The 72,089-nt window shown below is 44.0% G+C and overlaps 1 protein-coding gene and 1 pseudogene across 1 annotated transcript; both read left to right on the plus strand.

The window, feature by feature from the left end:
• Positions 1 to 33,741: 33,741 nt before the first annotated feature.
• On the plus strand, positions 33,742 to 34,545 carry LOC147976871 (uncharacterized; annotated as a pseudogene).
• Positions 34,546 to 34,877: 332 nt separating this feature from the next.
• Positions 34,878 to 37,859, plus strand: LOC147976872 (uncharacterized). Its single transcript, XM_087521003.1, has 2 exons — positions 34,878 to 35,754; positions 37,675 to 37,859. Exons 1-2 carry the CDS (start codon positions 34,878 to 34,880, stop codon positions 37,857 to 37,859), a joined length of 1,062 nt encoding a protein of 353 aa, XP_087377129.1.
• Positions 37,860 to 72,089: the final 34,230 nt, after the last annotated feature.

A 72,089-nucleotide genomic window follows, 5' to 3' on the forward strand; every position in this document is an offset into this window, starting at 1 on the left:
GCCACCGGTGTTTTCTAGTAGCACCGAGCCAATAGTTGCTGATGATTGGCTGCGCAGGATTGGAAGGAAGTTGACTACCGTAGGTTGCACAGATGCTGAGAAGGTGTGTTTTGTCGCACACCAATTGGATGGACCCGCAGCCGCATGGTGGGATAATTACACAGCCACTTTTCCTATAGGCAATGTCACTTGGGAGCAGTTTCAGCAAGCATTCTGCACAGCCGACGTATGGACTAGAGCTATGAGCATGAAGAAGCGTGAGTTTCGCAACTTATGCCAAGGGAACCGTACTGTAGGCCAGTACGTGGAGGAGTTTAGTAAGTTATCCCTCTATGCTCCAGATGATGTGGCCACAGATGCCGTGAAGCAGGAGAAGTTTATGGAAAGGGCTGAATGATGAGATGAGTATGCAGTTAATGGTGGCCACATTCAACAACTACCAGGAGTTGGTAGATAAAGCTCTCATGATCGAAGGGAAGCAGCAGCATATAGGGATCCGCAAGAGGAAATATGGACAAGGGAAGTACAATTCAGGAGCTCAGCAGAAGCCTCGCTTTACCCTGAAATCGGGAGGGCTTACCCATAACCATGGAGGCCATGCTCACAATGGAGGAAGTTCCCATAATCATAATGGCCCAAAGAATGGGAATGGGAATGGAGCAAGCAGCAATCAGAACCGTTCCAATCTAGCCACACCCGCCAAGAGGGACCTAAGCTACGTTACTTGTTTCAAGTGCGGGAAGACTGGACACTATGCCACTGAGTGCCCTGAAGCGAAGAACGGAAATGGTAATGGGAGCTTTGGGAAGAAGCCCAATCCATTTAACAAAGGACAAGTGAATCACATGAACGTGGACGAGGTTGAAGAGCAAACAGATGTATTATCGGTAAGTTTTTAGTTATGTCGTTTACTGCAATCGTTCTTTTTGATACTGGTGCATCACATTCATACATATCAAGGGGATTTGTGGATAAGTATAAGTTGCCCACTAGAGTTCTTAAGACACCTATGCTAGTAACCTCACCCGGAGCTGAGTATATGGCAAGCAGTGGATGTTTTCACATGCCATTAACCATAGGTAGTCATGTTTTCCCTTTTGACTTGATAATTCTGGAGTCACAAGGATTGGATGTGATACTAGGAATGGATTGGTTGTCGATGTATGGAGGAAACAACGATTGCGCCAGTAAGTCAATTCTGCTCACTACCCCGGAGGGAAAAAGGATCAAGTATGTATCCAGGCATGCGCCAAGGAGAACCCAAGTACATTCCCTGACGGGAGTTGTTTAGGAAGAAGTGCCTGTTGTGAAGGATTACCCAGATGTATTTCCAGAGGAGTTACCAGGCATGCCGCCAGATCGAGACATCGAGTTTTTGATAGAGCTGTTGCCAGGCACCGGGCCTATATCAAAGAGACCATACCGGATGCCCGCGAATGATCTAGAGGAGATCAAGAAACAGATTAAGGAGTTATTGGAGAAAGGTTATATTCGACGGAGTTCATCACCATGGGGAGCCCCAGTGCTATTGGTTGAGAAGAAGGATAAGTCTCTGAGAATGGTTGTTGATTATTGGGCATTGAATGAAGTGACAATCAAGAACAAGTACCCACTGCCGATGATCAATGATCTGTTTGACCAGCTGCAAGGAGCTAAAGTGTTTTCGAAGATCGACCTGCGATCAGGTTACCACCAGCTGAAGATTCGAAAAAGGATATACCAAAGACAGCTTTTACCACAAGGTATGGGCTTTATGAGTATACAATTATGTCATTTGGATTGACTAACGCCCCTGCCTATTTCATGAGTATGATGAATACGGTGTTCATGGAGTTCTTGGATAACTTTGTCGTGGTGTTCATTGATGATATTTTAGTATACTCAAAGGATGAAGAGGAACATGAGGAGCATTTGCGTTTAGTTCTCGAGAAACTCAGGGAACATCAGTTGTATGCCAAATTCAGCAAATGTGAGTTTTGGTTGAAGGAAGTTGGATTTCTTGGACATGTTATATCAGGAGAAGTTATAGCAGTAGACCCCACCAAAGTTCAGTCGATCACTGAGTGGTTGGCACCCACCTCGGTTGGAGAGATCCGCAGTTTTCATGGACTCGCGGGATACTATCGGAGATTCATTGAAAATTTCTCTAAGATTGCGAAGCCTATGACGACGTTGTTGAAGTAGGACACCAGGTTCCATTGGACTGAGGAATGTGAAGCAAGTTTCCAGGAGTTAAAGAAACATTTGACTACAGCCCCAGTGCTAATTCTGCCGGATATACGCTAGGATTTCCAGGTGTATTGTGACGCCTCTCGCTTAGGACTTGGAGGAGTACTTATGCAAGACGGAAGAGTTGTTTCATATGCCTCACGACAACTTTGACCGCATGAGTTGAATTATGCCACACATGACTTGGAGTTGGCAGCCGTAGTGCATGCACTCAAGACCTGGAGACATTTTCTCATTGGGAACCATTGTGATGTGTACACGGATCATAAGAGTTTGAAGTACATTTTCACACAGAAGGAGTTGAACCTCAGGCAAAGGAGATGGTTGGAGCTTATAAAGGATTATGATATGAAGTTGCACTACCATCCGGGAAAGGCCAATGTCGTAGCAGACGCTTTGAGCCGAAAGAGTTATGCCAATACCTTAGTAACAGGAGGTTTTTCAAGGGAGTTAGCAGAAGATTTCAGGGAGCTATGTTTAGAGATTGTTCCTAGAGGTTTTGTTACAACCATGGAAGTTCAGTTGACGTTGTTGGGAAAGATTCGAGAAGCCCAGAAGGATGACAAAGAAATTGCCGAGATAAGGAGAAGATGAGTGAAGGCAAAGCCAAAGGTTTTCGTGAGGATGAGCACGACACCTTATGGTTTGAGGACTGTGTATTTGTGCCCAATAATGCCGAGATCAGGAAGTTGATATTACAGGAAGCTCATGACTCACCATACTCAATACACCCCGGAAACACCAAGATGTATTTGGATTTGAAGGAGCGTTTCTGGTGGATTGGAATGAACAAGGATATTGCCAATTATGTAGCCGTATGTGATGTATGTCAAAGAGTGAAGGCAGAACATCAGAAGCCAGCAGGATTACTGCAGCCTATGCCGATACCCGAATGGAAGTGGGATAAGCTTGGCATGGACGTTATCACCGGATTACCCAGGACCCGACCAGGATATGATTCTATCTGGGTAGTAGTGGACCGCTTGACCAAAGTAGCTCACTTTATCCCAGTGAAAACCACATATACAAGTGTGAAGTTGGCCAAGATATATATGACCAGGATCGTATGTCTGCATGGAGTTCCGAGGACCATCGTATCATACAGAGGAACACAGTTTACTTCAAAGTTTTGGCACCAACTGCACCATACTTTGGGAACCAGGCTGGAGTTCAGTACAGCTTTTCACCCGCAGATGGATGGACAGACTGAGAGAGTCAATCAGATTCTGGAGGACATGTTGAGAGCTTGTGTGCTAGCCTACGGGTCTAGTTGGGATGATAATTTACCCTACGTGGAGTTCTCATACAACAACAGCTACCAGGCCAGTTTGAAGATGGCACCGTTTGAAGCCCTGTACGGAAGAAGATGCCGAACACCGTTGATGTGGGATGAAGTTGGAGACCGCCAGTTGTTTGGACCAGATTTGATTAAGGAGTCCGAGGAGAAGGTTAAGCTAATTCGAGATAGACTGAAGGTAGCTCAGTCCAGACAGAAGAGTTGTGCAGACTCGAAACGCAAGGAGGTAGTCAATGAAAACGCAAGGAGAATATCTGCGAGTGTCACCTCTGCGAGGAGTTAAGCGTTTCGGAGTTAAGGGAAAGTTAGCACCGAGATTTGTAGGACCGTATCGTGTTTTGGAACGCATGGGAGAGGTTGCCTACAAGTTGGAGTTACCTGAAGGATTGTTAGGAGTTCATGATGCATTTCACGTTTCCCAGTAGAAGAAGTGCCATGCTAAGATGGTCGATATTCCTCTAAGAGATACAGTGCCCCTGGAAGTAATACAGTTAGACAGTGATTTGACATATGAGGAGAAACCAGTCAAGATTCTCGAATTTGCCAGTCCAGTTACCCGCAGCAAGGTTATCAAGTTTTGCAAAGTACAGTAGAGCCACCATACCGAGGACGAAGCCACTTCGGAAAGAGAGGATGATCTACGCAAAGACCACCCACACCTATTTTCTAGCCAACCCGAATCTCGAGGACGAGATTCATCTGAAGGGGGGTAGGTTTGTAACATCCCAAATTTTCAATTTGGAATGTTATACATAGGTCATTCATGCATATCATATTTTATTGCATTTCGTTTTGCGATCCTCCAAATCCTAAGCAACTCAAGGACCCTCAGAGAGAGTTGGGGATTTTCTTAGTTCTCATATTTGAACTTTTCTCAAATATTGAAACAAGGATCACTTTGTTTTTAATTATTTTTCTCCCTAAAAATATTTCATATTATAATTATATGAGAGGAGATAATATGACTTCTCCAAAAAAATGAAATGTTGGAGGAAAAATATTAAAATCAATCTGTATTTTTCTTATTTGGGGTTTTATCGCTATTTTATTTGGATTAGGAAAAATATGTGTTTTTCAAAATTGCATTAGAGGCCCAAATAAATGTTCACCTTGTCCGACGTATTTTTAGAGGACGGGGAAAATCTATTTCAGGATTTTTGGAGTCCGTTTAGTATTTCTTTTCTTCGTTTTTCTGCGTGTCGGAATATTTAAAAAAAGGTGCAAACCGACTTACCGGGCCGTGTCCGGCTAGGACACTTAGCCCGGGGCTTTATAAGCCGCGCCCCCGAGGCCCGAGGCCCAAGTCGCCCCAGCCCCCGAAACCCTACCGTCGTGCGCCGCCGCGCGCCTCCCGCCGTGCCGCCGTCGACCCCGCTCGCCGCCGCCGCCTCGCTCGCCACCGCGCCGCCTTGCTTCCCCGCGCCCGATCCACCGGAGCCGCACCGCCGCCTCACCGCCGTCCCGCCGCCTTGCCGCCCCGCGCCCAATCCACCGGAGCCGCGCCGCCGCCGCACCGCCGTCCCACCGCCGCCTCGCCACCCAATCCGCCGGAGGTAGCCGCCGCCGCCGGTTTTCGCGAGAAAACCATTTGGTTTTCTTTCAAAACCCTAGATCTCGTTTTTTTCTATTAGATCGGTTTTTCCGTCGGTTTATTTGTTTTGCGGACGTTCGTCCGTACGTTCGTTTTAACGAACACCGTTCATCCGTTAGTCACAGACAGCGAACATTCGTTCGTTAGCCTGTTCGGCAGTTTTTCTTTTTCCAGGGTTTCCCGCGATTATTTTCGACCGCGATTTCTTCCCTGATCTTAGTTTTAGTTTATCTTTTCTCTCCTTTATCGGAATCAGACGATTCAAGCGCCTAGATCTTCGTCTCGAAGCCCTCTTTTTGTTTAACCAACTTGAACAAGATTTTGGTAATGTAAAATTTTACTTTAGTCCAGATTAGTAATCAGATCTTGTTTCTTTCGCAGTTTGAGCTTCGTTGCTCCGTTTGATTTGATTCTTTTTGCAAACCGGAGTTCTTCAGTTGAACTTTCTGGTTTGATCTTCTTATTTGAGATTTACCCGTGCAACCTTGCTTGATTGCTTATGTATGCTATTGTTTATTTTTGATAGAACAACCGGAGTGCGAAGCGTGCTACTACAAGTCTTTAGGATTTGCAGATCATCAGCAAGGCAAGTAACACTTTGATCCTACCCCTTTATCACCCAGTTTTTATGCATTAGTTTCAACTTTCACACATTGCATGAGTAGGATATCTTAACATGTGGGTCTGGGAAGTAGATGATGAGGTAGAACCTATTACCTGTTTTATTATCAAACCCTTGGGAGTTACTTCTACGTTATGCTTACATTGCCATGCTATGCTCGTAGACGAGGATTGGGTTTGAGTGTATCCATGACAGATGTGAGATGTTAATTAATGGTTCAACTTAAGGTGGCAACTTTAATACACATTTGGGTGGATTGCTTGTGGGCACCTGGAGAATCCAGAGTTGTCCTAGGATATCCCGGAGTACCCGTGTGATCATCCTACGGTCCACCACCCAGGATCAAAGGGATCATAAGACTATACATGCTAGAAACTTCCGTGTGCAGCCACAAGCCATTATGGGCTCTGGCATAGTTGAGTAAGTTGCATGAGCTCTTGAAGAGGTGGACTAGCAGATGTAGGGGATTGTAGGTGTACCGGTCCGCCCGGAGTAGAGAGCAAATGCTTCTGAAAGATTGTGTCTCGGTCATCCATTTCTCAAATACCCTGTAGTGCGAGAAATTCAACGGAGGAGATCGAGTCTTGTGGGGAAAAGTGCGCAAACCTCTGCAGAGTGTATAAACTAATCATGGTTAGCCGTGTCCCCGGTTATGGACATCTTGAGTATCTGGTTCTTGGATTATCATATGGATCTCATCACTCTAAATAAATTTTGTTGGGTTGATAATTAATTTTAATTGGGATTGAGTTCGAGGAACCTTCTCAATATTGTTCAACTACCATGATAGTTAAATAAAATATATTCCTTTGTTGTAGGAAAAAATTGGCTTTTCGTAAAACATATTAACCATACAGCCTCCACCAGCCATATATGCATGTAGTGATAGCATTTATCTGTTCATTACTCTCCTGTGTTACATTGCTAGCATATTCCATGTGCTGACCCGTTTTCGGGCTGCAACGTATCATGTTGCAGACTTTTCAGACGGGGAGTAAGATGCGATAGGTCGTTTGTCATGCACTCAGCTATGCCGTTGGAGTTGATGGACTCACTCTATCTTCCATGCCTTCCGATGTTATCGTATTAGATGGCCTTAAGCAGTATTTATTGTAATAAGTTCTCTATTGAGACATTCGATGTAATAAGTGTGTGATTGCCACTCTATTATAAATCCTTCGAGTATTGTGTGTGTCAGCATTACCGATCTAGGGATGACACTGAAGCATAGAGACTTGACTGTTTGAGGTCGGGTCGCTACACCGGCCTATGAGGAGAAGGAAAGAGGGGAAGCGAAAGGAAAGAGAGGAATAGGATTCCCCCTTCCTTCCCTCTCCCTGTTGGGGAACGTAGCAATAATTCAAAAATTTCCTACGTGTCACCAAGATCAATCTAGGAGATGCTAGCAACGAGAGAGAGGGAGTGCATCTTCATTCCCTTGAAGATCGCTAAGCGGAAGCGTTGCAAGAACTAGGTTGGTTGAGTCGTACATGCAGCGATTCAGATCGCGGTCGATTCCGATCTAAGCGTCAAACAACGGCGCCTCCGCATTTAACACACGTACAGCCCGGGGACGTCTCCTCCTTCTTGATCTAGTAGAGGAGAGGAGAAGTTGAGGGAGAACTCCGGCAGCATGACGGCGTGGTGGTGGAGCTTGTGGTATTCCTGCAGGGCTTTGCCAAGCTCTACGGAGGAGAAGGAAGAGTTGGAGGAGGGAGGGCTATGCCAGGGAAGGGGTGCGGCTGCCCTCTCTCTCCCTCACAATATATAGGGGGAAGGGGGTGGAGGAGGCGCCCTAGGGTTCCCTAGGGGAGGGGCGGCGGCCATAGGGAAAACCCTAGATGGGTTTGGGCGCCCCCACCCCTAGGAAACTTGCCCCCCAAGCGTGGAGGGGTGGCTGCCCTAGGGGAGGCGCCCCCACCTCTCCAAGTTAGGTGAGAAGGGGTGGGAGGGGCGCACAACCCCTTAGTGGGATGGTGTGCCCCTTCCCCTTGGCCCATAAGGCCCCCAACGCTTGTCGGGGCCTCCAAAACCACTTTCGGACACGCTGGTCGTCACCCGGTACCCCCGGAACAATTCCGGACTCCAATACCCTTCGTCCAATATATCGATCTTCACCTCCGGAACATTTCGGAACTCCTCGTCATGTCCGGGATCTCATCTGGGACTCTGAACAACCTTCATTAACCACATACTATTTCCCATAACAACTCTAGCGTCACCGAACCTTAAGTGTGTAGACCCTACGGGTTCGGGAACCATGCAAACATGACCGAGACATCTCTCTGGCCAATAACCAATAGTGGGATATGGATACCCATATTGGCTCCCACATGTTCCACAATGACCTCATCGGATGAACCACGATGTCGGGGATTCAATCAATCCCGTATACAATTCCCTTTGTTAATTGGTATGTTACTTGCCCGAGATTCGATCGTCGGTATCCCAATACCTCGTTCAATCTCGTTACCGGCAAGTCACTTTACTCGTTCTGTAACGCATGATCCCGTGGCTAACTCCTTAGTCACATTGAGCTCATTATGATGATGCATTACCGAGTGGGCCCAGAGATACCTCTCCGTCATACGGAGTGACAAATCCCAGTCTCGATTCGTGCCAACCCAGCAGACACTTTCGGAGATACCTGTAGTGCACCATTATAGCCACCCAGTTATGTTGTGACGTTTGGTACACCCAAAGCATTCCTACGGTATCCGGGAGTTGCACAATCTCATGGTCTAAGGAAATGATACTTGACATTGGAAAAGCTCTTAGCAAACGAACTACACGATCTAGTGCTACGCTTAAGATTGGGTCTTGTCCATCACATCATTCTCCTAATGATGTGATCCCGTTATCAATGACATCCAATGTCCATGGTCAGGAAACCATGACCATTTATTGATCAACGAGCTAGTCAACTAGAGGCTTACTAGGGACATGTTGTGGTCTATGTATTCACACATGTATTATGGTTTCCAGTTAATACAATTATAGTATGAACAATAGACAATTATCATGAACAAGGAAATACAATAATAACCATTTTATTATTGCCTCTAGGGCATATTTCCAACAGTCTCCCACTTGCACTAGAGTTAATAATCTAGTTCACATCACTATGTGATTGTAATGAATCCAACACCCATGGGGTTTGTTCATATCTTGCTTGTGAGAGAGGTTTATTAGTCAATGGGTGTGAAGCTTTCAGATCCATGTGTGCTTTACAAATCTCTATGTCATCTTGTAGATGCAGCTACCACGCGCTACTTGGAGCTATTCCAAATAACTGCTCTATTATACGAATCCGGTTTACTACTTGATATAAGCCTCTCGGAGTTGGAATAAACGCTTTGATAGTGTGATCAAAGCATTTGGTTTTGTACAGACTTTTGGAGAAGCCTGTATTTACAAGAAAGTGAGTGGGAGCTCTATAGCATTTCTGATATTATATGTAGATGACATATTACTAATCGGAAATGATATAGAATTTCTGGATAGCATAAAGGGATACTTGAATAAGAGTTTTTCAATGAAAGACCTCGGTGAAGCTGCTTACATATTGGGCATTAAAGATCTATAGAGATAGATCAATACGCTTAATTGGACTTTCACAAAGCACATACCTTGACAAAATTTTGAAAAAGTTCAAAATGGATCAAGCAAAGAAAGGATTCTTGCCTGTGTTACAAGGTGTGAAATTGAGTAAGACTCAATGCCTGACCATTGCAGAAGATAGAGAGAAAATGAAAGATGTTCCCTATGCTTCAGCCATAGGCTCTATCATGGATGCAATGCTGTGTACCAGACCTGATGTATGTCTTGCTATAAGTCTAGCAAGGAGGTACCAAAGTAATCCAGGAGTGGATCACTGGACAGCGGTCAAGAACATCCTGAAATACCTGAAAAGGACTAAGGATATGTTTCTCGTATATGGAGGTGACAAAGAGCTCGTCGTAAATGGTTACGTTGATGCAAGCTTTGACACTAATCCGGACGATTCTAAATCGCAAACCGGATACGTGTTTACATTAAACGGTGGAGCTGTCAGTTGGTGCAGTTCTAAACAAAGCGTTGTGGCGGGATCTACATGTGAAGCGGAGTACATAGCTGCTTCGGAAGCAGCAAACGAAGGAGTCTGGATGAAGGAGTTCATATCCGATCTAGGTGTCATACCTAGTGCATCGGGTCCAATGAAAATCTTTTGTGACAATACTGGTGCAATTGTCTTGGCAAAGGAATCCAGATTTCACAAGAGAACCAAGCACATCAAGTGACACTTCAATTCCATCCGGGATCTAGTCCAGGTGGGAGACATAGAGATTTGCAAGATACATACGGATCTGAATGTAGCAGACCCGTTGACTAAGCCTCTTCCACGAGCAAAACATGATCAGCACCAAAGCTCCATGGGTGTTAGAATCATTACTGTGTAATCTAGATTATTGACTCTATTGCAAGTGGGAGACTGAAGGAAATATGCCCTAGAGGCAATAATAAAGTTATTATTTATTTCCTTATATCATGATAAATGTTTATTATTCATGCTAGAATTGTATTATCTAGAAATATAATACTTGTGTGAATACATAGACAAACTAAACGTCACTTGTGTGCCTCTACTTGACTAGCTCGTTAATCGAAGATGGTTATGTTTCCTAACCATAGACATGTGTTGTCATTTGATTAACGGGATCACATCATTAGGAGAATGATGTGATTGACATGACCCATTCCATTATCTTAGCACCCGATCGTTTAGTATGTTGCTATTGCTTTCTTCATGACTTATACATGTTCCTATGACTATGAAATTATGCAACTCCCGTTTACTGGAGGAACACTTTGTGTGTGACCAAACGTCACAACGTAACTGGGTGATTATAAAGGAGCTCTACAGGTGTCTCCAAAGGTACATGTTGGGTTGGCATATTTCGAGATTAGGATTTGTCACTCCGATTGTTGGAGAGGTATCTCTGGGCCCTCTCGGTAATGCACATCACATAAGCCTTGCAAGCATTACAACTAATGAGTTAGTTGTGAGATGATGTATTACGAAACGAGTAAAGATACTTGCCGGTAACGATATTGAACTAGGTATTGAGATACCGACGATCGAATCTCGGGCAAGTAACATACCAATGACAAAGGGAACAACGTATGTTGCTATGCGGTCTGACTGATAAAGATCTTCGTTGAATATGTAGGAGCCAATATGAGCATCCAGGTTCCGCTATTGGTTATTGACCGAAGACATGTCTCGGTCATGTCTACATTATTCTCGAACCCGTAGGGTCCGCACGCTTAACATTACGATGACAGTTTCATTATGAGTTTATATATTTTGATGTACCGAAGTTTGTTTGGAGTCCCGGATGTGATCACGGACATAACGAGGAGTCTCGAAATGGTCGAGACATAAAGATTGATATATTGGAAGCCTATGTTTGGACATCGAAAGTGTTCCGGGTGAAATCGGCATTTTACCGGAGTACCGGGAGGTTACCAGAACCCCCCGGTAACCTAATGGGCCTTAATGGGCCTAGTGGAGAAAGAGGAGAGGAGGCCTAGGGGCTGTCGCGCGCCCCTCCCCCCCCCCAGTCCGAATTGGACAAGGAGGGGGGGCGGCGCCCCCCTTTTCCTTTCTTCCCTCTCCTCCTTCCCCCCAAGTCGTAATCCAACTAGGGAAAGGGGGGAGTCCTACTCCTGGTAGGAGTAGGACTCCTCCTGCGCGGCTCCTCCTAGGGCCGGCCGCACCCCCCCCCCTTGCTCCTTTATATACGGGGGCAGGGGGCACCTCTAGACACACAAGTTGATCTTCAAGATCGTTCTATTAGCCGTGTGCGGTGCCCCCCTCCACCATAGTCCTCGATAATATTGTAGTGGTGCTTAGGCGAAGCCCTGCGACAGTAGAACATCAAGATCGTCACCACGCCGTCGTGCTGACGGAACTCTTCCCCGACACTTTGCTCGATCGGAGTCCGGGGATCATCATCGAGCTGAACATGTGCTAGAACTCGGAGGTGTCATAGTTTCGGTGCTTGATCGGTCGAACTGTGAAGACGTACGACTACATCAACCGCGTTGTCATAACGCTTCCGCTTTCGGTCTATGAGGGTACGTAGATAACACTCTCCCCTCTCGTTGCTATGCATCACCATGATCTTGCTTGTGCGTAGGAATTTTTTTAAAATTACTACGTTCCCCAACACTGCCGTGGTCAGGTCTTGAGTCTTACTCAATGCTCACACCTTGTAACACAGCTAAGAACTTTGCTGATCTATTTTGAACTCTTTCAAAATCTTGTCACAGTATGTATTCATTTGAAAGTACTATTAAGCGTTTTTTATCTATCCTTATAGATCTTGATGCTCAATGTTCAAGTAGCTTAATCCAGGTTTTTCATTGAAAAATAGTTTTCAAATAACCCTGTATGCTTTCCATAAATTCTACATCATTTCTGATCAACAATATGTTAACAACATATACTCATCAAAAAATCTATAGTGCTCCCACTCACTTCTTTGGAAATACAAGTTTCTCATAAACTTTGTATAAACCCAAAATCTTTGATCATCTCATCAAAGCGTACATTCCAACTCCGAGATGCTTACTCCACTCCTTAGAAGGATTGCTGGAGCTTTGCATACTTGTCAGCATCTTTCAGGATTGACAAAACCTCCTGGTTGTATCACATACAACCTTTCCTCAAGAAAAACATCGAGAAAACAATGTTTTGACATCCTATCTGCAAGATTTCATAAATAATGCAGTAACTGCTAACATAATTCCAACAGACTCTTAGCATCGCTATGAGTGAGAAAGTCTCATCGTAGTCAACTCCTTGAACTTGTCGGGAAACATTTTAACGACAAGTCGAGCTTTCTTAATGGTGGCACTTACCATCATTGTATGTCTTCCTTTTAAAATCCATCTACACCCAACGGCCTTACGACCATCAAGTAGTTCTTTCAAAGTCTATACTTTGTTTTATACATGGATCCTCTCTCGGATTTTATGGCCTCGAGCCATTCGTCGGAATTCGGACCCACCATCGCTTCTCCATAGCTCGTAGGTTCATTGTTGTCTAGCAACATGACTTCCAAGATAGGATTACGTACCTCTCTGAAGTAGTATGCATCCTTGTCAACCTATGAGGTTTGGTAGTGACTTGATCCGAAGTTTCATGATCACTATCATAAGCTTCCACTTCAATTGGTGTAGGTGCCACATGAACAACTTCATGTGCCCTGCTACAAACTAGTTGAAGTGACGGTTCAATAACCTTATCAAGTCTCCATCATCCTACCACTCAATTCTTTCGAGAGAAACTTTTCCTCCAGAAAGGACCTGTTTCTAGAAACAATCACTTTTGCTTCCGGATCTGAAATAGGAGGAATAGCCAACTGTTTTAGGTATTCTATGAAGATGCATTTATCCGCTTTGGGTTCGAGCTTATCAGCCTGAAACTTTTTCACATAAGCGTCGCAGCCCCAAACTTTTAAGAAACGACAGCTTAGGTTTCTCTAAACCATAGTTCATACAGTGTCTTCTCAACGGAATTGCGTGGTGCCCTATTTAAAGTGAATGCAGTTGTCTCTAATGCCTAACCCATAAACAATAGTGCTAATTCGATAAGAGACATCATGGTATGCACCATATCCAATAGGGTGTAGTTATGATGTTCGGACACACCATCACACTATGGTGTTCCAGGCGGTATTAATTGTGTGCCAAACTCGTAACTCAGATATTCATCTCTATGATCATATCATAGACATTTTATCCTCTTGTCATGAAGATCTTCACTCTGAAATTACTTAAACCTTTCAATAATTCAAACTGTTGTTTCATCAAGTAAATATACTCAGCATCTACTCAAATCATCTGTGAAGTAAGAACATAACAATATCCACTGCGTGCCTCAGCATTCATTGGACTCCACACATCAAAATGTATTACTTCCAACAAGTTGCTTTCTTGTTCCATCTTACTGAAAACGAGGTCTTTCAGTCATCTTGCCCATGTGGTATGATTTGCATGTCTCAAGTGATTCAAAATCAAGTGAGTCCAAACGATCCATCTATATGGAGTTTCTTCATGCATATCTACCAATAGACATGGTTCACATGTCTCAATATTTTCAAAACGAGTGAGTCCAAAGATCCATCAACATGGAGATTCTTCATGCGTTTTATACCAACATGACTCAAATGTCAGTGCCACAAGTATGTGGTACTGTCATTACTATCTTATATCTTTTGGCATGAACATGTGTATCACTATGATCGGGATTCAATAAACCATTCATTTTAGGTGCAAGACCATTGAAGGTATTATTCAAATAAACAGAGTAACCATTATTCTCCTTAAATGAATAACCGTATGGCGATAAACATAATCCAATCATGTCTATGCTCAACGCAAACACCAAATAACAATTATTTCGGTTTAACACCAATCCCGATGGTAGGGGGAGCGTGTGATGTTTGATCACATCAACCTTGGAAACACTTCCAACACACATCGTCATCTCACCTTTAGCTAGTATCCACAGCCTTTTATTTCAAGTTACTAACACTTAGCAACCGAACTGGTATTTATTACCCTGGTGCTACTAGGAGTACTAGTAAAGTACACAATAATATAACGTATATTCAAAATACTTCTATCGACCTTGCCAGCCTTCTCATCTACCAAGTATCTAGGGTAGTTCTGCTTCAGTGACCGTTCCCCTCATTACAGAAGCACTTAGTGTCGGGTTTGGGTTCAACCTTGGGTTTCTTCACTAGAGCAGCAACTGATTTGCCGTTTCATGAAGTATCCCTTCTTTCCCTTTCCCTTCTTGAAACTAGTGGTTTAACCATCAACAATTGATGCTCCTACTTGATTTCTACTTTCACGGTGTCAAACATCATGAGTTGCTCAAGGATCATCATGTCTATCCCTAATATGTTATAGTTCATCACGAAGCTCCAATAGCTTGGTGGCAGTTACTATGGAGAACCATCACTATCTCATCTGAAAGATCAACTCCCACTTGATTCAAGAGATTGTAGTACTTAGACAATCTGAGCACATGCTCAACGATTGAGCTTTTCTCCCTTAGTTTGCGGGCTTAAGAAACTTGTCAGAGGTCTCATACCTCTTGACGTGGGCACTAGTCTGAAATCCCAATTTCAGTCTTTGGAACATCTCATATGTTCTGTGACATTTCAAAAACGTCTTTGGTGCCACAATTCTAAACCGTTAGCATTACGCACTGAACTATCATGTAGTCATCAAAACGTGTATGTCAGATGTTTCCCAACATCTACAGACGACACTCGAGGTTCAGCACACTGAGCGGTGCATTAAGGACATAAGCCTTCTATGCAGCAATGAGGACAATCCTCAGTTTACGGACCCAGTCCACATAATTGCTACTGTCAACTCTCAACTAAATTTTCTCTAGGAACATATCTAAAACAGTAGAACCAAAGCGTGAGCTACGACATAATTTGCAAAGACCTTTTGACTATGTTCATGATAATTAAGTTCATCTAATCAAATTATTTAGTGAACTCCCACTTAGATAGACATCCCTCTAGTCATCTAAGTGATACATGATCCGAGTCAACTACACCGTGTCCGATCATCACGTGAGACAGACTAGTCATCATCGGTGAACATCTTCACGTTGATCGTATCTTCTATACGACTCATGTTCGACCTTTCGGTCTTCCGTGTTCTGAGGCCATGTTTGTACATGCTAGGCTCGTCAAGTCAACCTAAGTGTATTGCTTGTGTAAATCTGGCTTACACCCGTTGTATGCGAACGTTAGAACCTATCACACCCGATCATCACATAGTGCTACGGAACAACGGACCTTAGCAACGGTGCACAGTTAGGGGGAACACTTTCTTGAATTATTGCAAGGGATCATCCTATTTATGCTACCGTCGTTCTAAGCAAATAAGACGTAAAACATGATAAACATCACATGCAATCAAATAGTGTCATGATATGGCCAATATCATTTTGCTCCTTTTGATCTCCATCTTTGGGGCGCCATGATCATCATTGTCACCGGCATGACACCATGACCTCCATCATCATGATCTCCATCATCGTGTCTTCATGAAGTTGTCTCGCCAACTATTATTTCTACTACTATGGCTAACGGTTAGCGATAAAGTAAAGTAATTACATGATGTTTATGTTGACATGCAGGTCATAAATAAATTAAGACAACTCCTATGGCTCCAGCCGGTTGTCATACTCATCGACATGCAAGTCGTGATTCCTATTACAAGAACATGATCAATCTCATACATCACATATATCATTCATCACATCGTTTTGGCCATATCACATCACATGGCATATGCTGCAAGAACAAGTTAGACGTCCTCTAATTGTTGTTGCAAGTTTTTTAAGTGGCTGCTATAGGTTTCTAGCAAAAACGTTTCTTACCTACGCCAAAACCACAACGTGATATGCCAATTTCTATTTACCCTTCATAAGGACCCTTTTCATCGAATCTGATCCGACTAAAGTGGGAGAGACAGACACCCGCTAGCCACCTTATGCAACTAGTGCATGTCAGTCGGTGGAACCAGTCTCACGTAAGCGTACGTGTAAGGTCGGTCCGGGCCACTTCATCCCACGATGCCGCCGAATCGAGATAATACTAGTAACGACAAGTAAATTGACAAAATCAACGCCCACAACAACTTGTGTTCTACTCATGCATAGAAACTACGCATAGACCAAGCTCATGATGCCACTGTAGGGGAACGTAGCAATAATTCAAAAATTTCCTACGTGTCACCAAGATCAATCTAGGAGATGCTAGAAATGAGAGAGAGGGAGTGCATCTTCATACCCTTGAAGATCGCTAAGCGGAAGCGTTGCAAGAATGCGGTTGGTGGAGTCGTACACCCAGCAATTCAGATCGCGGTCGATTCCGATCTAAGCGCCGAACAACAGCGCCTCCGCGTTCAACACACATACAGCCCGGGGACGTCTCCTCCTTCTTAATCCAGCAAGAGGAGAGGAGAAGTTGAGGTAGAACTCCGGCAGCACGACGGCATGGTGGTGGAGCTTGTGGTATTCCCGTAGGGCTTCGCCAAGCTCTACGGAGGAGAAGGAAGAGTTGGAGGAGGGAGGGGCTGCGCCAAGGAAGGGGTGCGGCTGCCCTCTCTCTCCCTCACTATATATAGGGGGAAGGGGGTGGAGGAGGCGCCCCAGGGTTCCCTAGGGGAGGGGCGGCGGCCACAGGGAAAACCCTAGATGGGTTTGGGCGCCCCCACCCCTAGGAAACTTGCCCCCCATCTGGGAGGGGTGGCTGCCCTAGGGGAGGCGCCCCCACCTCTCCAAGTTACGTGAAATGGGGTGGGAGGGGCGCACAGCCCCTTAGTGGGCTGGTGTGCCCCTTCCCCTTGGCCCATAAGGCCCCCCAACGCTTGCTGGGGCCTCCAAAACCACTTTCGGACACGCTGGTCATCACCTGGTACCCCCGAAACAATTCCGGACTCCAATACCCTTCGTCCAATATATCGATCTTCACCTCCGGAACATTTCGGAACTCCTCGTCATGTCCGGGATCTCATCCGGGACTCCAAACAACCTTCGGTAACCACATACTATTTCCCATAACAACTCTAGCGTCACCGAACCTTAAGTGTGTAGACCCTACGGGTTCGGGAACCATGCAGACATGACCGAGACATCTCTCCGGCCAATAACCAATAGCGGGATCTGGATACCCATATTGGCTCCCACATGTTCCACGATGACCTCATCGGATGAACCACGATGTCGGGGATTCAATCAATCCCGTATACAATTCCCTTTGTCAATCGGTATGTTACTTGCCCGAGATTCGATCGTCGGTATCCCAATACCTCGTTCAATCTCGTTACCGGCAAGTCACTTTACTCGTTCCGTAACGCATGATCCCGTGGCTAACTCCTTAGTCACATTGAGCTCATTATGATGATGCATTACCGAGTGGGCCCAGAGATACCTCTCCGTCATACGGAGTGACAAATCCCAGTCTCGATTCGTTCCAACCCAACAGACACTTTCGGAGATACCTGTAGTGCACCTTTATAGCCACCCAGTTACGTTGTGATGTTTGGTACACCCAAAGCATTCCTACGGTATCCGGGAGTTGCACAATCTCATGGTCTAAGGAAATGATACTTGACATTAGAAAAGCTCTTAGCAAACGAACTACACGATCTTGTGCTACGCTTAAGATTGGGTCTTGTCCATCACATCATTCTCCTAATGATGTGATCCCGTTATCAGTGACATCCAATGTCCATGGTCAGGAAACCATGACAATCTATCGATCAACGAGCTAGTCAACTAGAGGCTTACTAGGGACATGTTGTGGTCTATGTATTCACACATGTATTACGGTTTCCAGTTAATACAATTATAGCATGGACAATAGACAATTATCATGAATAAGGAAATACAATAATAACCATTTTATTATTGCCTCTAGGGCATATTTCCAACACTCCCCCCTCTTTCCTTCCCCCTCCAACAAATATGGCTGGGGGCGCGGCCAAGGGGAGGACCCCAAGTAGGATTCAGCCAACTTGGGGAGCCTCCTGGCAGCCTCCCCTCTCCCTCCCACCAATATATATATATATATATATATATATACATACATACATACATACATACATACATACATACATACATATATATGTGGGGGTGATGACCCACAAGTATAGGGGATCAATTGTAGCTCTTTTTGATAAGTAAGAGTTCGAACCCAACAAGGAACAGAAGGAAATGACAAGTGGTTTTCAGCAAGGTAACGTCTACAATTGCTGAAATTGTAAGTAACAGTGTAGTTTGATAGCAAGATAATTTGTAACGAGCAAGTAACGATAATAGTAGAAAAAGTGCAGCAAGGTAGCCCAATCCTTTTGAGGCAAAGGAAGGCCAAAATGGTCTCTTATAAATTATAATAAGAAAAGCGTTCTTGAGGGTACACAGGAATTTCATCTAGTCACTTTCATCATGTTGATTCGATTCGTGTTTGCTACATTGATAATTTGATATGTGGGTGGACCGGTGCTTAGGTGTTGTTCTTACTTGAACAAACCTCCTACTTATGATTAACCCCCTCGCAAGCATCCGCAACTACGAGAAAAGTATTAAGGATAAATCCTAACCATAGCATTACACTTTTGGATCCAATCGGTCCCTTACGGAATAGCACATAAACTAGGGTTTAAGCTTCTGTCACTCTCGCAACCCATCATCTAATAACTACTCCACAATGCATTCTTGTTAATTAAAACATCATAAATAACAGTAAGAAAACATGACGCAAAATGGACGTACGGACTCCCCCAAGCTTAGACCTCGCTTGTACTCAAGCGAAAACCGAAATCGAAAAACATGTCCACATGCTTTGAGAGAGAGGTGTCGATAAAAACAAAATATGGACATAGAAGCATCATGTGAATTATTATAACAGCAACAAACTTTAACATAAAACTTTTATCATAGAACTTCTATCATGGACTTCTCATTAATATGTAACAATTCATCACACTATCGAAGTATAAAGGATAAACTCTATTGGAAACCAACAAACTATGTTGTCTGTCAACTTTGCAACTACAATTAATCATCTTTTTAGGAAGGGTCACGTATCGAAACCTTTAGGCAAGTCCACATACCCAACCATCATTTAGTCTTCTATGATTGCTAACCCTCACCGCATACACATGAGCAAAACATTTCAACCGGACACATAGAAAGATAGGAGCTTATAGTTTTGCCTCCCAACGCGTATTCACCTCAAGGGTGATGTCAACAATAATAACGCATGCTACCCATATTCAACTGAACATATGTGCCTAGATCTTTCCTCACCACATGATGCTTGCCAAAGGAGAAAAAAATAAAAAGGAATAGAGAGAAAAAATTTCACTCTTTGCATAAAAGTAAATACATAAAAGTAAAAGATAGGCCCTTCGCAGAGGGAAGCAGAGGTTGCCATGCGCTTATTTGTTTGTATGCTCAACCCCTTAGTGCAAAAGAACCTCACGTTGTATTGCCCCTTGTGATGGCAACCTTTATTATGCAATCTGTCGCTTTTATTATTCACCATCACAAGTTCGTACAACGCTCAATTTTCTCTTCCACGAAATGATCTCACACTTTTAGAAGCAAATTTTATTGCCTTATTGCACCGATGACAACTTACTTGAAGGATCTGACTCAATCATTAGGTAGGTATGGTGGACACTTGAAAATAAGATTTGGGTTTAAGGGTTTTTGGATGCACAAGTAGTATCTCTACTTAGTGCGGAATTTTTGGCTAGCAAAGATAGGGGGCAAGCACCACATGTTAAAGGATCCATGACATATGACTTGTATGTGAATATGAACAAACATAAATCATTAAGTTGTCTTCCTTGTCCAACGTCAACAATTTTGGCATATAATATTTTGATGGGGGCTCACAGTCACAAAAGATTTCCAGGATAGTGTATTTATATGTGAATATTCTCTTCCCTTATTAATGATTTCATGAGTTGCATCATTGACTAATGTTATGTTTGTCAATCTCTAATAAAATTTTCTACTTATACTTTTCCTTATGTGATGTCATCACCTACCATAAGATTAGCATATGACCTTATTGATTTATTTCCTTTCCTTTATTTATTTCCTTTCTTTTTATTCCTACAAGAAGGTAAAGAAAGCAAAAAACTCAAACTAAACTTTATTATATATCTCTCACATGATTACAAGTATAGATCACTAAGCAAGCTCTCGAAAAGAAAGGATCGAACTAAACTTTTATTCATCTAAAACAAAAGATAACTATGGATTGAACTAAAATAAGTAAAGGAAAAAGTTAGTGGGGATGATATGATACCGGGGCACCTCCCCCAAGCTTGGCATAACACAAGGGGAGTGCGCATACCCGATACTCAATTTTCTTTTGGTGATGAAGAAGGTGGTGGTGGTGAAATAATCTCCATGAGTAGATCTTTCAACCCTTGAATCTCTCGAAGGGCTCGATGAAGTAACTCACTGTTTTTCTTCACCTCGGCCATTATGTGTTTATTTTCCAGGCCCCAGGGGTTTATTCCTGCACTGTTTTCTCTTGGGAGAGATATGTCCCAATTGGACGGTATATGCCTATGAGGAGTATTCTCGAACCCATAATTGTGAATCAAATTGCGAAAATTGTTACGATGTAACTTGTGTAAAGGCCTTCTTGGTGGGGTTTCTTCTTGCACTTTGGGGCTCTCTTGATTATTTGATGATATCATAACTGGATGGGGATTCGGACGAGTAGAGATGCCATCCAATGTGCCTCTCTCGGAAGCCAGAGAGTGAACCCCAGAAGGATTTTCCTCTTCTTCCTCCATAGCAACTTCTTCAGCTCCCTCTCTCCTTAGATCCTCCTGAAACACCCCTGCGTCTTCTTCTCCATTGTTGGAGGGTGAGGAAGACATGATGCTGGCCTAACTGAATCTGTCAGAAAACAGCAAGGAAAAGAAAACAGAAGATTTCTCCGTGATATGGTGATCAATAGGTTCGGGGGGTATATAAAGATTTTTTATCTTGGGAAACAAGAAAGCTGTAGAAAACGGAGTCCAGAAGGTACCCGAGGTGGGCACAACACACCAGGGCGCGCCAAGCCAGGCGTGCCCTGGTGTCTTGTGCCCACCAGGGTGCACTTCCTGGTAGTTTCTTATTTTCCTAATTTTTTTATATTCCAATAATTTCAAAATATTTTTGTGGATTTTTCAGAGTCCGTTTACTTACCGTATCACGTACCTCCTTATTTTCACGATTCTGGAGTGTTCCAGAAGGACTCTTTTATGTGTTCTGCCGGTGTCCAAGTTTGGATAATATTACGGCATGATGTCCTCCATAGGCTTCGAAGTGACATTTCTGTAGGATTTGTCCCTCTTCATGCTCAGGTACACAACGTCTAATAATACCATCTACTCCTTCTTTATAAAGATGTGGGTCATCCCAAAAGTAATGTCTTAAATCATAGAAGATTTTTTTCTTTTGTTGGTATGTAACGCTAGGTGGTAAATATTTAGCAACAATGTAATTAGCATAGTCATCATACCAAGGTGTGTTATGAGAAACATTTATTGTAGCTAACTGCTCATCAGGAAAGCTGTCATCAATAGGTAGTGGTTCTCAGCTCCTTTTCTGTCAGTGATATGTAAATCAAATTCTTGTAGCAAGAGAACTCAACGAATAAGTCTTGGTTTAGCATCTTTCTTTTCCATAAGATATTTAATAGCAGCATGGTCGGTGTGAATAATTACTTTTGAATCAACAATGTAAGATCGAAATTTATCACAAGCAAACACCACTGCTAGAATTTTTTTCAGTAGTAGCATAATTTCATTGAGCACTTTCTAGAGTTTTACTATCATAATGAATAACATTTAGTTTCTTATCAACTCTTTGTCCTAGAACAGCACCAATAGCATAATCACTAGCATCACACATAATTTCAAATGGCAAGTTCCAATCAGGTGGTTGAACAATAGGTGCAGAAACTAAGGCTTTCTTGAGTGTTTCAAAGGCTTCTAAACAATCATCATCAAAAACAAAAGGAACATCCTTTTGCAAAAGGTTTGTAAGAGGCCTAGAAATTTTAGAAAAGTCTTTGATAAATCTCCTATAGAAACCAGCATGACCTAGGAAACTACGAATACCTTTGATATATTTAGGACATGGCATTTTCTCAATTGCATCAACCTTAGCTTTGTCCACTTCAATACCTCTTTCAGAAATTTTGTGACCTAAGACAATACCTTCATTAACCATAAAGTGGCATTTCTCCCAATTTAAGACAAGATTTGTTTGTTCACATGTCTGCAAAACTCGATCAAGATTGCTTAAACAATCATCAAAAGACTTCCCATAAAAAGAGAAGTCATCCATGAAAACCTCAACAATCTTTTCACAAAATTCAGAGAATATAGCAATCATACATCTTTGAAAGGTAGCAGGTGCATTGCATAAACCAAAAGGCATACGTCTATAAGCATAACTTCCAAAGGGGCAAGTGAAAGTAGTCTTTTCTTGATCAGGTTGAGAAACAGGTATTTGTGAAAAACCAGAGTATCCATCTAGGAAGCAAAAATGTGTGTGCTTAGATAATATTTCTAGCATTTGATCAATAAAAGACAGAGGGTAATGATCTTTTCTAGTTGCTTTATATAATTTTCTAAAATCAATTACCATTCTATAACATGTAACAATTCTTTGTGGAATAAGTTCATTCTTATCATTAGGAACAACAGTAATACCTCCTTTCTTAGGGACACAATGAACATGACTTACCCATCAACTATCAGCCATAGGATAGATTATACCAGCCTCTAGAAGTTTTAATATTTTCGTTCTTACCACTTCCTTCATTTTTGGATTTAACCGATGTTATTGATCAACAACGGGTTTAGCATCAGGTTCCATATTAATCTTGTGCTGGCATAGAGTGGGACTAATGCCCTTTAAATCATCAAGAGTATATCCAATAGTAGCTTGGTGCTTCCTCGGAACTTTCAATAATCTTTATTCTTCATGTTCTAAAAGGTTAGCACTAATAATAACAGGATATATCTTATTTTCATCAAGATAAGCATATTTCAAAGTGTTTGGCAATTGTTTTAATTCAAAGACAGGATCACCTTTAGGTAGAGGAGGACCTCCTAGAGTTTCAATAGGAAAATTGTGTTTAAGCAGAGGACGTTGTTCAAAGAAAATCTAATCTATTTCATTTCTTTCATGCATGTGTAAATCATTTTCATGGTCTAGCAAATATTGTTCTAGTGGATCAGTAGGAGGCACAACAATAGAAGCAAGACCAATTATACCATCCTTACTAGGCAATTCTTATTCATGAAGCTTTCTACTAAACTTGGAAAAATTAAACTCATGAGATGCATCACCAAAGCTAACACTGACAGTTTGCTTCTCACAATCTATTTTAGCATTAACGGTGTTCAATAAAGGTCTACCAAAGATAATGGGACAAAAGTCATCTTGTGGGGAACCAAGAACAAGAAAATTAGTAGGGTATTTTATTTTCCCACACAAGACTTCAACATCACTAACAATCCCAATTGGTGATATAATATCTCTATTAGCAAGTTTAATAGTAACTATGTCTTCTATCTCTACGGGTGCTATGGCATTCATAACTTCTTGATATAAGGAATAAGGAATAGCACTCACGCTAGGACCTATGTCACATAAACCATGATAAAAGTGATATCCTATTTTAACTTAGACAATGGGCATGCCAACAACAGGTCTATGTTTATCCTTTTTATCAGGTTTGGCAATTCTAGCAGCTTCTTCACAAAAGTAAATAACATGCACATCTATATTTTCTTCCAAGAGATCCATAACCATAGCAATGCTAGGTTCTACTTTAATTTGTTCATCAGGTTTAGGTGTTATAATATAAATTTTGTTGACCATAGTTGAAACTTTAGCATGTTCCTTTATCCTAACAGGGAAAGGTGGTTTCTCAATATAAGTAGTAGGAACAACTGGATCAACATTATAAAGTATAGTTTCTTCCTTAGCTAGTTCCGGTTCTTTAGTTTCTTCTTTAATAGGTGGGTGATATTTAATCCACTTCTCTTTATGGAGATCAACATGAGTAGCAAATGATTCACAAAATGAGGCTACTATCTCAGAGTCAAGTCCATATTTAGTGCTAAACTTTTGAAAAGCATCGGTATTTATAAAAAAATTAACACAGTCGTACTTAAGCTTAATACCTGACTCTTTAACTTCCTTGAGTTCCCAATCTTCAGAGTTGCTTTTAATTCTTTCCAAAAGATCCCACCGGAATTCAATAGTCTTCTTCATAAAAGAACCAGTACCAGAAGTATCTAGCATGGATTGATCATCACGAGAAAGCCGAGCATAAAAATTCTGAATAATAATTTCTCTTGAAAGCTCATGATTGGGGCATGAATATAACATTGACTTAAGCCTCCCCCAAGCTAGAGCGATACTTTCTCCTTCACGAGGCCAAATATTATATATGTAATTCCGATCACGATGAACTAGATGCATGGGATAATTTTTTTGGTGGAACTCCAATTTCAATCGATTCCAATTCCAAGATCCAATATCATCGAATAGCCTATACCATGCCAATGTTTTTTACCTAAAAATATAAAGGGAAAACCTTCTTCTTTACTTCATCTCCGGATAAACCTGCGAGCTTAAACAATCCACAAATTTGTTCCACATATATCAAGTGCATATCAGGATGTTCGGTTCCATCTCCTGCATAAGGATTAGCCAGCAGTTGTTCTATCATACCCAAAGAAATTTCATATTCAATATTTTCAGTAGGTGCAGTAGGTTGAGGGGTAGCTAATTGTGGTTCCGGTCAAGGTGAAGATACCCCGAACAAACCCCTCAAAGGATTATTTTCCATAGTAACAAGTGACAGTAAATTTCAGCACACTATATAAATGTTCCTTACAAAATTCCACTTACCAAAGGCGCTTCACTCCCCGGCAACGGCACCGAAAATAGCCTTGATGACCCACAAGTATAGGGGATCAATTGTAGCTCATTTTGATAAGTAAGAGTGTCGAACCCAAGGAGGAGCAGAAGGAAATGACAAGTGGTTTTAAGCAAGGTAATGTCTACAAGTGCTGAAATTGTAAGTAACAGAGTAGTTTGATAGCAAGATAATTTGTAACGAGCAAGTAACGATTATAGTAGCAAAATTGCAGCGAGGTAGCCCAATCCTTTTGAGGCAAAGGACAGGCAAAAACGGTCTCTTATAATAAGCAAAGCGTTCTTGAGGGTACACGGGTATTTCATCTAGTCACTTTCATCATGTTGATCCGATTCGTGTTCGCTACTTTGATAATTTGATATGTGGGTGGACCGGTGCTTAGGTGTTGTTCTTACTTGAACAAACCCCCTACTTATTATTAACTCCCTCGCAAACATCCGCAACTACGAAAAAAGTATTAAGGATAAATCCTAACCATAGCATTAAACTTTTGGATCCAATCGGTCCCTTACGGAATAGCGCATAAACTAGGGTTTAAGCTTCTGTCACTCTCGCAACCCATCATCTAATAACTACTCCACAATGCATTCTTATGCATAAAAATATCATAAATAATAGTAAAAAAAACATGATGCAAAATGGACGTATAAGGGGCGCCCTAGCACACCCCAGATAATTGCCTAGCCGTGTGTGGCGCCCCCCTCCACCGTTTACACCCCGGTCATATTTTCTTAGTTCTTAGGCGAAGCCCTGCGGAGATCACTTCACCATCATTTTCACCACGCCGTCGTGCTGACGGAACTCATCTACTACCTGGACGTCTTGCTGGATTAAGAAGGCGAGGGACGTCACCGAGCTAAACGTGTGCAGAACGCGGAGGTGCCGTCCGTTCGGTACTTGATCGGTTGAAGCGCGAAGAAGTTCGACTACATCAACCGTGTTGTGAAACGCTTCTGCTTATGGTCTACGGGGGTACATAGACACACTCTCCCCCTCGTTGCTATGCATCTCCATGGATAGATCATTGCGTGTGCGTAGAATTTTTTTTGTTTTCCATGCAACGATTCCCAACAGTAAGGTAGGTTATTTATGATGTCAATTAGCATGATTTTCACTAAGAAATAGGTGCTTTCCAACCAATGCTCAAAATGTACTTCTCGTTTAGGAATATGTCAAAAGCATGCACAAAGGGCACATGAGCATGGTAAAATTGTAAAAATCATATGACTGATATGAAAAAATAAAGGGTAAGAGGTGGTGCAAAATGAACTATGTTGATGCTCAAACGCGACATGATCATAAAGGCTGGCTTGAACCCATAGGAAAATGCGGTAAATTTGTGAATTGGAGTTCATCATTGCGTTTTCTAAGAGAATATGAATGGATATAAAGATCGTGCAAATCAGAGCTCAGACACCAGATTTTGGTATGGCAATAAACATAATTAAGATTTCCTTAAATGAACAAAAATCTTCAACACAACATTGATTTTTTGATCATCTCCATGTGAAGTCGTAGGAGAAGCAAAACAGTGTGCTACAAAAGTTTGCCTCTGAAGTTCTAGGCTACTTCAAGGGTAACCCCAAAAGTGTTGGGATTAATAAAAAGGTTGCAGACGATACATGTAGAAAACTGGATTTGCAATGTTTTTTTACCAAATTTCTCGCAGAAATGCGCCCCAAAGATGACTTCAGACGGAAAAGTGATCAACATGAAAGTTATTCGCAACATCAAGATGAACAAGTTTGCTTTATTGGACCATCTCCATCCAAGGTCATATGTGACTTCCATGATCAGTAAAAAATGTTATTTCATACATATTGAGCCCGAAAGTTCTGGGCCAAACAAGACGTTCCGCCCCTGGTTGTGCGAGTTAGGTTAGATTTTGATGTTTTGGACGGGATTTGAGTCTTTCTTGTACGGGGAGTTCATCCACCTCATACATAGCTAAGAGGTGACGAACCTCGTATATAACTAAGAGGTGATGATGGTGTTCTTCAGCGTGCGGGAACCTCTTGATGTTAATGGTCAAGCAGGCAACGACCACACGACCACTAATGCAAGCAAGTGAACAAGAGACTCCCACTAGGGACGTTACAAGACCTACCATCTGTTGGGGAATGCGGTATTTCAAAAAAAATTACCTACGATCACGCAAGATCTATCTAGGAGATGCATAGCAACGAGAGGGGAGAGTGTGTCTACATACCCTCATAGACCGAAAGCGAAAGCGTTTAGTAACGTGGTTGATGTAGTCAAACATCTTCGCGATCCAACCGATCCAAGTAGCGAACGCACGGCACCTCCGCGATTAGCACACGTTCAGCTCGATGACGTCCCTCGAACTCTTGATCCAGTTGAGGCCGAGGGAGAGTTCCATCACCGTGATGGCGTGGTGACGGTGATGATGAAGTTACCGCCGCAAGGATTCGCCTAAGCACTACAACGATATGACCGAGGTGTGTAACTGTGTAGGGGGGGCACCGCACACGGCTAAAAGATCAACTTGTATGTCTATGGGGTGCCCCTGGCCACGTATATAAAGGAGGGGAGGGAAGAGGTGGTCGGCCGAAGGGGGGCGCGCCAAGTGTGGGGAATCCTACTAGGACTCCCTAGTCCAAGTAGGATTCCCCTCCTCTTTCCTATTCCTAGTAGGAGAAGGAGGGAAGGAGGAGGAGACAAGGAAAGGGGGGCCGCCCCCCAAACCCTAGTCCAGTTTGGTTTGGGCTAGGAGGATACGCCACTCCCTGGCTGGCCTCCTCTCTTCCACCACCAGGCCCATGAGGCCCAATAACTTCCTGGGGGGGGGGGGGGTTCCAGTAACCCCCGGTACTCCGAAACTCATCTGAAACAACCCGAACCATTCCAGTGTCCGAATGTAACCTTCCAATATATGAATCTTTATGTCTCGACCATTCAAGACAACTCGTCATGTCCGTGATCTCATCCGGGACTCCGAACAAACTTCGGTTCATCAAAACACAAAAGTCATAATATAAATCGTCATCAAATGTTAAGCGTGTGGACCCTATGTGTTCGAGAACTATGTAGACATGACCGAGACACATCTCCGGCCAATAACCAATAGTGGAACCTGGGTGTTCATATTGGCTCCTACATATTCTATGAAGATCTTTATCGGTCAAACCGCACAACAACATACGTTGTTCCTTTGTCATCGGTATGTTACTTGCCCGAGATTCGATCGTCGGTATCATCATACCTAGTTCAATCTCGTCACCGGCAAGTCTCTTTACTCGTTCTGTAACGCATCATCCCATGGCTAACTCATTAGATACATTGCTCGCAAGTCTCATAGTGATGTGCATAACCAAGAGGGCCCAGAGATACCTCTCCGATGCACGGAATGACAAATCCTAATCTTGATCTATGCCAACTCAACAAACACCATTGGAGACACCTATAGAGCATCTTTATAATCACCCAGTTACGTTGTAACGTTTGATAGCACACAAAAGTGTTCCTCCGGTATTCGGGAGTTGCATAATCTCATAGTCAGAGGAACATGTATAAGTCATGATGAAAGCAATAGCAATAAAACTAAATGATCATTAATGCTAAGCTAACGGATGGGTCTTGTCCATCACATCATTCTCTAATGATGTGATCCCGTTTATCAAATGACAACACATGTCTATGGCTAGGAAAATTTAACCACCTTTAATTAACGAGCTAGTCAAGTCCGGTTAATACAATTCTAGCATGAATAATAAACATTTATCATGATATAAGGAAATATAAATAACAACTTTATTATTACCTCTAGGGCATATTTCCTTCACCATCATCTTACCACTTCTGCTTCTGTATAACCCCCTAAACACATTAACGGATGAGATTTTTCCATACCCCTTTCATAATAAAGGGTGAGATGGTCTTTTCAGAAAATACGGCGTTTGCAACATGCGGCCTGTGTATGTATCGCCCATCGTTTCGCATGCATGGAGCCGTGATGGGCCGACCCATTGGTGGATTGCAAGCCCCTGTTGCATCGAGCGAGTTGATAACCACTATAACTAACAAGTGATTGTGCCTACGTACTTAGGTAGCGCCAAATCTACCATTCTTAAGAAGTTGCTCCCCACTACTCCCTATTCTCCCACCATGCACACTGTCCACATCAGCAATGTGCCACATCATCCTATATATCCTATCCCACCTCAGCAAATGTGCCACATCAGCTGCCATGTTCCCATTTGTGCTTCCGTTAGCAACTGTAAAACAACAGAAGAGTCGAACTTATATGCATGCCGAGGCTGTGACTGCATGTCTTCTCCACAACAATTTTCTATCTTTGTCTTCTCAATTACTCAACCACAACGAATGGTTTCCTTCTCTCTCTCCCTCTATCCACCTTTTGCACTAAATCCCACCATCTTCATTACCAAACTGACACTTCACCTTCATCTCATGGGTTTATCCACCAGCGCATCAGTTCCACCTCCCTCAGTCATGTGCTCCCATTGTCCAACCATCGCCTATAAGACACTATTATTCATATGTACACTTTTTTGGCTACCATCTTCAGGTCAGAAGATTTATCATGAAAGCCACATGATCGACCTCTCATATGTACATACATGTGACACTCCAAAAATTTTGATTTGGTTTTTATCAAAATCTTTATTTGATTTGGAGGAGGCTATTTAAATTTTTTCTTAAACCCTCTCCTCTCAAAACTTGTATGACAAATATTTTGGTACTCTCCTCTACCTTGATTTTTGGTCTTGAGAACTTTTCATGTTGTCTTGACTCTACTCAAATTTATTTTCTGAATTTCCTTCTATTAAAAAGAAATCCTAGGGATTATGGGTTATTCTTTTCCCCATTCAAAATTTCCTCTTTTGCCATGTCACATTTTGACATAGCATTCCAAAACCCATCCCTGCCTTAGATCAAGGCAAGACCCCACCTCCAGCAAGTTTCAAGCCATTTTTGTTTTCTATTCAATTTATTTTAACCTTAAAACTATTTCTGCCATTATTTATGGACCTAGGTGGTTTACAAAGGAAGTACCAAATTTCTTTTGAATTTTGATCCCAAACCAACTCCTCTGACTAGTCCTTAGTACCCTCAACCTAGATCCATCAAGATCCACTTGTCCTCGGTTCAAATATTTCAAAATTTGCCCTCTGCAAGTTTGGACCAGAAATGCCATTTTCGGTGAAATCCATATTTTTCCTTTTCCAAAAATTCTGAGATAATTCATACAGCTTCCAGATACACCAAGAGGCCATCTCACCGAAGATCAGCTCCAAAAAAATTTCCCACATGACAAAAACATTTCATCGAACACTTGGCATGAACGGTTTCTGTCTGAATTCAGGAAAAGTTCAGAGATTCAGTGTCTAGGTTCAGTCGACAGTGTCATTTCGTCAGAACCCGTTGACAATCTCGCCAGTAGCCTCCTTGGATCAATGCTCACTGCTCCCCCTCCTTATCCAGTGCGCCGCACACTCGCTTGGCCGGGCATGGGCGTCGGTGGCGACGTGGCTCGCCAGCTCCGGCGTCTTCTGCGGTGGCAGAGCCACCCGTGGCGGCCAACAGAGGCCGGCCCTGCCTTTCGGCGCACGTGGTGAGGGCACCCACGCCTCCCTAACTCTGCCCGTAGCCTACTAGTGCACCAACACTTCTAACCCACGCTCCAATTTGAAGCTTGCAGCTCTGCTTGGAGAGAATCAACCTCACCCGAACAACCGTCCGCCGGAGTTGGGGCCGCCGTCGACGTGGTGCTCGCCGACGCTCAACTCCGCCACCCACAGGTGCGGAAGAACACGGTGAACACGTTGGTACCCTCCGATCCCCTTGCCTCACCGTGGATCGCCGCCGGTGACCACCACGGCCCTCGGGCGCCAGTGCACTGTTCTGGTTTTCAAACCCGACGGGTGGGACCTCCCCGTCAGCTTTTTCTTTTTTTGAAACATTTTCTGAAAACGCCTTCGGGCAAAATACGTCTCCCCTCTAGACTGACGTATTCTAGACTGAAATGTTTTCTGTTTTTATGAAGTGAACCCTGGAAACTTTCTGTTTCTTTACAGAAAGGTCCCTCGACTAAAACCCTTATAACTTTTAAACAAAAGATGATTTTAAATTGAAACTTTTTCTGTCATCTTTATTTTTCTGTCTAGTTTTTTTTCATATTTATTTGAGAAATATTTGGGATACTTTTTGTGCACGCATGGTATTTATGTGGTATCTGATTTTCTTTAATACGTAGATACCGGAGGAGGTAAAGGAGACGCGTACTTCGCCGAGCTAGACTCCGACTTCTCCGAACCAGGCAAGCATGTTTGAACCTTTGATATGATGAGTGTTTTGCATGGTTGCTTGAGTAGTTTTTCTCATGGCATGTTTATATAAGCATTTGTGAATGTTATGTGCATGCAAGGCAAGCTACGTGTGAGCTTCGAAGTTCGATGTGTCCTTATGATGATAAGGCAACACGATCATGTGGTGACATGATGGGTTGCAAGATGGTATTGTTGAAGCATGCCAGTCTTATGCCAACCATTAACTCCAGTTCTAACGTGGGTCAAGTCTCGATCCCGTTCGTTTTCCCTTCGTGCTGCCACATGTTTTCTGCAAAGAGTGCAGTTTAGTAAGTTGCAAACCTCTTTCCTGGTACACACCAAACAGAGAGACCGCGATGATGGTTCCATGGCCCTGGATTAAAGCCAGTCATCCGGTCAGGGGGCATGGGTGTTCCCGGTTGGGACCAAGAGGGGGGCACCCCTTAGAGCGCGCGATATAAATTTGATCCCATGCTATGCGAGGTTGTAGCCTCCCTATCTTAAGGTTTTTTCTTGAACGTCGCTGAGGGTGATCCCTGGCAACGGAATGTGGAATGGGTGTGTACTGGTTAGACGTGTTTCTTCTAAAACACCGTAAACGGAACTAGTCCTTGTGACTACCGAAATCCGTTGGCTGTGGTAAAGAGTACAAACTCTGCAGAGTCAAAATCATTCGAGTATCCATGTCCATGATCAAGGACTTGTACGTCATCTCTGTATCAGTGTCAGTCTTAGTGGCAAATCTCAGTGTCAACCCCAGAGGTAGCCCCTGGAGTATAAACATAAAACCGAGAGTGGTAAACTCGGCTGAAGGTTATTTATGTGAATGGACTAACCAGTTTATTATTATATGTTGAGTATTTCCTTGCGATGATTGAAATTTATGAGCTATTTAAATTCGAATGATAAACTATAAGCCCTTTATGTGATGTCGCTCAGTCGTCCGACTGTGGCATTATTGTTACTTACTTTTGATATAAGCCCTTTATGTGATGTCGCTCAGACGTCCGACTGTGGCATTATTGTTACTTACTTTTGATATAATCCCTTTATGTGATGTCTCTCAGACGTCTAACTGTGGCATTATTGTTATTTACTTTTGATATAAGCCCTTTCTGTGATGTCGCCCAGACGTCCGACTATGGCATCATTGTTATTTATTTTAACTATAAGCCCTTTTTCGAGATGTCGCTTAGACGTCCGACTGTGGCACGTTCTGTTATTTACTTTTCAATTTAAGCCCTTTATGTGGTGCTGCCTCAACGCCCGACTGTGACATGTTAATTTACTTTTACCTTTCGAGGCGTCGCTTCAGACACCCGATCGGTCTTCTGTTATTTTATTGGGATTTCGGGAGGACTACCGCCTGACTTCCTTTTATTTATCGTGCAGTGCAAATCTATTATTTGATTGTGCATACTAACCTGCTCACGTGCATTGTGTTTGCATTTGTTATATCTTATGTCCGAACTGTCTTGCGAGTACATTCAAAGTACTCACCTGGCTTGTTGATTTGGCCAGATGTTGACGAAGGCGATCTTATGGATGAAGAGTTTGATAGAGAGTCCGACACCTAGAGGAGTCCCAGTCAGTCACGTGCGACCCTAGAGTTGTTCACTTGTATTATACACGCTTCCGCCACCCGAATAAAAATCATCAAGCCTCACTCCGACGCTTGATGAGCTGTAAGCTTTCAGAGTCATGTCACTGCCTCACTGTGACATATCCACCACCACCTTTATTTCGAGTCAGTAGTTATGTCACCATAGCCTTGTGTCATATCCGCCTTTATGTATAATATAGGCGTGCTTGTAATAAATTGTTGAGCATCCTCAGCTCAACCATGTATAATATTTAGTTCTGCTGGATTTCTGTATCAAGGTTTTGTCTGCCAGTAAGAAGAATTCTTCTGTACTGGTCAACACAAAGGTCGGCTTTTCAATAAATGTTTTATTGGAAAGGCGGTCCTGAAAAACTTGGTATCAGAGCCAGGCTGACTGTAGGAAGCCACTAGGTGCGATCGCTAATCGGTTATTAGCTTATTTTATTATTCTGCATATTGTAGCAATTTTCTGTTGGTCATCATAAATTTATGATTTGACTATTCGGGATTTTGTCTACTTTTGTAGATGGCGGGAAAAGTTTGTGAGTCACAGGTGTTCGCCAATATTCCTGAGGGGTTTATCAAGCTCCTCATCTCCATCACCAAGATCGCGATCGGGCCATCAGTCCGTCCGGAGTTCACACTCTACCGGGACAAGCTCAGCGGTAGTTTGTCCATGTACCAGGCCGCAGTTCAGTTTAAGGGAGGACGCGCCGAGTTCCACCGCTTCCGGTTCGTCGGGAGGGCCATGCCTACGGAGAGGCATGCCATGCAGATGGCTGCCCGCGAGGCAATAGCTCGTCTCTGGGATGTTCTTCCTTCAATGAAGACTCGTCGATACCGCTACCTTCCCTTCCACGTGCCATACACTTGCCACTATGCATTCGCTTGCGCCAGGGGAGAAAGAGATGAGGCTATTGAGATGCTTGTTGAGTACCTCAAGGCACTTAAGGCAGCTTTCGACAACCTCGTGGACGACCTTGTAGCTGCTCATATGGATTCCATCCATGGCTGCTCCGCCAACAGGAGGGAGCTCCTCCACATGGCACCACCACTGACGTTCGTCTCGTCCTCAGCATCATACACACCGGCCATCTTAGCCACCGCTCGCCGCCTGCCTACCACTGAGGAGTTTGACCAGGTCATTGCTCCCACTCCAGTCCGAGCCGCACCACCTACCACACCCGTGCCAGCTCCACAACCCAGTACTTCGCGCCTGGAGCCTATCATTGAGGAAGAGGTTGAGTCTCCAGCACCACTGGGTCTTACCCTCGGCAGGCCAAAGGAGGTCTTCACCATCTCCGACTGAGTACGCCTAGCAGCAGTGTGATGTGCCAGCTTGTATGATATGTTTATATGTACATAGGTTTGGTGAGAAGTAGCTTGTTTGCGCATCATGTGGGATCTTGGAGAAGTGCACTAGCCTAAATAACATGTCAGGAATGTGTGCGCACATCCTGAGTGATGTATTGTATAATTACGGCTTGCGTGTAAGGTATGTACTAAGCGGTCCTTCTCCATGTGCAATCGAGTTTTATCTTGAAAAATCTAAGAGTTCTTAAAATTTCCGCCTTTACAAAATTATTTTTTTATGACTCAATTTTCTCATGACTTTGCAAAATTACCCCAGAGTGAAAAATGCCTCGTCCCTGGACGCGTTCCATGCCAAACCCGCCGGAAGAAAATTATGGTGCCCAGACTAGCAACAATTTCACACGGGGACAGTCAAGTCAGCAGGGCAGTGAAACAGCATTTTCTCAAGTATGCCGCCTTTATGAGCAAAGCCAGCAGCAGCATCAAGAAATGATGAACCATGTTATCAATATGGGGAATCATCGTGAGCCATATCAGCAGCACTCTAAACTGTCTGAAATACAGAAGATGTGTCCCCCAACATTCTCTCACACTAATAAACCTCTTGAGGCCGATGATTGGCTTCGAGACATTGAGAGGAAGTTGATTATTGCTCAGTGTTCAGACCGTGAGAAGGTACTTTATGCACCTCACTATCTCATGGGAGCAACCGCGTCATGGTGGGAGAATTTCCTACACATGCACCCCAATGAAAACAGTATCACTTGGGAAGATTTTAAAGAAGGATTTTGTGGGGCGCACATTCCCAGAAGCATTATGAAGATCAAGAAAAGGGAATTTGATGACCTCAAGCATAGAAGCATGACAGTGACTGACTACAATAGTCAGTTTACCCTATTATCTCGTTATGCCAACGAAGAACGTATGACGAAGAACAAAAAGATGAAGAAGTTTCTGGATGGTCTGGCACCAGCACTTAAATGCCAGCTGGTCGTACACACCTTTCCAGACTTCAAAACACTTGTGGACAAGGCCATTACATTGGAAAATGAGCGCCACAGCTTGGAGGAATTTCGCAAGCGGAAAAGGGACCAGGTTACTCATGCGCGCAATAACCGGCACAAGACTGACCCTCAGAAGATTGGGGCAAACCGACCCACAACCAATGTTCCGTGCCCAATCAAGAATTTTCACGCAAGGGACAAGGATTTTACGTATCGCCCAGGTGTTACTTGCTATGCTTGTGGGGAGGAAGGACACTATGCTAAACAGTGCCCAAAGCAAGAAACTCGGCCCCAAAGCCGAACAACAATGGGAACAATTCAGCACCCAAGCGTAACAACTTCAACCCCAACAACAATCACAAGAAGGGTCACCTAAACCATGTGAACAAGGAGGAAGCACATAATGCCCCAGATATCGTACTCGGTACGTTCCCTGTCAACACAATACCTGCCATGGTTTTGTTTGATTCTGGAGCTTCTCACTCGTTCATTTCGAAGAGTTTTGCTTTGCAACATGATTTTTCGATGGTCCCTTTGGAAAAATCCATGATCATCAAGTCCCCTGGGAATAAGCAAATCACTCAAAGTTACTGCCAAGGTGTAGTTATTGAGCTCAGAGGGCTAAAGTTTCAAGAAAATGTCATCGTATTGGAAAATAAAAGGCTGGAGGTTATCCTAGGAATGGATTGGTTAACCACCAACAAAGGGTTTATCGATTGCTTCAATCGGACTGTAATCCTCACTCATCATCACGGGAAGACAATAAAAGTCACAGCTCAAGAAAGACCAGGATCACGACAACCAAGATTGAACAAGGTAGACACCTCAGAGTTAAGCAAAGTTCCAGGGTGTGTGAGTTCCCTGACGTTTTTCCCGAAGAACTACCCGGCATGCCGCCAGACCGGGAAATAGAATTCAGCATTGAACTAGCACCTGGAACCACCCCCATCTACAAGAAACCCTATAGGATGGCACCCTCCGAGTTGGTAGAATTAAAGAAGCAAATAAAAGAATTGCTGGACAAAGGATTTATACGAGCCAGCTCCTCACCTTGGGGTTCACCAGTATTGTTTGCCAAGAAAAAGGATGGGACACTGAGATTATGCATAGACTATCGAGCACTCAATATGATCACCGTCAAAAGTAAATATCCGATGTCACGGATAAATGATTTATTTGACCAGCTCGCACAAGCCAAAGTTTTCTCAAAAATTGATTTAAGGTCAGGATATCATCAATTAAAAGTCCGGACACAAGATATCCCCAAGACAGCATTCACCTCCAGATACGGACTATATGAGTTTACAGTAATGCCATTTGGACTAACAAACGCCCCCGCATATTTTGTCCACCTCATGAACAAAGTGTTTATGAAATTTATGGACAAATTTGTTGTGGTGTTCATTGACGATATTCTGGTATACTCTAAGACACCAGAAGAGCATGCAGAACATCTCAGGATTGTACTGGGAGAATTAAGGAAGCACCAATTATACGCCAAATTCAGCAAATGTGAATTTTGGTTAAGATAGGTCGGCTTTCTAGGCCACGTATTGACCCAAGAAGGAGTTGCCGTGGGCCCAGAAAAAGTCAAGGCCATACTTGGCTGGAAACCACCAGCCAACGTAACGGATGTCCGCAGTTTTCTGGGAATGGCTGGATACTACCGAAGGTTTATTGAGGGGTTCTCCACCATAGCAAAGCCAATGACACAGTTACTCAAGAAGGATAAGAAATTTGTATGGACTGAACCTTGCGAGAAAAGTTTCCAAGAACTCAAGAAGAAATTAACAACAGCACCAGTATTGGTTATACCAGACATACACAAAAGTTTTGAAGTGTATTGTGATGCATCCTGGAAAGGCCTCGGATGCCGCTAATGCAAGAAGGCAAAGTAGTCGCATACGCTTCCAGACAACTTCGAAAGCATGAAGAAAATTATCCCACTCATGACTTAGAATTGGCAGCAGTCATTCATGCACTCAAAGAGTGGAGACACTTTTTGCTTGGAAATCGTTGTGAAATATATACGGACCACAAAAGTCTCAAATATATTTTCACACAGCCAGAGCTCAATTTACGGCAACGACGCTGGTTGGAATTGGTGAAAGACTATGATGTTGGCATCCACTACCATCCAGGAAAAGCAAACGTAGTGGCAGATGCTCTTAGTCGAAACCCCAGCTTGGACAACAACCGTCTACAAGACTTGAGACCTGAATTTCAACAGGAGTTCGCCAAACTCAACTTGATGATGGTCACGGAAGGCACTGTGTCAAATTTGGAAATACACCCCACCCTTGTGGAGCAGATTAAGAAAGCTTAGCATGGACACCCCAGCATCAAAGGCATAAAAAGAAATGTGAGTGTGGGCAAGGCCTCGGAATTCATCGTAGACGATGAGGGAATATTATGGTACGGAGACAGACTTTGCGTGCCAAATATAGAGGACCTCAAACAGCAAATCCTAACCGAAGGCCACACCGCTCCATATTCAATCCACCCTGGAGGAACCAAAATGTATAAGGACATTCAGGAAAGATTTTGGTGGCACGGTATGAAGAGGGATATAGCCACCTTCATTGCATGTTGCGATTCTTGTCAACGCATAAAACCCGAGCACCAAAAACCAGCCGGACTACTATAGCCAAACAGGATACCTGAGTGGAAATGGGACGAAATTGGGATGGATTTCATTGTCAGACTACCTCGGTCACAACACGGAAATGATGCCATATGGTTCATCACCGATAGATTAACCAAGGTGGCACATTTCATCCCAGTGAAGACAACCCACACCACTCAGAAGCTTGCCAAGATTTATCTCTCCCGTATAGTTTGTCTACATGGAGTTCCAAAGACTATAATATCCAACAGAGGCACTCAATTCGTCTCGAAATTCTGGGATCATTTACAACAGGCTCTGGGAACTCAGCTAGCATTCAGTACAGCATACCACCCCCCAACTGATGGACAAACTGAACGTGTGAACCAAATTCTAGAGGACATGCTGAGAGCATGTGTCCTCACCTATGGAACCAGCTGGGAAGAAAGCCTGCCATATGCCGAGTTCGCATACAACAACAGTTACCAATCCAGCCTACAAATGGCACCTTTTGAAGCCCTATACGGGCGGAGGTGTCGTACTCCATTAAATTGGTCGGAAACAGGAGACAGTCGTATCTTCGGCCCAGACATGCTCAAGGAAGTTGAAGAGAAAGTTAGACTTATCAGGGAACGACTCAAGGCAGCGCAAAGCCGACAAAAGAGTTATTACGATCAGAAGCACCGTGAAGTCAGCTTTGAACCCGGTGAATATGTGTACCTACGAGTATCCCCTATGAGGGGCCTGCAATGATTCAAGGTGAAGGGAAAGCTAGCACCAAGATTTATTGGACCCTTCTGTGTGGTTGAACGGAGAGGCACCGTAGCCTACCAGCTAGACCTACCCAAGGAGCTGTCAGACGTCCACGACGTGTTCCACGTCTCACAATTGAGGAAATGTGTAAGCAACCCAGAGAAACAAGTGTCACATGAGAACAATGACATGCAACCAGACCTCACCTACAGGGAATGTCCAATAAAGATATTAGAGGAGTCTAAAAGGAGGACGCCTCAGAAAACAATTAAGTTCTTCAAGGTCCAGTGGAGCAATCACACCGAGGATGAAGCGACATGGGAAAGAGAGGACTCTCTCCGGGCCGAATACCCACACCTATTTGAGGATCAGCTGAAATCTCGGGGACGAGATTTTTCCTAAGGGGGTAGGTGTTGTGACACTCCAAAAATTTTGATTTGGTTTTTATCAAAATCTTTATTTGATTTGGAGGAGGCTATTTAAATTTTTTCTTCAACCCTCTCCCTCTCAAAACTTTTATGACAAATATTTTGGTACTCTCCTCTACCTTGATTTTTGGTCTTGACAACTTTTCATGTTGTCTTGACTCTACTCAAATTTATTTTCTGGATTTCCTTCTATTAAAAAGAAACCCTAGGGATTATGGGTTATTCTTTTCCCCATTCAAAATTTCCTATTTTGCCATGTCACATTTTGACATAGCATTCCAAAACCCATCCCTGCCTTAGATCAAGGCAAAACCCCACCTCCAGCAAGTTTCAAGCCATTTTTGTTTTCTATTCAATTTATTTTAACCTCAAAACTATTTCTGCCATTATTTATGGACCTAGGTGGTTTACAAAGGAAGTACCAAATTTCTTTTGAGTTTTGATCCCAAACCAACTCCTCTGACTAGTCCTTAGTACCCTCAACCTAGATCCATCAAGATCCACTTGTCCTCAGTTCAAATATTTCAAAATTTGCCCTCTGCAAGTTTGGACCAGAAATGCCATTTTCGGTGAAATCCATATTTTTCCTTTTCCAAAAATTCTGAGATAATTCATACAGCTTCCAGATACACCAAGAGGCCATCTCACCGAAGATCAGCTCCAGAAAAATTTCCCACATGACAAAAACATTTCATCGAACACCTGGCATGCACGATTTCTGTCTGAATTCAGGAAAAGTTCAGAGATTCAGTGTCTAGGTTCAGTCGACAGTGTCATTTCGTCAGAACCCGTTGACAATCTCGCCAGTAGCCTCCTTGGATCAATGCTCACTGCTCCCCCTCCTTATCCAGTGCGCCGCACACTCGCTTGGCCGGGCGCGGGCGTCGGTGGCGACGTGGCTCGCCAGCTCCGGCGTCTTCTGCGGTGGCAGAGCCACCCGTGGCGGCCAACAGAGGCCGGCCCTGCCTTTCGGCGCCGTCCGGCGCCGCCCCAGCCACCAGAGCCCTCCGCGTGTCCACCCCCTCCTCTGTGCATGACTGCGGCACCGTCGCCGTGGCCTGGCAAGCACAGAGCGTGCTCTCTGCCGCCGACGGGCCCGCGAGGCGCCGTTCCGTCAAAACCGCGGAGCAGGCCCAATCCCACCAAGGTTAGCGTTTGAGTGGAGCCAGTGGATCATCACTAAGCTGCCCAATCCCCTAAATGGCCCGTTCAACCTTTGCACAGCCGTAGCCATCGCCGGAGTTATCCCGTTCTCGGGCACCGCCTCGGGCCGGCTATAAAAGGGGGCCTCGAGCTCGATCTCGACCAGGCATCACCCCTACACCTCTCCAGAGCCACGCCCAGCCACTAGGAGGACCTCGAGGGGGTCTTCTTCTCCGTCTCCGGCCGCCCCGATCCGCTTCGGGCTCCGGCACGATCCGCGCCGGTGAGGGCACCCACGCCTCTCTAACTCTGCTCGTAGCCTCCTAGTGCACCCACACTTCTAACCCACGCTCCAATTTGAAGCTTGCAGCTCTGCTTGGAGAGAATCAACCTCACCCGAACCACCGTCCGTCGGAGTTGGGGCCGCCGTCGACGTGGTGCTCGCCGACGCTCAACTCCGCCACCCACAGGTGCGGAAGAACACGGCGAACATGTTGGTACCCTCCGATCCCCTTGCCTCGCCATGGATCGCCGCCGGCGACCACCGCGGCCCTCGGGCGCCAGTGCCCTGTTCTGGTTTTCAAACCCGACGGGTGGGACCTCCCCGTCAGCTTTTTCTTTTTTTGAAACGTTTTCTGAAAACGCCTTCGGGCAAAATACGTCTCCCCTCTGGACTGACGTATTCTAGACTGAAACGTTTTCTGTTTTTATGAAGTGAACCCTGGAAACTTTATGTTTCATTACATAAAGGTCCCTGGACTAAACTCTTATAACTTTTAAACAAAATACGATTTTAACTTGAAACTTTTTCTGTCATCTTTATTTTTCTGTCTAGTTTTTTGTCATATTTATTTGAGAAATATTTGGGATACTTTTTGTGCATGTACGGTATTTATGTGGTATCTGATTTTCTTTAATACGTAGATACCGGAGGAGGTAAAGGAGACACGTCCTTCGCCGAGCTAGACTCCGACTTCTCCGAACCAGGCAAGCATGTTTGAACCTTTGATATGATGAGTGTTTTGCATGGTTTCTTGAGTAGTTTTTCTCATGGCATGTTTATATAAGCATTTGTGAATGTTATGTGCATGCAAGGCAAGCTACCTGTGAGCTTCGAAGTTCGATGTGTCCTTATGATGATAAGGCAACACGATCATGTGGTGACATGATGGGTTGCAAGCTGGTATTGTTGAAGCATGCCAGTCTTATGCCAACCATTAACTCCAGTTCTAATGTGGGTCAAGTCTCGATCCCGTTCGTTTTCCCTTCGTGCTGCCACATGTTTTCTGCAAAGAGTGCGGTTTAGTAAGTTGCAAACCTCTTTCCTGGTACACACCAAACAGAGAGACCGCGATGAGGGTTCCATGGCCCTGGATTAAAGACAGTCATCCGGTCAGGGGGCATGGGTGTTTCCGATTGCGACCGAGAGGGGGGCACCCCTTAAAGCGCGCGATATAAATTTGATCCCATGCTATTCGAGGTTGTAGCCTCCCCGTCTTAAGGTTTTTTCTTGAACGTCGCCGAGGGTGATCCCTGGCAAAGGAATGTGGAATGGGTGTGTACTGGTTAGACGTGTTTCTTCTAAAACACCGTAAACGGAACTAGTCCTTATGACTACCAAAATCCGTTGGCTGTGGTAAAGAGTACAAACTCTGCAGAGTCAAAATCATTCAAGTATCCATGTCCACGAGCAAGGACTTGTACATCATCTCTGTATCAGTGTCAGTCTCAGTGGCAAATCTCAATGTCAACCCCAGAGGCAGCCCCCGGAGTATAAACATAAAACCGAGAGTGGTAAACTTGGCTGAAGGTTATTTATGTGAATGGACTAACCAGTTTATTATTATATGCTGAGTATTTCCTTGCGATGATTTAAATTTATGAGCTATTTAAATTCGAATGATAAACTATAAGCCCTTTATGTGATGTCGCTCAGACGTCCGACTGTGGCATTATTGTTACTTACTTTTGATATAAGCCCTTTATGTGATGTCGCTCAGACGTCCGATTGTGGCATTATTGTTACTTACTTTTGATATGAGCCCTTTATGTGATGTCGCTCAGACGTCCGACTGTGGCATTATTGTTATTTACTTTCGATATAAGCCCTTTATGTGATGTCGCCCAGACGTCCGACTGTGGCATCATTGTTATTTATTTTAACTATAAGCCCTTTTTCGAGATGTCGCTTAGATGTCCGACTGTGGCACGTTCTGTTATTTACTTTTCAATATAAGCCCTTTATGTGGTGTCGTCTCGACGCCCGACTGCGGCATGTTAATTTACTTTTACCTTTCGAGGCGTCGCTTCAGACACCCGATCGGTCTTCTGTTATTTTATTGGGATTTCTGGAGGACTACCGCCTGACTTTCTTTTATTTATCGTGCAGTGCAAATCTATTATTTGATTGTGCATACTAACCTGCTCATGTGCATCGTGTTTGCATTTGTTATATCTTATGTCCGAACTGTCTTACGAGTACATTCAAAGTACTCACCTGGCTTGTTGATTTGGCCAGATGTTGACGAAGGCGATCTTATGGATGAAGAGTTCGTAGCGAGTCCGACGGCTAGAGGAGTCCCAGTCAGTCACGTGCGACCCTGGAGTTGTTCACTTGTATTATACACGCTTCCGCCACCCGAATAAAAATCATCAAGCCTCACTCTGACGCTTGATGAGCTATAAGCTTTCAGAGTCATGTCACTCCCTCACTGTGACAAATCCACCACCACCTTTATTTCGAGTCAGTAGTTATGTCACCATACCCTTGTGTCATATCCGTCTTTATGTATAATATAGGCGTGCTTGTAATAAATTGTTGAACATCCTCAGCTCAACCATGTATAATATTTAGTTCTGCTGGATTTCTGTATCAAGGTTTTGTCTACCAGTAAGAAGAACTCTTCTGTACTGGTCAACACAAAGGTCGGCTTTTCAATAAATGTTTTATTGGAAAGGCTGTCCTGACAATACATCTTCCTTCAAAATAATAGATTCATCTTATCCCTCACACAGCCCGGCTTCCATGTCCAGTGACAATGAGCTTGGATATCAAATGATAGATGATACGGCTAGTAAGCCTTTTCCTTGATTCTTGGTTCCACGCGACTGTTCTGCTTGGCTATCTTATACATGGAAAGTTTCTAGCTTGCCTGATTGTTTGCTTCGTATGCATCACGATTGGTTATTTCCTATAGATGTGTGCAAATCATGATTGCTGCTGTTGTTCACGAAAGTGCTTCCAGTGCACAACATCATCAATAACAAGGCAACACATATATTGACCGACCCATTTCTTATATTCTTTCTTCTCTGTAAAAGTTGTAGGCGCTGCATGGGCTCTTGTGAGTTGCAGCATGGGTCACACGACGAATCAGGAAGATGTTTATTCAGGTGATAGAAGCGACGAGTCTGTTGATTTTTTTTTCTGTTTTTGTATCAACAGTTCATCATTCTCTCGGTTACTCTTTGCAATTTTAATTTATGGATCATATAATTAATGATTTGATGATTTAGTAAAAATCCATTAGGAGAAAATGAACTATTTGTTGTCTTCTTAATTGTATTGTGTTTCATGCAATATCCGAATGTGGCGATGAAGATCAAGATACACACTGGTCTCCTTTGTCATAAAAAAAAGAATGAGTTCAAACTGTTTTCTTATATATCCTCTTACTCTACTTGAATTATATCGATCGTTTACTACAAAAATGGAATCATGTATATTTTTCTTGGCATGCTGTCGGTTCGACGATCATATTAACTGTGTAGATCTTGGAAACAAATAGGTAGTCGCAACTCTCATTTGTTCGTACTTTCTATGACATGTCCTCTTGAAGTATAAATTTGAGCTAAAATCATGTTCCTCTATAGAGGATAAACGTGTCTCATATCTTCCCTTAGCCAAATGTGAAATTGATGATGAATGAACTAACTATTTTACTAGAAAAGAACACAATATTGGTCAATTATTTTACCGCCATTGGTAAACTTTTGTTTGCCACCCATGGTTGTATGTCATCTTGATGAACTACATATATCCATCAGATTTAGTTTAGTTTAGTTCATATTTTAGTCAGATACTTAAAAATACCTTTTCATAAAAATTTCCATCAAATATTTTAATTAATTGGTAAATGACTTAAAATGTTCACGGTAAGACAAATGCATTATTTACAACAATTTATAGGCTAAGGTTCCCGCTGCAACGCATGGGGAATCATCTAATATCTAAGAATAGGAGGTAATGTAGCAAATAAATTTGTCGTAGAAGCTGGTCATAGAAGCTGATAACATGCGAACACTTTCTAAAAATATGAACAAATGTTCAAGAATAGGAGGTACTGTGGCGAACATTTATTTAAAACACAAACATTTTTTGAAAACATGAACATTATTTGGTAATTGGTAAGTACTATAGCGAACTTTCTTAAAATCGAGCATTTTCTTGATTCATTATCATTTTTTGGAAAATCAAACATTTTTTAAGCACGAACATTTTATGAAAAAATGGGATTTTTTAAATTTTGAATTTTTTTCAGAATGAAAAGATAAATTTAAAGTTCTGCATATTTTGTTCAAAACACTAAAAACTTTTGGGAGTCTGAATATTTTTTTAAAATTGTTTTTTGGGAAATTTTAAACATTTTATGAAAAAATGGACATTTGAAAAATGAAAAAAAAGTAAACTTGCAAAAAATATATTAATGCAACATAAAAACGGAAAACAAAGAAAAGAAAAACATAAAAAGGAAAATAAATGAAAAAACTGAAAAAACTGAAAAAAGAAAACATAAACCAGTTAAAACCGGTTTAGGAACCTTCCAGATGGTTCCAAAAACAAGATATTACAGTGCATGCTTTATCTCATAATTGTGCGATGTCATTGCCTAGTTGGGAGAAGGCCTAAGAGCTTTTTTCTTTTCCAATTTTCTGTTTTTCTTCATTATTAATTTATTTGTCTCATTTTTAACTTTATTATTCTTTTGAAAACCTTACAAAAAATGGAAATAATGTTTGAAATACCAAAAAATATTCTTATTTTCAAATATTGTTGATAATTTTTTGAAAATATTCCATATTTAAAAAATGTTCCCATTTTGGAAATTTGTGTTTACAAATTAAAGAAATATTTGTGTTAAAAAATTGATACTTTTTTATAAAAATATGTGGTTTTGCAATTTGTGTACGGCATCAATTTGTCAGGAATTTGTTAACAACTTTGAAAAAACTGTTCAAGTTTATAAAAATATTATACATAACTTGAAATGTTCATGTTGATTGATAAAGACGGAATTGCAAATAACAGAAGCACTCAAATTAGGAAAAATTACATGTTCACGGATGCACCCGTCTGGCTTAGTTTAGCACACTCCTCGTAACTCGTGTTTTATTAGTATGGATAAATTACCCCAACTTCTTGCGGTATCCTAGAACGGATGTATGAGGTATTCATGCCAGGTTTGAATGACTTCCGACATTGTTTGCATGTTGTGACACCCTTTGTTGAACATGATCTAGTTTTAGATATTTTTAAAATGAACCCAACTTTTGCAAGCAGGTGGACATATCCATGGTAGGCATCCATGCCAGATTTGAACGATTTCTGACACCGTATGCAAGTTGCGACACATCCAGCCATTTATCGGCCTTTTTTACCAAGAAAACTGCACAAAATGCAAAAATTGTCGGAAACTTGGCATGATACCTTGAATTGATCATATAGGCTCATGAAAAAATTGGGGTCATTAGGCTGATATCGAAAAAAACATGCTCTCGAATGGAGCCTTCTGACCTACAAGGATAACCAACGTTGACCATGGTGTTTTTCTAGACATCCTTAAAATGACCCCAACTTTTTTCACCAGGTGGGCCTGCCCATGGTAAGCATACATGTTAGGTTTAACGAATTCCGACACCGTATGCACGTTTTGTCACGTCCGGTCATTTATCGGGCCTTTTCACCTAGAAAATTCCATAAAACACAAAACTTGTCGAAAACCCAAACAATTTGGCATGGTGCATTCAATTGGTGATACAAGGCCATGAAAAAATTGGGGGCATTTCAAGGATGTTGAGAAACAACGTGCTCTCATATGGTGCCTTGTGGCCTATATCCGGACACCGTCTATTGAACATTATCTAGTTTTGGACATTTTTGAAATGACCTCAACTTTTGAAAGTAGGTGGGAAGGCCCACGGTAGGCATACATGCCATGTGTTGAACGATTTTCAACACCGCATGCAAGTTGCGACACGTCCTGGCATTTATCGCTCTTTTTCACTTCAGAAAATGCAAAACTTGTCAAAAATCCAAACAACTTGGCATGGTACTTAATTTGGTCACACATGCCATTGAAAAAAACTGGGGGTCATTTGAAGAATGTTGAGAAACAGCGTGCTTTTGAATGGATCCTTCAAGCCTTTCAAACATGTTTCCAAACAGAGCCTTCTGGTCTTTCAATGTGCTTTCAAAATTTTGTTAGCTCTTTTTAAAAAATATTCATGTTTTGACATTTTTAGCAATTTTCAAAGACCTGATCTTTTTTTCGAATTTTTGACAATTTTTAAAAATGCGAATAATTGTATTTTGTGAACAAAATTTGGAAAAGCGAATATTTTTTGAAATTTTGAACAAAATTATAAAAGAGTGATAGCCTTTTGAAAAAGGAAAAACAAAAAAGTTGAAAAGGAAACAAAATTGAACAGAAAAAGAAAAAGAAATAGTGGGAAAACGATGGATTTGCTATAGTAAACCGGACGCTGATGAATAGTTCTTATAGTCCGCGTTTTCCAGTTAGACACTGAAACTTATCGACTCGTGTTGCTAGTGCCGAGCGGATGGCAGTTACAAGGTTCGATCTGTACTGCCATTCTTTTTTCGGTGACTTTTCCCAGTTTCCGCGCACGACAATATGCCGGCCCAGTCGGGCAGCCTCCTGTGCGTGGCGCCATCTGTTTGACGCTACTTGCCAAACGCACATGGTTTCCTATTTGCTGCATTCTGGGGCAAATAGTCAGGCAATAACACACACGATCGTGGAATGGGCTGGCCCATCTGAGCGTCGAGCCACCGATATTGTGAAACTTCCGGAAGGTTCCTATCTGGTATTTGGAACCTTCTGCAAGGGTCTTAAACAGATTGTTCTGATTGTTTCAGTTTTACTTGGGTTTCTATTTTTGTTCCTCTGTTTCTTTTGAAGAAAAATCATAAATTTCATAAAATGTTCAACATATTAAAAAATTGTTAATTTTTTCAAACAATATTTTCGAGAATAGTTCATGTTTAACAAAAATGTTCAAAAGTTCTAAATTTGTTCACATTTTCCGAAAAATGTTTGCAGTTTCAAAATTTTCTTCATGCTTTTAAAAATTGTTCGATTTTAAAAAAAATGTCCAAATTTTGTTAGTGTTTTCTTAAAAAGAGTTTCAAAATTTGTTCCTGTGAACAATTTTTCGGTTTTTTTGGCATTTTTTTGTTTTCATTTTTGAAATGTGTTCAGAATATAAAAATGTGTTCACAATTTTCAAGATTATTGTGTTTTCAAAAAAATGTTCTCATTTTAAAATATTGTTCACAAGTTCGAAAAAAGTTGTGTATTTTAAAAAAAGTCTGTGGATTTCAAAAAATGTTTTTTATTCAGAAAAGGAAGTTTGTGGATTTTAAAAATTGGTCCCATTTCCAAATTTTGTTTTGAAATTTTTCCGCTTTCAAAAATTGTTCACAGAATGTAAAATATATTCGGTATTTAAACAATGTTCACAATTTTTAGTACGGATGGGTACCTAATACTAGGACAAACTTTGATGAATGATTACTTTATATGTGTGTGTGTGTGTGTGTACTTATAAAGTAGTATTGCAAGAAACACAAAATTCATGTCCTTACTCATTAGATTATATCATGGATGTTATAGTCTACTAGTGTAGTCGTTGATCAAAGGTTTATCCTAACAAAACCTAATATGCAACATATTTTCAACTGTCATAAAGTATAGTGGACACTAAACTATATTTTAGGAAGTAACATATTTGAATTGCTGAAGTAACTTTTTTTTGCTAAACGATGCCCTGCTACTCCTTCTGTACAAAAAGAAAGGAGTAAAATTTACCCTAAAAGAAGGTTTAAAATCTTGGGCGTGGGAATTAATTATTTTCCATGTTTACCCCCGAGCCCAAGGCAAATTATTTAATGCAAGACTTTTTGAGGTGGAGAATGGGATAGTTGGAGTTATATTTGTCCATGTACCGCTAATAACACTCCTTATGCCCTTCTTTTATGCAAAAGAAGGTAGTTTCACGCCTTTCTTACAAATGCAGAGGAAGTAGTTAATACCATGCAAAACTTTAACAAATTACTACCTATAAAGTAATATTTAAGCAACCTAAAATCGTTGTCATTAGATTATATTGAGAAAGTTATAATGTAGTAGTGTAATCACTGGTCAAAGGTTTGCCCTGACGAAATCTAATATGTTGTGTTTTTTTGAATGGACGAACTTTAGTACACACTAGAGAACATCTCCATTTGGGGGTTTGAAACTATTAAAGCTATACCACTCTCTTTTTGAACTAGTGTTAAGGAGTTGTAACCATTCAAGACAACAAAAATCTTTACCAAAAAAGTAACACACTAGAGAACATCTACAAATATGTTCCATCATCAGACTGCAAAGGGGGGGGGGTCCATGAAAGGATCGATATGGTTGACTAGAGGGGGGGGTGAATAGGCAACTACCAATTTTTTAACTTTTCTTTATCAAATTAAACTTTGCATCAAAGTAGGTTGTCTAGATGTGCAACTAGGTGAGCAACCTATATGATGCAATAACAACAAGCATACAAGCAAGCAAGATAAGTAACACTAAAGAGCTTGCACAAGTAAAGGTAAGAGATAACCAAGAGTGGATCCGGTGAAGACGAGGATGTGTTACCGAAGTTTCTTCCTTTTGAGGGGAAGTACGTCTCCGTTAGAGCGGTGTGGAGGCACAATGCTCCCCAAGAAGCCACTAGGGCCACCGTATTCTCCTCACGCCCTCACACAATGCGAGATGCCGTGATTCCACTATTGGTGCCCTTGAAGGAGGCGACCGAACCTTTACAAACAAGGTTGGGGCAATCTCCACAACTTAATCGGAGGCTCCCAACAAAACCACGAAGCTTCACCACAATGGACTATGGCTCCGTGGTGACCTCAATCGTCTAGGGTGCTCAAACACCCAAGAGTAACAAGATCCGCTAGGGATGAGTGGGGGAATCGAAAATCCCTTGGTGGAAGTGTAGATCGGGGCCTTCTCAACCACTCCCGAGCAAATCAACAAGTTTGATTGGCTAGAGAGATAGATCGGGCGAAAATGGAGCTTGAAGCATTTAATGGAGCTTGAGAGGGAAGAGGTAGGTCAAAAGGAAGAAGGGGACCCACTTTTATAGTGGGGGCAACAATCCAACCGCTGCCCCCACCAACCAGCCCCGCACAGGGCATTACTACCGCTAAGAGGGGGCGGTACTACCGCTAGGTCAGCGGTACTGCCGCTCCAGCTAGCGGTACTGCCGCGCAGAGAAGACTAGTAGGGAAAAGGACCCAGCACGGTACTACCGCGGTGGTAAGGGCGGTACTACCGCTCCTGAAACGGTACTACCGCCTCTACAACCGCAACTAGTGCCGCAAAACCTGACACGAGAAAAGGAGCCCTCGAGTCGAGGCGGTAGGAGCCAGACAGCCCAGCGGTACTACGGCAGCGGGGTCACGGGTGGTACTACCGCTGCGGAGCGGTACTGCCGCTTGTGACCCTTCAGCGGTACTACCGCTGGTAGTGCGGTACTACTGCTGGGACACAGAAGAGAGAGAGGATCTCTCCAAAGAGGCTGAGGACGAGGCGGTGGTGCCAGGCACCCTAGCGGTACTACTGCTGTGGAGTCACGGGCGGTACTACCGCTGCGGAGCGGTACTGCCGCTTGTGGCTCCTCAGCGGTACTACCGCTGGGTTGCGCGGTACTACCGCTGGAACCCAAACAGGACATAGAAAAGAGGAGAGATCTCTTCTATGAAGTGGAAGAGCTCGGAGGGTGAGAAGCTGATGTGTACGTGTTGATTCCACCCATGCAATACCCCAGCGGACCCCCTCTTGATAGTACGGTGCCCTCTACGCAACTAGTCCACCGAGAGAGAAACGAAAGAGCTACACCGTCTTGAATGACACTCCGAAGGGAAGAAAACGTCTCGCGCCAGGGATGAATCTGTGAACTACTCAAAGCACATGATTAGTCCGCAAACATGTTGTCATCAATCACCAAAACTACCTTGAGAGAGATATGCCTCAACAATCTCCCCCTTTTTGGTGGATTGATGACAACAAGGGATTTGCACAAGGAAAAGATATAAATGTAAGAAAACTAAGAACTACAAAATATAGACGGGCTCCCCCAGAATGTGTGCACCTAGAAAGAGGAGCAAAAGGAAAGCAAGACACACACATCCGGATCAACACTCCCCCTATATTTTATAGTCCAACAATTCTAGCACAAGATATATGAGAGAAGAGTATTTAACAGGACAAGCATGCAACTCATAATATACTACAGTACTGAATAGACATAAGTAATAAGGTAGCGATAGGGAGCATATGTCTCACACCATATGTCTAGAACTTAGGTCTCACGGGCACCAAACCAGACCAAACAAAGACACCGAGAGAACACACAAGAAAACACAAGACGACAAACTCAAAGCTCGACAACACAGATCCCTACACTCTCTCCCCCTTTGGCAGCGAGACACCAAAAATGGAAAAGAGCGACGCTATGACTCCAGGTGATGGCAAGCTGAGGATCTCGAACATCATATATCAGCGTGATCGTCTGCATCTCCGTCGTTGGTCGAAAACTGCTCGGCGTCGGAGTCGGTCCAAGGGCAATGCTGATGAATCCACTCCTCCTCTTCAGTGATCTGACCCTCAGATCCACTGGCAACTGTCGCTCCCATCTGACGCATGAGCTCCTTGTGGCGTACCCTGGCATGCTTCTCTGCCACATGAGTCATGTACTAACCATGAGACTCCATGCAGAAAAGCTTCTTCAACTTGTGTTTAAGCTTCATCGCCCATGAGGGTTCAGCACTAGAGGGCCCAATATCCTCCTCGTGATCATCAGAGGCTGCCCCACCCTCGGTCTCCATGGCAGCAGCAGCAGACGGACCCCCGAATTGAGGTGCTGGGGTGACCCAATTGTCCTTCTTCCTCACACGCTTGATCTCATGGGAAACCAAGTCCCTAGTTTCCAGCATCACTCTGGGATAGATCTGTGCCCAGGCCCTCTCAATGAGCCTCATGATGAATGGACCATATATCGGGCACTTGCGCTCAGACACGGCAGAGAGAAGTTTAGACCACATGACATGAGAAATATCCAGGCTCGCTCCAGTGTTTGCTTCCTTCTCATGCTGACAGAAAAGGAGCATGTCCACAAGATAAGAGTGGACCATATCCAGATTCCCGATGCGAGGGAAGAGAGTCTCACGGAAGATACGATGAAGAATGTCCAGATACGGAGACAGCTCATAGGTTTTCTTCTTAGTCACTGGGTTAACTTTCACAGTGCAGTAGGGCCAGAGGGCTTGCTTGTGAGTGGACGTAGCATTGCGGTGAGGGCGGAAACCGACTGGAGTCTCAAGCCCGTGATCCACCACATCAAGTAACTCCATGAAAGCCTTCCACTTGACGGAAAGCAGCTTGCCATTGGTCATCCATGTCAAAGTTCTGTCGACATCCATCCCAAGATGAGCGGTGGCAAAGAATTGAGCCACCAAATCTGCATCGAAATCCTTGTTGAATTGCATGATCCTGAGAATGTTCAGCTGAGTGCACATCTGAAGGGCTTCGCCAAAGTACTCCGGGTCCTTCTCCATAGCATCAGTGTCAATGGAGCGAACATCAACAAAGAGATTCTTCTTGGCCTTGATCACATCAAAATAGATGGCAAAATGAAATCGGTTCCAGAACGGGCGGTTGACCAAAGTGGGTTCTTGGTCCATCTCATAGGGATTGCGGCGACGCCTTTCCCAAAACTCCTTGTTGGTCATCTCAGTCACGGTCTTCCCTTTTGTCTTGGTGGCGGATCTCTTCGACTGCTGAGGAGGTGGAGGAACACTTGCGGATGCACCTGCTGGTGGCGGTTGGGAGCTAGAGGAACCACCGGCTGGCTCAGAGGTGCGGTAGCGTTTTGAAGTAGCACGCCCGGGGTTGATGGAGAGCATGATGCTCAGGATGATCATCACCGGCATCCATGGCAAGAGAACGAGGTGGGGATCGACTCCACCGAAGGAAATGGAGAGGGACGCCCCGGAGACGGAGATCCGCCGGAGCCCTCCCGCGGCGAGAGGAGGCTGGAGAGAGGAAGAGGAAAGAGGAGGCGAAGCGAATGGGTATGGGGGAGAAGAAACCTCCCCCTGCCCCGATATAACCCCTTGGTCTCGTCCCTCAGCGGTAGTACCGCGCTGGGGGCGGTAGTACCTCTTATAAGCAGTAGTACCGCGCACCACCAGCGGTAGTACCGCCAAGTACGCCACGGCAACCGAACAACACGGCTTAGCTCGAGGAAAGAAAAAAATGGCAAGAAAAGAGAGCACACCAGCAAACGACCAAGACACACCTCTTCAACAGAGGGCGGTGGCCGAGGCCACCTATGTTTGAGTCAAGAGGTATGGCGCCGCGAAGATTTTAACCTTGGGCCCATGACCAAAACTCGTCTTTGAAACACAAGTACCATCAACAATGGCTAAAGTGAGAGACTTGATTCAATTTATGCATAATGGGGGGAGGGAGAGTTCATTGAGAGAACAACACTCCCCCTATGTCCATGCCTACACCTAAACTAGACAGCAAATTGAGTGTGGTGGGCTGTGCAAGGGTTCAAGCCACATTGCTCGAATCAATGATATTTAGCTCATGCCTTAACTCGCGAAATCTTGCTTCATCCAAGGGCTTCGTGAAAATATCTGCAAGGTTGTCATGAGTGTTGACATAGTTGAGCTCGATCTCTCCTCGCCTAATGTGATCCCGGATGAAGTGATACCGAATCTCAATATGCTTCGTCTTGAAGTGTTGCACCGGGTTGAGAGAGATCTTGATGGCACTTTCATTGTCACACCAAAGAGGCACTTTGTCACAAGTGACACCGTAATCCTTTAAAGTTTGCCTCATCCATAGGAGTTGTGCACAACAACTACCGGCTGCAACATACTCCGCCTCGATGGACGAGAGAGACACACAACTTTGCTTTTTGGAAGACCAACTTACCAAAGAGCAACCAAGGAATTGGCACCCTCCGGAAGTGGACTTCCTATCCACTTTGTCTCCTGCCCAATCGGAATCCGAGTACCCTACAAGCTTGAAGTTTGATCCTCTTGGGTACCATAAGCCAAAGTTTGGGGTATGAGACAAATATCGAAAGATTCGTTTGACCGCCACATAGTGACTTTCCTTAGGTGCGGCTTGAAACCATGCACAAATTCCCACACTCAACATGATATCCGGTCTAGATGCACAAAGGTAAAGCAAGGATCCAATCATGGAGCGATATACCTTTTGATCCACCACTTTACCATTGGGATCTAAGTCAAGTTGGCACTTGGTGGGCATTGGAGTGGAAGCCGGCTTGACGTCACTTAGCTTGAATCTCTTGAGCATGTCTTGAGTGTATTTGGATTGATTGATGAAGGTTCCTTCTCTTCTTTGCTTCACTTCGAACCCTAGAAAGAACTTCAAATCTCCCATGGAGGACATCTCGAACTTTGAGGTCATGAGAGCGGCAAATTCTTCATTGAAAGCTTTGTTAGGTGAACCAAAGATAATATCATCAACATATAATTGGCACACAAACAACTCCCCTTTGACCTTCTTAGTAAAAAGAGTGGGGTCGATTAGCCCAACTTCAAAACCACGGTCTTGTAACAACTCGGTAAGGTGGTCATACCACGCACGTGGGGCTTGTTTAAGGCCATAGAGTGCCTTATCGAGTTGATACACATGATCGGGAAAGTAGGGATCCTCGAACCCGAGGGGTTGCTTGACGTAAACCAATTCATTAATAGGAGCATTAAGAAAAGCACTCTTCACATCCATTTGTTGTAACTTAAAGTTATGATGAGAAGCATATGCAATCAACATGCGAATGGATTCAAGACGAGCAACGGGAGCAAAGGTTTCACCGTAGTCGATACCCTCGACTTGGGAGTAGCCTTGTGCTACCAAACGAGCCTTGTTGCGAATGATAATCCCATGGGCATCTTGCTTGTTCTTAAATATCCACTTGGTTCCAATGACATTGTGATTCCCGGTCGGTCTTGGCACCAATCTCCACACTTTGTTGCGCTCGAAGTTGTTGAGTTCTTCATGCATGGCATTGAGCCAATCCGGATCTTCTAGCGCCTCATAGACCTTGTGGGGTTCCACACAAGAGACAAACGCGTGATGCTCACAATAATTTGCTAATTGTCTACGAGTGCTTACCCCCTTTCTTAAGCTTCCAAGCACATTCGTCATGAGATGATCCTTGGTGGAGAGCTTGAAAGCAACCTTGGTGGCACGACGCTCTAATTCCTCCTCGGGGTGAGACGAGGAGTGGTCACTTGATCATTTTGAGCGTCGTCTTGGGCTTGTTATTGTTCTTGAACTTGCTCGGAGGAGAGAACTTGACCTTGGGCATCACTTGATGGGTCAACACCATCTTGAGCGTGATCTTGCCCTTGATCATGTTCTTGAGGATGAGGGCCTTCATGTTGTTCTTCGGAAGCGTGTGGGCCTTGGGTTGGTGATGGCTCCACTTGAGTGGAGCTTTGTCCTTCTCCTTCAGCCACAAGGGGTTCCTCAATGGGTAGGATAAAGCCAACACCCATTCTTCTTATGGCTTGGGGAGGAATTTCATCACCTACATCACAAGTGCCACTTTGCTCCACTTGGGAGCCGTTATTCTCATCAAACTCCATGTTACACGTCTCCTCAATAAGTCCCGTGGATTTATTGAGGACACCGTAAGCATGAGAATTTGTAGCATAACCAACAAATATGCCTCAAATTTAGACAACCGAACACCTTTCTTGAGAATGAAACACTTACACCCGAATACCAGGAAGTACTTGAGGTTGGGCTTGTTACCGGTGAGTATCTCATATGGAGTCTTGTTCAAGCCCTTGTGGAGGTAGAGCCGATTGGATGCATGACACGCGGTGTTGATGGCTTCAGCCCAAAAGTTGTACGGAGACTTGAACTCCGCCATCATGGTCCTTGCCGCATCCATCAACGTCTAGTTCTTCCTCTCCGCAACAACATTTTGTTGAGGGGTGTAGGGTGCGGAATACTGATGCTTGATTCCCTCATCACTAAGAAACTCATCCAAGGTGTAGTTCTTGAACTTGGTGCCGTTGTCACTCCTTATTGTCAAGATCTTTGCATTGTATTGACGTTGTGCTTCATTTGCAAAGTCAATGACGGTTTGTTGGGTCTCGCTCTTCCTCTTGAAGAAATACACCCACGTGTACCTCGAGTAGTCATCCACAATCACCAAGCAATACTTCCTACCTCCAAGACTATCGAAGGATGGAAGCCCAAAGAGATCCATGTGAAGGAGCTCCAAAGGCCTCTTTGAATAAATGATAGTCGTGGGAGGGTGAGCCTTCTCATGTAGCTTTCCTTCGATACAAGCACTGCAAGCATGATCTTTAGCAAAACTAACATTCGTTAGTCCACGGACATGGTCCCCCTTGAGGAGACTTTGCAAAGATCTCATATTGACATGGGCTAAACGGCGATGCCAAAGCCATCCCACATCAACTTTAGCCATTAGGCACGTTGCGGTCTTAGTGGGTCGCTCCGAAAAGTTAATCACATATAGACCGTTCTCGACATGCCCAACAAAGGCTACTTTAAGAGTCTTGCTCCACAAGAGGGCCATGGTATCGATATCAAAGAAAGTGGCAAAGCCCATGATTGCAAGTTGATGAACGGAAAGTAAATTGTATGCAAGGGACTCAACAAGCATGACCTTCTCGATCGTGAGATCATGAGAGATGACCACCTTGCCAAGTCCCAATACCTTAGAAGATGAGGCGTCACCCCACTCGACATTGGTGGGCATAGATGGAACCTTGTGCACGTCCACCACCAAGTCCTTGCTTCCGGTCATATGATTTGTAGCTCCGCTATCGAGCAACCATGATCCCCCACCGGAAGCAAACACCTACAAGAGATCAATGCTTGGTTTTAGGTACCCATTTTGTAGTGGGTCCTTTGATGTTAGTAACAAGGGTCTTTGGAACCCAAATAGACCATTCAATGTATTCATGAAGAGAACCAACAAATTTGGCATAAACATGCCCATCACTAGCACGGCATAACACATAAGAAGGATTAAAATCGCCGGCTTTGTTGGGAGGGGTGACATTTGAAGGAAATATGCCCTAGAGGCAATAATAAAGTTATTATTTATTTCCTTATATCATGATAAATGTTTATTATTCATGCTAGAATTGTATTAACCGGAAACATAATACATGTGTGAATACATAGACAAACAGAGTGTCACTAGTATGCCTCTACTTGACTAGCTCGTTGATCAAAGATGGTTAAGTTTCCTAGCCATAGACATGAGTTGTCATTTGATTAACGGGATCATATCATTAGGAGAATGATGTGATTGACATGACCCATTCCGTTAGCTTAGCACCCGATCGTTTAGTATGTTGCTATTGCTTTCTTCATGACTTATACATGTTCCTATGACTATGAGATTATGCAACTCCCGTTTACCGGAGGAACACTTTGTGTGCTACCAAACGTCACAACGTAACTGGGTGATTATAAAGGTGCTCTACAGGTGTCTCTGAAGGTACTTGTTGGGTTGGCGTATTTCGAGATTAGGATTTGTCACTCCGAATGTCGGAGAGGTATCTCTGGGCCCTCTCGGTAATGCACATCACCTAAGCCTTGCAAGCATTGCAACTAATGAGTTAGTTGCGGGATGATGTATTACGGAACGAGTAAAGAGACTTGCCGGTAACGAGATTGAACTAGGTATTGAGATACCGACGATCGAATCTCGGGCAAGTAACATACCGATGACAAAGGGAACAACGTATGTTGTTATGCGGTCTGACCGATAAATATCTTCGTAGAATATGTAGGAGCCAATATGAGCATCCAGGTTCCACTATTGGTTATTGATCGGAGACATGTCTCGGTCATGTCTACATTGTTCTCGAACCGTAGGGTCCGCACGCTTAAGGTTTCGATGACAGTTATATTATGAGTTTATGAGTATTGATGTACCGAAGGAGTTCGGAGTCCCGGATGGGATCGGGGACATGACGAGGAGTCTCGAAATGGTCGAGACGTAAAGATCGATATACTGGACGACTATATTCGGACATCGGAAAGGTTCCGAGTGATTCGGGTATTTTTTGGAGTACCGGAGAGTTACGGGAATTTGCCGGGGAGTATATGGGCCTTATTGGGCCATACGGGAATAAAGGAGAGAGGCCAAAAGGAAGGAGGCCTGCGCCCCCCCTCTGGTCCGAATTGGACAGGGGCGCAGCCCCCTTTTCCTTCTTCCTCTCCCCCTCTTTCCCCTTCTCCTACTCCAACAAGGAAGGAGGGAGTCCTACTCCCGGTGGGAGTCCGGGAGTAGGACTCCCCTTGGCGCGCCCCCTAGCTCCTAGGCCGGCCGCCCCCTCTCCCTTGCTCCTTTATATACGGGGGCAAGGGGGCACCCCATGACACACAAGTTGATCTTCGTGATCGTTCCTTAGCCGTGTGCGGTGCCCCCTCCACCATATTCCACCTCGGTCATATTGTTGCGGTGCTTAGGCGAAGCCCTGCGACGGTTGAACATCAAGATCGTCACCACGCCGTCGTGCTGACGAAACTCCTCCCTGACGCTTTGCTGGATCGGAGCCCGAGGATCATCATCGAGCTGAACGTGTGCCAAGAACTCGGAGGTGCCGGAGTAACGGTGCTTGGATCGGTCGGATCGTGAAGACGTACGACTACATCAGCCGCGTTGATATAAGGGTTCCGCTTTCGGTCTACGAGGGTACGTGGACAACACTCTCCCCTCTCGTTGCTATGCATCACCATGATCTTGCGTGTGCGTAGGATTTTTTTTGAAATTACTACATTGCCCAACAGTGGCATCCGAGCCTAGGTTTTATGTGTTGATGTTATATGCATGAGTAGAACACAAGTGAGTTGTGGGCGATATAAGTCATACTGCTTACCAGCATGTCATACTTTGGTTTGGCGGTATTGTTGGATGAAGCGGCCCGGACCGACATTACGCGTACGCTTACGCGAGACTGGTTCTACCGACGTGCTTTGCACACAGGTGGCTGGCGGGTGTCAGTTTCTCCAACTTTAGTTGAACCGAGTGTGACTACGCCCGGTCCTTGCGAAGGTTAAAACAGCACCAACTTGACAAACTATCGTTGTGGTTTTGATGCGTAGGTAAGAACGGTTCTTGCTAAGCCCGTAGCAGCCACATAAAACTTGCAACAACAAAGTAGAGGACGTCTAACTTGTTTTTGCAGGGCATGTTGTGATGTGATATGGTCAAGACGTGATGCTATATTTTATTGTATGAGATGATCATGTTTTGTAACCGAGTTATCGGCAACTGGCAAGAGCCATATGGTTGTCGCTTTATTGTATGCAATGTAATCGCCCTGTAATGCTTTACTTTATCACTAAGCGGTAGCGATAGTCGTAGAAGCATAAGATTGGCGAGACGACAACGATGCTACGATGGAGATCAAGGTGTCGCTCCGGTGATGATGGTGATCATGACGGTGCTTCGGAGATGGAGATCACAAGCACAAGATGATGATGGCCATATCATATCACTTATATTGATTGCATGTGATGTTTATCTTTTATGCATCTTATCTTGCTTTGATTGATGGTAGCACTATAAGATGATCTCTCACTAAATTTCAAGATAAAAGTGTTCTCCCTGAGTATGCACCGTTGCCAAAGTTCGTCGTGCCCAGACACCACGTGATGATCGGGTGTGATAAGCTCTACGTCCATCTACAACGGGTGCAAGCCAGTTTTGCACACGCGGAATACTCAGGTTATACTTGACGAGCCTAGCATATGCAGATATGGACTCGGAACACTGAGACCGAAAGGTCGAGCGTGAATCATATAGTAGATATGATCAACATAAAGATGTTCACCATTGAAAGCTACTCCATTTCACGTGATGATCGGTTATGGTTTAGTTGATTTGAATCACGTGATCACTTAGAGGATTAGAGGGATGTCTATCTAAGTGGGAGTTCTTAAGTAATATGATTAATTGAACTTTAATTTATCATGAACTTAGTCCTGGTAGTATTAGCATATCTATGTTGTAGATCAATAGCTCGCGTTGTTGCTTTCATATGTTTATTTTGATATGTTCCTAGAGAAAATTGTGTTGAAAGATGTTAGTAGCAATGATTCAGATTGGATCCGTGATCTGAGGTTTATCCTCATTGCTGTACAGAAGAATTATGTCCTTGATGCACCGCTAGGTGACAAACCTATTGCAGGAGCAGATGCAGACGTTATGAACGTTTGGCTAGCTCAATATGATGACTACTTGATAGTTTAGTGCACCATGCTTAACGGCTTAGAATCGGGACTTCAAAGACGTTTTGAACGTCATGGACCATATGAGATGTTCCAGGAGTTGAAGTTAATATTTCAAGCAAATACCCGAGTTGAGAGATATGAAGTCTCCAACAAGTTCTATAGCTAAAAGATGGAGGAGAATCGCTCAACTAGTGAGCATGTGCTTAGATTGTCTGGGTACTACAATCGCTTGAATCAAGTGGGAGTTAATCTTCCAGATAAAATAGTGATTGATAGAATTCTCTAGTCACCATCACCAAGTTAGTAGAACTTCGTGATGAACTATAATATGCAAGGGATGATGAAAAAAATTCCCAAGCTCTTCGCGATGCTAAAATCGGCGAAGGTAGAAATCAAGAAAAACATCAAGTGTTGATGGTTGACAAGACCACTAGTTTCAAGAGAAAGGGCAAAGGGAAGAAGGGGAACTTCAAGAAGAACGGCAAGTAAGTTGCTGCTCAAGTGAAGAAGCCCAAGTCTGATCCTAAGCCTGAGACTAAGTGCTTCTACTGCAAAGGGACTGGTCACTGGAAGCGGAACTACCCCTAGTATTTGGCGCATAAGAAGGATGGCAAAGTGAACAAAAGTATATTTGATATACAGATTATTGATGTGTATTTTACTAGTGTTCATAGCAACCCCTCGGTATTTGATACTTGTTCAGTTGCTAAGAGTAGTAACTCGAAACAGGAATTGCAGAATGAATAGAAACTAGTAAAAGTCAACGTGACGATGTGTGTTGGAAGTAGTTCCAAGATTGATATGATCATCATCACACTCTCCCTATACTTTCGGGATTAGTGTTGAAACTAAATAAGTGTTATTTGGTGTTTGCGTTGAGCATGAATATGATTTGATCATGTTTATTGCAATACGGTTATTCATTTAAGTCAGAGAACAATTGTTGTTCTATTTACATGAATAAAACCTTCGATGGTCATACACCCAATGAAAATAGTTCGTTGGATCTCGATCGTAGTTATACACATATTCATAATATTGAAGCCAAAAGATGCGAAGTTAATAATGATAGTGCAACTTATTTGTGGCACTGCCGTTTAGATCATATTGGTGTAAAGCGCATGAAGAAACTCCATGCTGATGGGCTTTTGGAATCACTTGATGCTTGCGAACCATGCCTTATGGGCAAGATGACTAAAACGCCGTTCTCCGGAACAATGAAGCAAGCAACAGATTTGTTGGAAATCATACATACTGATGTATGTGGTCGATGAATATTAAGGCTTGCAGCAGGTATCATTATTTTCTGACCTTCACAGATGATTTGAGCAGATATGGGTATATTTACTTGATGAAACATAAGTCTGAAACATTTGAAAAGTTCAAAGAATTCCAGAGTGAAGTGGAAAATCATCGTCACAAGAAAATAAAGTTTCTACGATCTGATCGCGGAGACAAATATTTGAGTTACGAGTTTGGTCTTCAAATAAAACAATGTGGAATAGTTTCACAAACTCATGCCACCTGGAACACCACAGCATAATGGTGCGTCCGAACGTCATAACCGTACTTTATTGGATATAGTACAATCTATGATGTCTCTTACCGATCTACCACTATCGTTTTTGGGGTTATGCATTAAAGACAGCTGCATTCACGTTAAAAAGGGCACCATCTAAGTCCGTTGAGACGACACAATCTGAACTGTGGTTTGGCAAGAAACCAAAGTTGTCGTTTCTTAAAGTTTGGGGTTGTGATGCTTATATGAAAAGTTTCATCCTGATAAGCTCAAACCCAAATCGGAGAAATATGTCTTCATAGGATACCCAAAGGAGACTGTTGGGTACACCTTCTATCACAGATCCTAAGGCAAGACATTCGTTGCTTATAATGGATCCTTTCTAGAGAAGGAGTTTGTCTCGAAAGAAGTGAGTGGGAGGAAAGTAGAACTTGATAAGGTAATTGTACCTTCTCCCTTATTGGAAAGTAGTTCATCACAGAAATCTGTTCCTGTGACTACTACACCAATTAGCAAGGAAGCTAATGATGATGATCATGTAACTTCAGATCAAGTTACTACCGAACCTCGTAGGTAAACCAGAGTGAGATCCGCACCAGAGTGGTACGGTAATCCTATTCTGGAGGTCATGTTATTTGACCATGACAAACCTACGAACTATGAGGAAGCGATGATGAGCCCAGATTCCGCGAAATGGCTCGAGGCCATGAAATCTGAGATGAGATCCATGTATGAGAACAAAGTATGGACTTTGATTGACTTGTCCAATGATCGGCGAGCCATTGAGATTAAATGGATCTTCAAGAGGAAGACAGACGCTGATAGTAGTGTTACTATCTACAAAGCTAGAATTGTCGCAAAAGGTTTTCGACAAGTTCAAGGTGTTGACTATGATGAGAGTTTCTCACTCGTATCTATGCTTAAGTCTGTCCGAATCATGTTAGCAATTGCCGCATTTTATGAAATCCGGCAAATGGATAAACAAAACTGCATTCCTTAATGGATTTATTAAAGAAGAATTGTATATGATGCGACTAGAAGGTTTTGTCAATCCTAAAGGTGTTAACAAAATATACAAGCTCCAGCGATCCATCAATGGACTGGTGCAAGCATCTCGGAGTTAGAATATACGCTTTGATAAGTTGATCAAAGCATATAGTTTTATACAGACTTGCGGTGAAGCCTGTATTTACAAGAAAGTGAGTGGGAGCACTACAACATTTCTGATGAGTATATGTGAATGACATATTGTTGATCAGAAATAATGTAGGATTATTCTGCAAAGCATAAAGGAGTGTTTGAAAGGAGTTTTTCAAAGACAGACCTCGGTGAAGCTGCTTACATATTGAGCATCAAGATCTATAGAGATAGATCAAGACGCTTGATAAGTTTTTTCAATGAGTACATACCTTGACAAGATTTTGAAGTAGCTCAAAATGGAATTGTCAAAGAAAGAGTTCTTGCCTGTGTTACAAGGTGTGAAATTGAGTAAGACTCAAAACCCAACCACAACAGAAAATAGAAAGAGAATGAAAGTCATTCCCTATGCCTCAACCATAGGTTCTATAAAGTATGCCATGCTGTGTACCAGATCTATTGTATACCCTACCACTGAGTTTGGCAAGGGAGTACAATAGTGATCTAGGAGTAGATCATTGGACAGCGGTCAAAATTATCCTTAGTGGAATAAAGGATATGTTTCTCGATTATGGAAGTGATAAAAAGGTTCGTCGTAAAGGGTTACGTCGATGGAAGTTTTTAAACACTAATCCAGATGATTCTAAGTCTCAATCTGGATACATATTGAAAGTGGGAGCAATTAGCTAGAGTAGCTCCGTGCAGAGCATTGTAGACATAGAATTTTGCAAAATACATACGGATCTGAATTTGGCAGACCCGTTGACTAAATTTCTCTCACAAGCAAAACATGATCACTCTTTGGGTATTAATCACATAGCGATGTGAACTGGATTATTGAATCTAGTAAACCCTTTGGGTGTTAGTCACATGGATATGTGAACCAATCACATAAAGATGTGAACTATTGGTGTTAAATCACATGGTGATGTGAACTAGATTATTGACTCTAGTGCAAGTGGGAGACTGAAGGAAATATGCCCTAGAGGCAATAATAAAGTTATTATTTATTTCCTTATATCATGATAAATGTTTATTATTCATGCTAGAATTGTATTAACCGGAAACATAATACATGTGTGAATACATAGACAAACAGAGTGTCACTAGTATGCCTCTACTTGACTAGCTCGTTGATCAAAGATGGTTAAGTTTCCTAGCCATAGACATGAGTTGTCATTTGATTAACGGGATCATATCATTAGGAGAATGATGTGATTGACATGACCCAATCCGTTAGCTTAGCACCCGATCGTTTAGTATGTTGCTATTGCTTTCTTCATGACTTATACATGTTCCTATGACTATGAGATTATGCAACTCCCGTTTACCGGAGGAACACTTTGTGTGCTACCAAACGTCACAACGTAACTGGGTGATTATAAAGGTGCTCTACAGGTGTCTCCGAAGGTACTTGTTGGGTTGGCGTATTTCGAGATTAGGATTTGTCACTCCGAATGTCGGAGAGGTATCTCCGGGCCCTCTCGGTAATGCACATCACCTAAGCCTTGCAAGCATTGCAACTAATGAGTTAGTTGCGGGATGATGTATTACGGAACGAGTAAAGAGACTTGCCGGTAATGAGATTGAACTAGGTATTGAGATACCGACGATCGAATCTCGGGCAAGTAACATACCGATGACAAAGGGAACAACGTATGTTGTTATGCGGTCTGACCGATAAAGATCTTCGTAGAATATGTAGGAGCCAATATGAGCATCCAGGTTCCGCTATTGGTTATTGACTGGAGAGATGTCTCGGTCATGTCTACATTGTTCTCGAACCGTAGGGTCCGCACGCTTAAGGTTTCGATGACAGTTATATTATGAGTTTATGAGTTTTGATGTACCGGAGGAGTTCGGAGTCCCGGATGGGATCGGGGACATGATGAGGAGTCTCGAAATGGTCGAGACGTAAAGATCGATATACTGGATGACTATATTCGGACATCGGAAAGGTTCCGAGTGATTCGGGTATTTTTCGGAGTACCGGAGAGTTACGGGAATTCGCCGGGGAGTATATGGGCCTTATTGGGCCATACGGGAATAAAGGAGAGAGGCCAAAAGGAAGGAGGCCTGCGCCCCCCCTCTGGTCCGAATTGGACAGGGGCGCAGCCCCCTTTTCCTTCTTCCTCTCCCCCTCTTTCCCCTTCTCCTACTCCAACAAGGAAGGAGGGAGTCCTACTCCCAGTGGGAGTAGGACTCCCCTTGGCGCGCCCCCTCCTAGGCCGGCCGCCCCCTCCCCCTTGCTCCTTTATATACGGGGGCAAGGGGGCACCCCATGACACACAAGTTGATCTTCGTGATCGTTCCTTAGCCGTGTGCGGTGCCCCCCTCCACCATATTCCACCTCGGTCATATTGTTGCGGTGCTTAGGCGAAGCCCTGCGACGATTGAACATCAAGATCGTCACCACGCCGTCGTGCTGACGAAACTCCTCCCTGACGCTTTGCTGGATCGGAGCCCGGGGATCGTCATCGAGCTGAACGTGTGCCAAGAACTCGGAGGTGCCGGAGTAACGGTGCTTGGATCGGTCGGATCGTGAAGACGTACGACTACATCAACCGCGTTGATATAACGCTTCCGATTTCGGTCTACGAGGGTACGTGGACAACACTCTCCCCTCTCGCTGCTATGCATCACCATGATCTTGTGTGTGCGTAGGAATTTTTTTTGAAATTACTACATTCCCCAACAACATTGCCCTTCTTGACATTGCCACCCTTTGCATTGTTCTTCTTCTTCTCCTCGGAGGCACTCTCTCCCTCCTTCACAAAGGTTTGCATGAGAGGAGGAGGTTGTTTGGTCTTGTCATTCTTCTTCTTGTTCTTGGAGCCGGGCACGTACCCAACCCCTTCCATGGCCACAACTCCCTTTTGGTTGATCAAGAGATTGTTGAGGTTCTTCTTGCCTTGTAGGCAAGTCGCAAGACCTCTCTCAAGTTGCCCCTTTAGCTTAGCGTTCTCCTCAACGAGATGCACATGCTCACAACACGGATTAGTAGCATTTGCATTATCAATTAACATCATACGAGGGAAAGTGGTTTTTCCTTGGTTAGCTTTCCTTGAAGTTGATCATGAGACTCTTTGAGGCTAGCATGAGCACCCTTCAAGACCTTGTGAGCCTTGTCAAGTAGATCAAACTCCTCTTTGAGTCTAGCAAGATCAACCTCATGTTCGGCCTTCTCGGAGTTTTGCACATGAGAAACAATGAGGACATGATCATAATCTTTCTTTAACTTAGCATGATCAACATTGTGTGACTCCTCAAGAGCCAAACGAAGACCACGCTCTTCCTCAAGAGCATTGGAAAGATCCAAAATCTCATCGGCACAGTCACGACTATGCCCTTCCATCTTAGTGATGGTGTCTTCGTGAGCCTCGATCATGTCATTGGCTTCACCAAGTTGTTCCAAGAGAGCAACAAAGTGCTTCTTGTATTTTCCCTTGAGTTTGCCCATAAAGGCCTCAAACTCATTAGCCTCCACATTAGCTCCCTGAAGTTCATTAATGCTATCCGTCGGAGAAGGATGATTAATGATGGTAGTTTTGATGTTGGGGGTTACCTTGTTGGTGGCTTTAGCCATGAGGCACTTGGCGGTGATGCTCTCATTGGGTGAGTCGAAGAGAGACACCCGTGAAGTCATCGCAATGGCAACGGAGGCCATGGCAACTGACTCATCACCTTCATCATCGTCATCATCCTCATTGTACTCTTCTTGTACCACCAATGCCTTGGGAGGAGTCTTCTTGGTGAAGTTGCTCTTGTTGGGGAATGACTTGACCTTGTCCTTTCAGATGAGCTTGCCACCATTGTCTTCCCTCTTCTCATACGGGCACTCCGCAACAAAATGACTCACGTTGCCGCAATTGTAGCAAGTCCTTACACGTTGCTTTCTCTTCGTGCCACTTGAGTTGTTTTTGCTAAAGTTTGGCCTCGAGTTTTTCTTGCTCCAAAATTGCCTTGAAGCAAGTGCCATGTGTTCATGATACGCATACTTCGTATCTTTGAGGTTGCTCTCCTCTTCTTCCTCTTCTTCTTCTTCAACGGTGAGCTTGGCCTTCAATGCAAGGTTAGGCTTCTTTGCCCGTTGAGAACGGAGCACCGCATTGTCGGCGGTCTTGTCCAAAATGTTTATGGCCACAAACTCATCCAACACTTCGCTTGAGGTCAAAGTGTGGAAGTCCGGTCTTTGACGAATGACGGAGGACATGGCCTTGTGGTAGGGCATCATTGCCTTGAGGAATTTGCGCTTGATCCAATTGTCATCTGTGTCCTTACTCCTGTGATCTCGTAGTGATACCGCAAGTTTGGTTACTCTCCGATAAAGCTCACGAGGTTCTTCATCTTCTTTCATAGCAAACTCATCGGCCTCATCTTGCACCACTTCATAGTTGGAGCGTTGAATGCTTGCACTTCCCCGGTGGAGAGAGACAACACAATGCCATGCATCTTTGGCCAAGGCAAAGGGATGAAGATGAGGTAGGTCTTCGGGTGGAATTGCATCTTGAATGATGAAGAGAGCATTCTCATTGAATTGATTATCCGCGGCTTCTCGAGGAGTGAAGTTGCTTGGATCATGCGGATAGAAACCTTCTTCAATGATTCTCTAAAGGTTAGTGTTCACATGATTTAAATGACGTTTAAAGCGGTAAACCCAAGAATCAAAGTCCTCATTTTTCACAATCTTAGGGGGAGGACCGTCATGATTCAAATGAGTAGAAGGAACAGGTCCACCATAAACAAGTGGTGGTTCAAAATGAGCAAAGATGCCGGTGCCATTTTTACCACTAGAAGAAGGAGCCTTTTCACTACTAGCTTCCCCTTGTCGGGGATAGCATACGTCACCTTGTCGGTGGGGTCACCCACTTTCAACGGTGCGGTGGATAGTTTAAGCCCCTCAAGAAATTTAGTAAACATGCTTTCAACCTCGGTCATCATGGAGGTTTTCAATGTCTCTAAGGCCACATTGAACTCCTCACGAGAGACCGAGGTTCCCCCATCGCCTGTAGACGAGATCGGATTCACACCGGAGTGTTCCTCCAAACCGTCTACGGTATCAACCATACTCTTTGGATGGTAAAGTCCTTAATAAAGAGACGAGGCTCTGATACCAATTGAAAGGATCGATATGGTTGACTAGAGGGGGGTGAATAGGCAACTACTGATTTTTTAACTTTTCTTTATCAAATTAAACTTTGCATCAAAGTAGGTTGTGTAGATGTGCAACTAGGTGAGCAACCTATATGATGCAATAACAACAAGCATACAAGCAAGCAAGAGAAGTAACACTAAAGAGCTTGCACAAGTAAAGGTAAGAGATAACCAAGAGTGGATCCGGTGAAGACGAGGATGTGTTACCGAAGTTCCTTCCTTTTGAGGGGAAGTACGTCTCCGTTAGAGCGGTGTGGAGGCACAATGCTCCCCAAGAAGCCACTAGGGCCACCGTATTCTCCTCACGCCCTCACACAATGCAAGATGTCATGATTCCACTATTGGTGCCCTTGAAGGCGGCGACCGAACCTTTACAAACAAGGTTGGGGCAATCTCCACAACTTAATCGGAGGCTCCCAACAAAACCACAAAGCTTCACCACAATGGACTATGGCTCCATGGTGACCTCAGCCGTCTAGGGTGCTCAAACACCCAAGAGTAACAAGATCTGCTAGGGATGAGTGGGGGAATCGAAAATCCCTTGGTGGAAGTGTAGATCCGGGCCTTCTCAACCACTCCCGAGCAAATCAACAAGTTTGATTGGCTAGAGAGATAGATCGGGCGAAAATGGAGCTTGGAGCATTTAATGGAGCTTGAGCATTAATGGAGCTTGAGAGGGAAGAGGTAGGTCCAAAGGAAGAAGGGGACCCCCTTTTATAGTGGGGGCAACAATCCAACCGTTGCCCCCACCAACCAGCCCCGCACAGGGTGGTACTACCGCTAGGTCAGCGGTACTGCCGCTCCAGCCAGCGGTACTGCCGCGCAGAGAAGACTAGTAGGGAAAAGGACCCAGCGCGGTACTACCGCGGTGGTAAGGGCGGTACTACCGCTCTTGAAACGGTACTACCGCCTCTACAACCGCAACTAGTGCCGCAAAACCCGACACGAGAAAAAGAGCCCTCAAGTCGAGGCGGTAGGAGCCAGACAGCCCAGCGGTACTACGGCAGCGGGGTCACGGGCGGTACTACCGCTGCGGAGCAGTACTGCCGCTTGTGACCCTTCGGCAGTACTACCGCTAGTAGTGCCGTACTACCGCTGGGACACAGAAGAGAGAGAGGATCTCTCAAAAGAGGTTGAGGACGAGGCGGTGGTGCCAAGCACCCCAACGGTACTACTGCTGTGGAGACACGGGCGGTACTACCACTGCGGAGCGGTACTGCCGCTTGTGGCTCCTCAGCGGTACTACCGCTGGGTTGCATGGTACTACCGCTGGAACCCAGACAGGACATAGAAAAGAGGAGAGATCTCTTCTATGAAGTGGAAGAGCTCGGAGGGTGAGAAGCTGATGTGTACTTGTTGATTCCACCCATGCAATACCCCAGCGGACCCCCTCTTATAGTACAGTGCCCTCTACGCAACTAGTCCACCGAGAGAGAAACGAAAGAGTTACACCATCTTGAATGACACTCCGAAGGGAAGAAAACGTCTCGTGCCAGGGATGAATCTGTGAACTACTCAAAGCACATGATTAGTCCGCAAACATGTTGTCATCAATCACCAAAACTACTGTCAGTGTCAAAACCGGCGGATCTCAGGTAGGGGGTCCTGAACTGTGCGTCTAGGTCGGATGGTAACAGGAGGCAGGGGACATGATGTTTTACCCAGGTTCGGGCCCTCTTGATGGAGGTAAAACCCTACATGCTGCTTGATTAATATTGATGATAAGGGTAGTACAAGAGTAGATCTACCACGAGATCAGAGAGGCTAAACCCTAGAAGCTAGCCTATGGTATGATTGTTGTTCGTCCTACGGACTAAAACTCTCCGGTTTATATAGACACCGGAGAGGGCTAGGGTTACACAGAGTCGGTTACAATGGTAGGAGATCTACATATCCATATCGCCAAGCTTTCCTTCCACGCCAAGGAAAGTCCCTTCCGGACACGGGACGAAGTCTTCAATCTTGTATCTTCATAGCCAGGAGTCCGGCCGAAGGTATAGTTCGGCCATCCGGACACCCCCTAATCCAGGACCCCCTCAGTAGCCCCTGAATCAGACTTCAATGATGATGAGTCAGGCGCGCGGATTGTCTTCGGCATTGCAAGGAGGGTTCTCCTCCAAATTTCGTGTACCTGTTGAATAGTGTCCGGTTTCTTGTAAATGTAGTGCTCCTTGGCTTCTACGCCCAATAATGGCCATTTTCCACGTGTCAAACGAATACGAAAAGTCAGGGTGTTTTTTATATTTACACCCCTAGCCACGTGAATGAGCCGCCTATTTAAGGGGACGAGGATTTAGATCCAAACCACACCTTCTCCCTTCCGCGAGTATTCATCAGAGCGTAACCGACAGAGGTCCATTCTATCATGGCCAGCCGCCGCAGCTCCTCCTCTCGCCCTTCCAGCCCTCAGCCTAGAGATTGGAAGAGGTGCTCCATCCCGCACAGCGAGCTAGAGAAGCTCCAAACCAAGGGATTTCTCCCCCGGCCTATATGGTCCCGGTTCGAGCCGGACTTGCCACCTATAATGGCGGAGAGCAAGCGGAGAGCGCCCCCAATCCCTCCAAAGGAGAGCGGGTATGCCTTGCCCCTTACTTAATAAGAGGGCTCGGATTCCTAATTCACCCGTTTCTCCGGGGGCTTCTTGAGTTCTATGGCCTCCAGCTGCACAACCTCACGCCTGCCTCCATATTGCATATCGCGGGCTCCGTAGCCCTTTGCGAGCTGTTTTTCGGCTGCAAGGCTCATTTCGCGTTGTGGAAAAGGCTATTCTACCTTGTGCCCCTCTTTAAAGAGGGGTCGATATATCAAGTGGGCGGAGCCGAAGTATGGCGCATCGCCGGGACCGGATATCTATCCGGAACCCCAAAGAAGGCGTCCGAGGACTGGCCTTCGGAATGATTTTATATAGAGGACATTCCTCTGCCGGATCCTGTCCGGATCGGCCTCACTGAGTTCGACAGTGCTCCCCTAAAGAAACGCCTAAGCTGGCATCCACGGAGCCCTCAGAGGGAAAGTGACAGGGATGTTATTTACCTGATGGGCCGAATAAGATTGTTACCTCATTCCGGACTGGCCATGATCGGGGTCATGGCCGCATGCATCATGCGAGGGGTGCAGCCACTTCAGTATGGAGGCCGCCCCATGTGGGACTTCAACGGGGAGGACGACGCCACCCGCTATGGCCGTATGGGGCCGGATTCGGCTGCCGCTCTAATAAAGACCTTGTCCGCTTTGTACAAGGGAGAAGAGGAGGAATTTCTCCGCGTCAACCCACGGGGTGGATTTTCTATGTACAATCCCCCGAGTTGGGTAAGTGGACACTTTTACTTGCCCATTCGTTTTATATTCCCATTGTTAAATTTTCAGTCTAACGACTTCCACGCAGGAACTGCGCCAGGCTGTTAAAGAAATAAACAACCCTCCTCCACAACCCGAGGATCCGGGACGGTCCCTCGACCTGGCCTCTCAAGAGGATCCGGGCTTATCTGTGGAGCTGATTGATGGAGTGTTTCATCAATTGAGCAGGGACAACGCCTTGGTGGCCATTACGGCCGATTATCCAGGGCTACTCCCAGCCTCACAGGTAACTGAGACCTGAGTCTCAGCACTTTGAAAAGGGATCTATCCTCGCGTGTTTTCGATTACCGTATGACAACCGTGTTTTGCAGGGGAGGTCCTTGAGACGGGAGGCCGAGCCTGCGGCGACTAGCCAACGAGGGGCGGCAAGGCCCCGCGAGCTGAAAAGAAGTGTGGTCCGGACTGAGGCACCGGCGCAAAGGTATAGCGCGCCACCTTATTCCCAGGTGTTACTCCTTCGAGGCATATTAACACTCGTGCTCTCTTCAGGACGAAGAGACCTCGCCGGACTATATTCGGAGAGGCTGCCAATCGCGCCTCCACCAGCCAGGCTCGAAAGCCTGGTCCGGAAGCGGAGGCGAACACGAGGCGCGCACCGGATGCTCCTCCAATGGAGAATGCGGACAAGCTGTCTGCCACCAATTCCGAGGTGGAGAGTGCCATGAACCACAGGCGTCACCAGACAGTTCTTCGCGACGCTTGTTTCTCCCAAGAGGCATTGGATGCCTTCAATTCGGGAGACACGTACCTCCGTGCCACTCAAAATGGTCTAGCCAGAGCCACGGAGTAGTATGTGAAAGACATACGGGTAAGAAAATTTTGGTAATTATATATGTAT

The sequence above is a fragment of the Triticum urartu genome, chromosome 4A, assembly GCF_056163025.1.
Source record: "Triticum urartu cultivar PI428250 chromosome 4A, HENAU_Tu73, whole genome shotgun sequence".
NCBI lineage: Eukaryota > Viridiplantae > Streptophyta > Magnoliopsida > Poales > Poaceae > Triticum > Triticum urartu.

What these genes read in the sequence shown, in the direction of transcription:
- LOC147976872 (XM_087521003.1), top strand. Translation starts at nt 34,878, where the DNA reads ATGCCAAACCCGCCGGAAGAAAATTATGGTGCCCAGACTAGCAACAAT. An exon ending in GGATTTTACGTATCGCCCAG is followed by an intron (nt 35,755 to 37,674) that starts GTGTTACTTGCT and finishes ACTACCATCCAG; the next exon opens with GAAAAGCAAACGTAGTGGCA.